This window comes from Cibotium barometz, chromosome 36 (genome assembly GCF_041138505.1).
Source record: "Cibotium barometz isolate CiBa-2024 chromosome 36, ASM4113850v1, whole genome shotgun sequence".
Classification (NCBI taxonomy): Eukaryota; Viridiplantae; Streptophyta; class Polypodiopsida; order Cyatheales; family Cibotiaceae; genus Cibotium; species Cibotium barometz.
In genome coordinates this window covers 26031810-26103898 of record NC_141081.1, presented here as the reverse complement: position 1 = coordinate 26103898, position 72089 = coordinate 26031810, and the positions used below count along the sequence as shown (strand labels likewise).

Genomic DNA, 72089 nt, shown 5'->3' with positions numbered 1-72089 from the left:
GCCTCTACCGTGAACAAAGAATCAAGCAAGTTGTAAGGTAATTAGTGAATATTGATCTTTCTATAATTTCTCAATGTTTCTCTCTTCTCAACCCCTCTCAAGCTTGAGAAGTTTAATTGGTATGGTTTTTTTTTAAATGCTATTGAAGTTTGAATAGTAGTGAAGAGTTACATAATGCTATTGAAGTTAATTTTCATTTATGTTTAAATTCTAATGATTTTTATGTAAATTCTCTCTCTCACTCAAGAAATGGTCATACTCATGACCCATTCTCAATCCAAATCAAGCTTTTCATAAAGCTTTTCCTTAACCCAAGATTAAGCTATGCTTGAGGCCAAATTAATGGCTTTTTTCTATGCTTTTAGTTTATGTATATTAATGATTCAATCCATTATGGATTAATAATCTAATTAGAGATTATTTTAATTATTTTCTTAATGATAAGCATTATCCCTTAGAAAAATTGAGATTTATCAGTCATAGCAGCGGAGCTATGGCAAAATTTTTATAAAAATTATGCATAAAATAATCTCATTCAAAGCATAAAAAGAGGACTTCCTACCATATTCTAGGAATTATCATCCTAGATTAATTGAAAGAATTTCATTACAATCATGGAGAAATGGAATTTTAATATCATGCATAAAGGATAAGTTTTTATATCAGAAGTGTTATTTTTACCATTTTTATTTCATGCATAAGAGTATGCATAATGATAAATTTTTATATCAAAAGTGTTACTTTTATCATTTTTATTTTCATGCATAGGAATATGCATAATGATAAATTTTTATATCAAAAGTGTTACTTTTATCATTTCTATTTTCATGCATAAGAGTATGCATAATGATAAATTTTTATATCAAAAGTATTACTTTTATCATTTTTATTTTCATGCATAGGAATATGCATAATGATAAATTTTTATATCAAAAGTGTTACTTTTATCATTTCTATTTTCATGCATAGGAATATGCATAATGATAAATTTTTATATCAAAAGTGTTACTTTTATCATTTTTATTTTCATGCATAGGAATATGCATAATGATAAATTTTTATATCAAAAGTGTTACTTTTATCATTTCTATTTTCATGCATAGGAATATGCATAATGATAAATTTTTATATCAAAAGTGTTACTTTTATCATTTCTATTTTCATGCATAGGAATATGCATAATGATAAATTTTTATATCAAAAGTGTTACTTTTATCATTTTTATTTTCATGCATAGGAATATGCATAATGATAAATTTTTATATTAAAAGTGTTACTTTTATCATTTCTATTTTCATGCATAAGAGTATGCATAATGATAAATTTTTCTATCAAAAGTGTTACTTTTATCATTTTTAATTTTCATGCATAGAAGTATGCATAAGAGTTGATTTTTTTATTATAAAAGTGTGACTTATATCATAATTGAATTTCATGCATAGAGGTATGCATAAAAGTTGATTATTTTATTGTAAGAGTGTTACTTTTATCATATTGGATTTCATGCATATAGGTATGCATAAAAGATATTCTTTTTATACTAAAAGTGTGATTTTTCTCATAAATGGATTTTATGCTTAACTTAGATGCATAAGAGAAATTCTTTTATTCTAAAAGTGTAATTTTCTACCAAACTGAATTTATGCATAAGAAGATGCATAAAAGATTGATTTTAATTTCGAAAGTGTTAGTCTCCTTAAATGGAATTTATGTATAGAGAAATCTTATATCAAATATAAGAATTCTCTTTTTTTTTTTTAAAAAGATATGAAATGTGATAAGATGTGATAAGAGGTGTATGAGATGTGATAAGAATTGATAAGATGCGTATGGAAAGTGATAGGATGTAATAAGATGTGTATGGGATGAGGTAAGAAGTGTATGTGATAGAATAGGATGTGTATGGGTTGTGATAGGGCGAGAATGGATGTGATGTAAAAGATTAGATGTGAAGACATATGGGGTTACATGAATGGGAATGTGAAAATGGATGTATGTATGTGGATGTGTGGATGTGGATGTATGAATGAGGACGTGATAATGGATGTATCCATGTAAATGTGGATGTATGAATGTGAAAGTGGATGTATGAATGTGAAAATGGATGTATGCATGAAGATGTATATGCATAGATGTGAATGTGGATGTAGATGTGGATGTATAGATGTGAATGGGAATGTGGATGTGGGTGTATGTATGTATGTGGATGTATAGATGTGAATGGGAATGTGGATGTGGATGTATGTATGTATGTGGATGTGGATGTATGTATGCATGTGGATGTGGATGTATGAATGAGGACGTGATAATGGATGTATGCATGTAGATGTGGATATATGGATGTGAATATGAATGTGGATGTGGATGTGGATATGGATGTGTATGTATGAATGTAGATAAGGGATGTGGATGTATAAATGAGGATGTGAAAATGGAGGTATGCATGTAGATGTGGATGTATGGATGTGAATATGGATGTGGATATGGATGTATAAATGAGGATGTGAATGTGAATGTGGATGTGAATGTGGATGTATGGATGTGGATATGGATGTGTATGTATGAATGTGGATATGGGATGTGGATGTATAAATGAGGATGTGAAAATGGATGTATCCATGTAAATGTGGATGTATGAATGTGAATGTGAATTAATGTGTCGTCGATATGAGGAAATGGATGAGAATGAGTACACATTGAATGGAATGTGGAATAAGTAATGTGGACTAAGGAGGGATAATGTGGAAAGACGAGAGTTTGATTTAGAAACTGTATTTTGTGACTGTTTGTAAATGACTGTTTTATGTCAAGAATGCTGGGGAAGCATTTTGACCATCTTGTGGATTAAGGTCATGAAGACCTAACTGTTAAAGTTGCAACTGCTGACGGAGAGTCAATGGAGGACGTCTCGCGTAGCAAGGTCGACCGAGGTCTTGACCAGCCTCGGTTCGATTTAAATGGTGAGCTTCCGGTACGGTGGATGAGGGACCAAGGAAGCGGCCTATGAGTGAAGCGCTAGGTCACCTGCGAAGGATCCTAGAGGGTGCTGACCATACGGTGCTCGGGCTCTGGGTCGCCCAGGATACCCACGCGTACGTCGAGGAAGATATTGGAACAAGGAGTAAGAGTTGTTTTGTGAAACCGGGCATGGATCTGGTTGATTGACCTTGCTGGTCTTCAATGGATGAGTCCATGGCTCTTTATATGGATCTGTTGGTTGATCTTGCTGATCTTCAACGAGAGTCCATCTTGATTTTTATAAGTGATTATATTGCCAAGTATTATGGGCTAGGAACTATTGAAAAGGCCCCTGTGTGGACAGGTGGTGAGCGTTCTAGTTGCCAATGATGCCATAGATACTCTGATGAAGGAATGATGGGAAATTATGAATCAACCGGATAAATTGGAAGATTATGATCAGTGGTACTATGGTTTCATTAAAGGATTGTTTTAAAGTTAGTTGATGCTAAGAAAAAGGCAATTTCATATTGGGTGTGTAAGTGGTGTGGCTAGTTCTATGTTTGCATGAACTTCCGGCTAGGGGGCCTTGGAACTCTTTTCCTTGGTACCCGGGACAAAACCTAACCAAATTCCAAATTGGATCCCATCACTACAGTGGTTGGGCGGTTGGCTAACCCATGGGATCGGATGGGGTTAGGCTGGACTGATGGATCCGTAAATCGAGATTTAATTTCTATTATTACGATAGATGAAGTAAATCCCGGATAGAAATTGTTCTATGGATAGGAATCAACGGCTGTGCCTCTTGATGGGGAAAAAAGCGTTGATCCCAATGATCCAAGTGCAAGTTCTTCCTTGATTTGACCAAGTACCGTTAAAGGTGCAGTCAGATCAGTTTGATCAGTAATGATCTTGACTACGTTAGAGTAAAGAGTTATCCTGGTGGAATCGCCCGTGCTTTCCGGGTAAAGGAAGTTTTTCCGGTTTTGGTTTTGGACAAACCGACGGATTAGTCTCTTGTCCGGATATCCGTGGGCGAGACCCCGAGTGTGGGACCCCTGTCCCACGCGAGAAGTGCTACTTCCGCTGCTAGTACCCCGAATCCGTTGCTCGGTGGGAACAGGGATCTCACAGGCACTTTTACCTAGACACTTGATAACTGTATAGGGACCACAATACCTTGGGATGAGCTTCTTATATTTCCCAAGTGACAGAGAACTACGTTTGGGTTGCACTCGTAGAAGAACTTTGTTTCCTTCCTTAAAGATCCTTTCAGACCTCTTGGTGTGAGCATAATGCTTTTGCCGATCTTGAGTAGATTTAATATCCTTTTGGATTGCCTTGGATTGTTCCTCCATCTCTTCAAGCATTTTCCTAGATGCCTCAACTCTTATGGTCGGATCAGAGAAATTTAGAGGAGATAAGAATTCATGCCCATATAGTGCTTTGAATGGTGACATCCCTATGCTCTAATGATAAGATGTATTGTAGGCAAATTCTACCAAAGGAAGGTATTGAATCCATCTTCTTGGTTCCCATCCACAATATGCTCTGAGAATGTCTTCAATTACCTGATTGACTCTCTCAGTCTGGCCATCGGTCTCTCGATGATAAGTTATGCTGAAGCAAAGTTGAGTGCCCAAGGCTTGAAATAAGGACTGCCAGAACTTTGAAGTGAAGTCAAAATCCCGGTCACTTACTATCCTCTTTGGGATACCATGAAGTTTGAAGACTTCCTTGATGAATAATCGACCAACATTAGAAGCCTGGAAGGTCTTCTTTGCTGGTATAAGATAAGCTACTTTGGTAAGCAAGTCCACTACTACCAAAATGGAGTCATATCTTCCTTGTACAGTGGGGAGACTTGTGACAAAATCTATACTAATGCATTCCTGCTTCATTTGGGGAATATCCAAGGGTTGAAGTTTCCCAGGCATCTTGATCCTTTTAGCTTTGATCCTTTGGCATGAGCAACATTGCTTCAAATACCGAAGCACATCATTTTTTAAGCCTGCCACCCAATGAAAGCTCCTCCTTACAGCATTTAATGTTTTCGCATAGCTTGGGTGCCCTACAGCGGGACTATCATGAGCTTTATGGAGGATTAGTTTCTTTAAAGCAAGATCCTTAGGGATACATAGCATGTGATTGAAGCAGAGGTTTCCTTCATGAGTGTAGTATCCCTTGATTAGATTCTTCTCCTTCTCTGAATTTCCCCCTTCTTCTACTAACTTCACCATCCTTTGAAAATTTGGATCATAAGATGATACTTCTTTCACCTTGATCAGTATGGGATCATTTGGCTATGAAATTTCACTTAAGAAAGATTTGCGGCAGCTAAGTGCATCTGCTACCACATTATCTTTCCCAGGGCAGAATTTGATGTCGAAGTCATATTCTTGCAGGATTTCAATCCATCTCCTTTTCCACATGTTGAGGTTAGGCTGTGGGTGAAGATCCACTTCAGACTTTTGTGGTCAGTTTACAAGCTAGAATTTTTTCCCCAAGAGATAATGTCTCCATAATTTGAGGCAATGAATAACTGTTAAGAGCTCCAAATCATGGGTGGCATAATTTGCTTCATATTGCTTCAGCTTGTAGGAAGTATAAGTGATTGGTCTTCCTTCTTGGCCTAAGACACCACCAAGTGCTAGACTACTAGCATCAGTAAACCACTTCAAATTCCTTGGTGAAATCAAGAAGTTTCAGGACCGGGGCAGAAGTAATAATGGCCTTGAGCCGATCAAAACTATTTTGATGGATTGGCAGCCACACTATTTTGCAATCCTTCTTAAGAAGATCCGTCAAGGGTGTAGCTACCAGGGCATAATCTTTGATGAAAATCCTATATCATCCTGTGATTCCCAAAAAACTCATGAACTTCACGAGCTGATTTAGGGGGTGGCCTCTCTAGTATATCTTTGACGTTGGTGGGATCTACTGAGATGCCATCTTTGGAGACAATGAATCCAAGATACTCAATTTGATGAGTAAAGAAGATACATTTTCTCTTCTTAGCATAGAGTTTATGTCTATGCAACAATTGCAGAACCCTACGCACATGCTCCTCATGCTCTTCCACTGACTTGGGGTAGATTAAGATGTCATCAAAAAAGACAAGCACAAATTCATCCAATTAAGGATGGAATATATCTTGCATTAGGTGGTTGAAGGTTGCAAGAGCATTGGTTAACCCGAATGACATTACAGTAAACTCATAGTGGCCACATAACGGGTATTGATGAAGGCTGTTTTGGGTATATCTGCTTCCTTGACTCTGTAAGATTCCTCCCTCCGGCTTTTGAGGTGTGCAGGTGTAAGAACCTCCCCTTCTGATCTTATAATTATTCCCCTCTGAAATAAAAGAAAGATCCTATTTTACCCTGTTTTGGCCTAGAGAGAGAGAATGTCTAGAGGGAGGTAATTCAAAATTGAGATATTTTTTGATATAAAAATCCTTCTAGTGTCTAAAATGGTTTCCCTTGAAACAAAAATTTAAAAAGAACTTTCCAATGTGCGATTGGAATTCATTAAAAATAGGTATAAAGGACCTTAGCCTATAAGGGTCCTGGACCAGATTTTTATAAATTTTTGAATTATGCTGCAATTAAGGTTCCTATGGACCAACAAGATTAATCCAAATGTAGGGAGGAGATAAATTGAAGAATAAAAGAAAATCCCCCAAAATTGAGTAAATGCTCACATAAGATAAAGAGTTGACTAAGGAGAAGGTTTATTAGTTAAAAAAGAAGAGATATTTAGAGGAAATGATGCATTTTTGACACAGTGTGGGGATCTCCCCTCATTAAGGAAGCACCTATTTCACATGTGTGGAGGAGTTTTAAACTCATAAATAATGAGATATTTTTATCTCTCCTCTCTCTTGTTTCAACTAGATCCAAAAAGTAAGCTAAACTGACCCAAAAATGGTCAAAAATTGACCAAACTGATCTAGAAAATTCTAGAATCAATTTGCTTGGTTAGAGGCTCATTTTTTCCTATAAATAGAAGCCTCCCCCTTTGTAAAAGGTTAATAGTGTTTATGCACTGTTACTCTACTCCTACCTAGAGCCAATTACATTGAATTCACTTGATAATTCAATTGTTTTTTTATTGAATTCTCTCCAATAAAATTGGTGGCCACTCTTGATCCAAACAAGCGTAGAACCCTCAATCCCTCAAGCCAAAGGAAAGCTTACAAAACTCCATGTAAGCTAAAATTTTTTCTTTTTAATTTCAAATCTATGGTTTTCTGATTTCCTTATTTTTTTTTATAGTTGATTAAAGTGAATCCTGATGTTATGCCTTGATGAAAAGACTACCCCGTTCTCTTCCTTAAAAATTCAGCCTTTCTTATCCTAAAATGAGTAACAAATAAATTGATTAAACTTTTCTTATTGTTTACACTCTAGAAAGTGACAATTGAGTAGATTAGAGTACTTTACTTCAAATTGGGATTAATTTTAAATTAAAAATAGAATGTTAAAAATTGAGAAATGGTCAGCCATACAAAGGAGGTTATGGTAAAATTTTTTTAAATTTTGTGAAAAATAAAGTTTATTTTTATGTTATTCTAAAAGAGTAATTCCCACCGTTTGTGCATTCTAAAAGAAATATTTTTATTTACTCCATGTACATATTCACCTATGAATATGCATGGATATCACTAATATTAATTATTAAAATTAATTTCTATGCATGGAAAGATGCATAATAAAAATTTTTATTATACAAGTGTTGTTTTCATTGAATTTAAATTCTATGCATAGAAAGATGCATATTGGAAATTTCTTTCATTATAAAAGTGTTATTTTCATTGAATTTAATTTATATGCATGAAAAGATGCATAATGAAAATTTTTATTATAAAAGTGTTGTTGTCATTGAATTTAATTTCTATGCATAGAAAGATGTATAATGGAAATTTTTATTATAAAAGTGTTGTTTTCATTGAATTTAATTTCTATGCATAGAAAGATGCATAATGGAAATTTTTATTATAAGAGTATTGTTTTCATTAAAATTGATTTTATGCATAGAAAGATGCATAAAAGATTTATTTTTCTTTCAAAAATGTTATTCTCATAAATATTGATTTTATGCATAGAAAGATGCATAAAGGATTTATTTTTCTTTCAAAAGTGTTATTCTTCAAAAGTGTTATTCTCATTAAAATTGATTTTATGCATAGAAAGATGCATAAAGGATCTATTTTTCTTTCAAAAGTGTTATTCTCATTAAAATTGATTTTATGCATAGAAAGATGCATAAAGGATTTATTTTTCTTTCAAAAGTGTTATTCTCATTAAAATTGATTTTATGCCTAGAAAGATGCATAAAGGATTTTTTTTATTTCAAGTGTTATTTTTCTTAAAATTGAATTTATGCATAAAAGGATTTTTATAAAAGTGTTATTCCCAGTGAAGTTGATTTTTATGCATAAAGAATCTTTATATCAAAAATTAGAATTCTCTTAAATTCTATGTTTAAATTCTATGAATAGATGTAACGAGATGTGATGAGAATCAAATAGATGTGAATGGATGGATGGATGTGATGTGAATAGAGGTGATGAGATGTGAGGTGAATAGATGTGATGTGAATCAGATAGATGTGAATGGATGGATAAATGTGATGTGAATAGAGGTGATGAGATGTGAGGTGAATAGATGTGATGAGATGTGATGTGAATGGATGGATGGATATGATGTGAGTAGCGGTGATGAGATGTGAGGTGAATAGATCTGATGAGATGTGATGTGAATCAGATAGATGTGAACCGATGGATGGATGTGATGTGAATAGAGGTGATGAGATGTGAGGTGAATAGTTTGATGAGATGTGATGTGAATCAGATAGATGTGAACGGATGGATGGATGTGATGTGAATAGAGGTGATGAGATGTGAGGTGAATAGATCTGATGAGATGTGATGTGAATCAGATAGATGTGAACGGATGGATGGATGTGATGTGAATAGAGGTGATGAGATGTGAGGTAAATAGATCTGATGAGATGTGATGTGAATCAGATAGATGTGAACGGATGGATGGATGTGATGTGAATAGAGGTGATGAGATGTGAGGTGAATAGATCTGATGAGATGTGATGTGAATCAGATAGATCTGATGAGAATAGATGAGATGTGATGTGAATAGATCTGATGAGATGTGATGTGAATCAGATAGATGTGAACCGATGGATGGATGTGATGTGAATAGAGGTGATGAGATGTGAGGTGAATAGATGTGATGAGATGTGATGTGAATCAGATAGATGTGAACGGATGGATGGATGTGATGTGAATAGAGGTGATGAGATGTGAGGTGAATAGATGTGATGAGATGTGATGTGAATCAGATAGATGTGAATGGATGGTTGGATGTGATGTGAATAGAGGTGATGAGATATAAAGTGAATAGATGTGATGAGATGTGATGTGAATCAGATAGATGTGAACAAATGGATGGATGTGATGTGAATCAATCCCCTCTTTAGAATAATAAAAGATCTTGTTTCTACCTATTTTGGCTTAGAGAGAGAAAATGTTCTAGAGAAAGGTTATTCAATTTTTAGATATTTTTGGATGGAAAAATATCTCTTCTTATTAAAATAAATTCCCCCAAAACAGAAGTTCAAAAAGAATTTCAGAAGGTGCATTAGAAATAAATTATAATCTGTTCAAAAGGCCTTAGCCTAAGGGTCTAAATTTTCTGAAAATTTTAGATTAATCCAAATGTAGGGAGGAGATAAACTGAAAAATAAAAGAAAAATCGTATTGTTTACTCTTTTAAAAAATGAGAATTGATTAGATTAGAGTGTTAAAGTCATCTTGGGGTAAATTCTAAGTAGATTTAGAATGTAAAATTTGAGAAATGGTCAGCCATACAAAGGAGGTTATGGCAAAAAATTTTTAAATTTTATGGAAATAAGTTTTATCTTTATGTTATTCAAAAAGAGTAATCACCTCCGTTTGTGTATTCTAAAAGTGTTATTTTCGTTCTATGCATAGAAAGATGCATATTGAAAATATTTTTATTATAAAAGCGTTATTTTTATTAGAATTAATTTCTATGCATAGAAAGATGCATATTGGAAATATTTTTATTATAAGTGTTATTTTCATCAATATTAATTTTTATACATAAAGTGATGCATAAAATAATTTTTTATTATAAAATTGTTACTTTCACCAATATTGATTTTTATGCATAAAGTGATGCATAAAAGAATTTTTTTTATCATAAAAGTGTTACTTTCATCAAAATTGATTTTATGCATAGAAAGATGCATAAAGAAATTTATTTTTATTTCAAAAGAGTTATTCTCCTCAAATTTGATTTTATGCATAGAAAGATGCATATTGGAAATATTTTTATTATAAAAGTGTTACTTTCATCCAAATTGATTTTATGCATAGAAAGATACATGAAGAATTTATTTTATTCCAAAAGTGTTATTCTCATTAATTTTGATTTTATGCATAGAAAGATGCATAAAAGAATTTATTTTTTATTTCAAAAGAGTTATTCTCATTATTTTAATATTATGCATAGAAAGATGCATAAAGGAATTTATTTTTAATTCAAAAGTGTTATTCTCATTAATTTTTATTTTATGCATAGAAAGATGCATAAAAGAATTTATTTTTATCTCAAAAGTGTTATTCTCATTAATTTTGATTTTATGCATAGAAAGATGCATAAAGCATTTTTTTATTAAAAGAAAGAAATTTCTATCGTTTTATATTCATCGCAATTGTAAAAATAAAATGCAAGAGATCTATCGAGATTGAAATATTCAGATAAATGATAAATTTATTCCTCATTGGAATTCGTAATTAATTTAGATATCAGTTAAGTGAATATTTAAAGAAAGAAATTTGGTAAAATAGTAACTGGATTTTCAAGCCTTTCCAAGGAAGTTAGTTCATGAAAAATTTTATGACTCGAACCTTGAATCAGACTATGACCAAGAACAAACTCTTTTAAGTAAAGAAGGTGTGACCAATTTAGAAAAATACTCTCAAACCCCCGCCAAATCTAAAACTAAGTTGAGACCCTTCAAAATGATATGATGTGATGTCATGTGAATCGAGATGTGAATGAAGGATATGGGATGTGAATGGATGTGATGTCATGTGAATCGAGATGTGAATGAAGGATATGGGATGTGAATGGATGTGATGTCATGTGAATCAGGATGTGAATGAATGATATGGGATGTGAATGGATGTGATGTCATGTGAATCGGGATGTGAATGAATGATATGGGATGTGAATGGATGTGATGTCATGTGAATCGAGATGTGAATGAATAATATGGGATGTGAATGGATGTGATGTCATGTGAATCAAGATGTGAATGAATGATATGGGATGTGAATTATATGATGTCATGTGAATCGGGATGTGAATGAATGATATGGGATGTGAAATAAATGATATGGGATGTGAATGGATGTGATGTCATGTGAATCGAGATGTGAATGAATGATATGGGATGAGAATGGATGTGATGTCATGTGAATCGGGATGTGAATGAATGATATGGGATGAGAATGGATGTGATGTCATGTGAATCGGGATGTGAATGAATGTGATGTGATGTGATGCGAATCGGGTAAATATGAATGGATGAGATGTGAATAACTGTGATGTGATGAGATGTGGATATGGGTAAATGCGAGTGGATCAGTGGATGAGGATGTTTGAGGAAAGAAGTTATGAGATGGAAAATGATGTGATTGGATGAGAATGGGAATTTATATGAAATGAATGTGGATTAAGTAATGTTGATTAATGTGGAAAGACGAGAGTTCGTTATAGAAACTGTATTTATGGCCTGTTTTTAAATGACTGTTTTATGTCAAGAATGGTGGGGAAGCGTTTTGACCACCTTGTGATTAAGGTCGTGGTGGAGACCACCTTGTGATTAAGGTCGTGGTGGAGACCTAGCTGATAAAGTTGCAACAACTGACGGAGAGTCAACGGAGGACGTCTCGCGTAGCAAGGTCGGCCGAGGTCTTGACTAGTCTCGGTTCGATTTGAACGGTGAGCTTCCGGTACGGTGGATGAGGGACCAAGGAAGCAGCCTATGAGTGAAGCACTAGTCTCGGTTCGATTTGAACGGTGAGCTTCCGGTACGGTGGATGAGGGACCAAGGAAGCAGCCTATGAGTGACCTTTGAAGGATCCTAGAGGGTGCTGAGATGACCATACGGTGCTCGGGCTCTAGGTCACCGAAGATACCTACACGTACGTCGTGGAAGATATTGGAACAAGGAGTAAGAGTTGTTTTCTGAATTCGGGTATGGATCTAGTTGATTGACCTTGCTAGTCCTCAACAACAGATGAGTCCATGGCCCTTTTATATGGATCCGTTGGTTGATCTTGAAAGTGGGTCGATGGATACCCCGATGGCGCCATCCTATGGATGAGTGGACCCGATGAGTCGAGTAACTTGCTGATCTTCAACGGAGAGTCCATTTTGATATGTGAATATATTGCCAGTTACTATGAGCTAGGAACTATCGAAAAGACCCCTAAGTGGTCAGGTGGTGAGCGTTCTGGTTTGCCAATGATGCCATAGATACACCGATGAAGGAATGATTGGAAATAAGGATTCAATCGGAGATTTTGAGGATTATGATTAGTGAGACAATGGTTTTATTAAATGATTGTTTTTAAAGATAGTTGATTCTGTGAAGAAGGCAATTTCATATTGGATGTGTAAGTGGTGTGACTAGTTTTAAGTTTACATGAATATCCGGCTAGGGGGCCTGGGAACTCTTTTCCTTGATACCCGGGACAAAACCTAGCCAAATTTCTAATTGGATCCCTTCACTACAGTGGTTGGGCAGTTGGCTGGGTGGTTGGCTAACCCATGGGACTGGATGGGGTTAGGCTGGACTAATGGATCCCTAAATTGAGACTCAATTCTGTTATAGTACGATAGATAAAGTAAATCCCGGACAAAAATTGTTCTATGGAAAAGAATCAATGGATCAATGAGAAAAAAACATTGGTCTCTATGATCCAAGTGCAATCTTTTCCCTGATCTGACTATGGGACTTACGGGTTTGTTCAGATCAGTTCAGTTAGTTAAGGCTTTTGATGTTAGAGAAAAGTTATCCTGGAGGAATCGCCCGTGCTTTCCGAGCAAGGGAAATTTTTTCCGGGTTCAATTTTGGAGGAACCGATGGATTAGTCTCTTTTCCGGATATCCGTGGTGGGCGAGGCCCCGAGTGTGGGACCCTGCCCCATGCAAGAAGTACTACTTCCGCCTGCTGCTAGCACCCCTGAATTCATTGCGCAGTGGGGACATGGATTTCACACCGATAGGTATCATGACAAAGCATTCCTCGTGATTCCGTGTGCAAAATTTTCACCATTCATCGTCTTGTTTATTGTTTAAGATTTGTAGCACCTCTGCTAGAGTAAATTGGCATTTCATTTTGATAAACAAGCTAGTTGGGTACACTCTGACATAAGTCGTAAAAGTTCTGAGGGTGGATAAGGGTCAACAAGAGATATCCCAGTCATAGTGCTTCAAACAAAAGATTTCTAGAAATTAGAAACTTTTTGATTTTTAGGGTCAATAATGAGTTTTATCTCAATGGCAGCTTGATAAGAAGGTATGTTAATTTTTCTCTCTTAAAAGAAAATACAATGTAGCTGAGAAGTAAATACAAACTTCTAATAATACTATTACCAAAACAAAATAATTTTAGATCATATAACGTAGCTAGAATTAATTTCTAATTAATTTTAGATCATATAACCTAGCTAGAATTAATTTTAGATCATATAACCTAGCTAGAATTAATTTCTAATTAAGTTTTTCAATTAATACCAATGACTAGTTAAACTAGTCTTTGCCACTATGGGATACAACTTTATTGCTAATTGGTCAATTTATCTAGTTCTATATATGGTGAAGGTTTCACAATATTTGGTCGAAATTCCATACCTTAGAGTCTATTTCAACTCACAACCTCAATAGTAAAATCTAGATCATCATAATAATAAAAATATATCGACGTCAAATCTCAGGGGGTGAATACTGAGAAACCCTATGTATCATGTGCATTCAAGGGTTATCAAAAAAACCCTTACCTGTGAATTTTTCATGAATAAAATGACCCCTTTTTCTTTATGGACTTATGGGGTTTTTTCAAAATCAATTAAAAAAACCCTTTTCTAAATGTAATTTTGTAAATTTATCTTAAAATTTATAAATTAAAAACCCCTTCATTTTAGATCATGTGGTATACTTACATATTTTTAGGTAAACCTCTCGAGTGTCAAATGTCCAACGGGGTCAAGTAAAATGTTTTGTAAAATACCATTTTACAATAGGACCTGGAAGGTCATCAAGGTGTAATAATAGATTTCTTGTAGGTCTCTTTTGTTATAAAGACAACAAAGAGTAAAGAGAAGTTACTCGTAAGCCTCTTCTCTTTAACACTAGTTTGGTAGCTGAGGAGGACATAAATATGTCTTTTCAAGGGTTTGCTAAAAAAATCCTTTCTTCTAAATGGGAGCTGTATTTTAGCATTTATCTTCTAAGGCATGTATTCATTAATGTGGCAACCTTACAAAATTTTTAAAATGATCTAAATAACCGTAAATATAACTGACAGATCACCTTAATTAGAGGTATATCTAGCATTATAATCCAAATAGGTTACGAATTTACAAAGTAGGTTCCCACGTGCAGGGAAAAATGATCTTGACTTATTATAAATTTCTCATAAACCTTACATAGTATTTAAGATATTAGGGATTCATGATAGAAAAATTTGCATTAATAATCAATATTTCGAATAGATGTCCTTCTGAGAATCTCTTTTTAATTGTTCAGTCTTTGACACCCAAAATATGACAATAGTGTGAGTTTATATGGTGATTTACTTTAGTTATACTAAATTAATCTCCACTAAAGTAATCAGTCAATAATTCATATTTAAACATTTAATTTATAAAAGAAGGTGATGGTCTCAATTTTCAAAACTGTATTGGTAATAAAACAACATATATGAACCCTTGCTTATATTTCGATCATCTAATGAAAAACTTTTAAAAGTAGTGTTTATTATTATATAAAATGACTAGATATTCCACTTAAATGCTGGTGTGGAAAAAAAAAAGCACAAATAACCTAGCCGCATAGAGGACTCCACTTGCCTACACAAGGATGACTAGCACCCATCACTTCATCATCCAGTGAAGGAATGCAATTGGAGATGTCCTCATAGATCATCTACATGAACCAGTTAATATTTGAACCAGCACAATAGGAGATGAGGTTGTAGAAGTTCAATGGTAGACACAAGAACCTACTCTTGTAAAAATCGAGGTAGAAACAAGAACATGTTGCTCACATACAATAAAACAAATGCTAGGGATCCATAAGAACCACTACCTACAAAGATAGAATGCCACAAGAACCTCCTACAAAAAAATATGGTGAATCATCATCAGAAGGAGTGCAAAGGTTAAATACATCATCAATATCCAATTGGATGCTTTGCACAGAAGAAGGATCAGCATAAACAGACAAATTGGACTCATGGGTGTCGAACTCCAGCAATGAAATACTTCAAGAGTCAAATGACAAAGGATAGACAAGGAGTTTTCACCGTCATGATTCTTCAAACATTATGCCTGTGATTTTAAAAATCACGTCAACAAAAACTCATTGTATAGACAAGTAAAGTCGTGATTACTGATGGGTCCACCTTAGAATTGACAAAGAAGCTGCATAAGATCAATTCTAAAAAGTTTTGTTCACCATGATTATCTCTAGAATCACACCCATGATTCCATAATCATGCTTTTGAAAGGTAAAAAGCCAAGGAATCGTATGAACAATGATCTGTGTGTTTGAACCTCTACATCAACAATCCTATAAGGTTTCATTTTCCTGTGATTTTGCAGTCACACACCATACAGGAATCACGCCATGATTTGTAGCCACGATTGTGATCAATAATCACACCAACACATCCGTACGCTTATGTAAATATGTCGGCACGCTTAGGTAGTTACCTCCATGCACTTATGTAGGTACTTTTTTGAGGTACAGCTATACTCTTACGTAAGTATGGCCGTATGCTTAGGTAGGTATGTCCATATGCTTACGTGGGTGCTTTTTTGGGAGGTACATCCATATGCTTATGTAGGTACATCCGTACGCTCAGGTAGGTACGTCCGTACACTGCACAATTTTGAATTTGGTGTGGGTGGGGATTTGAATTTTTGCGTGGGAAACAACTAAGATTCCCTCTTAATGATAAGTAGATTGGAAGAGAATAAAGTTAGAGGTTAACTCCAAATTAGTGGTTTTCAACTCATCTAGAGATTCTCTAACTTGACTAAAACTTAATCCACACTAATTTCATTGGTGAATCACCATTTAACCCTTTTTCTTTACTCTCTAATTACTCCTTAATGGTAAGGAGTTTTGAGATGGAGATTTCATATGTGGATTAGCAATGTCAAGGCTAATCTAATGAGGTGATTATACCCAATTAACCCTTCTAATTAAGCCTCTAACTAACCCACTCAAAAGAGGAAAAATTAGGCAAATAAGACTCAATTAGTGCTAATTTTCACTAATTGTTGTGACCTAATGGGAGTGGTCTTAGCATGGATTTAGCTCACAGCAAGTGTTTAGAACACTAATGCCACTCTAATTAGTCTAATTAGGCTCAATTTTTTTAGTTTTTGCTCTCTTTAAGCTCACTAATCACACTTACCAGTAGAGTAGTGATAATTAGTAAAAATTAAGAGATTGTTTGTGTTTTTGGTTGATTAAGATTCTATCTTAAATTCCTAACCTACCTATGTACACAAATCTAACAAACAACATGATTGAAAGCTTAAAAAATAGCATAAAACACTATAGGTTTAAGCAAAACCTCTCTCTTTTGAGCACTCAAATCTCTAATTTTTTGAGCTTAAACACTTGCTAATCCTACTCCCAACCATAATCTATGCACAAAATCAAAATAAAAACATCAAAACAACCAAAATAATCAATAAAACAAATCAAACGACCCACAATCGAATGCCGGTGATCCTCCTACACTTGTTGTCACACCGAGGCAGTTCCTAATCCTAAGGGCGGTGCAACCGCTCCTATGAAGATCATGTGGGATCTCCGCAACCAATTGCGGTTGACTACATAGCATTATACGAGTCGTATAATGGATTTAGTACGAATAATATGGGCTATTCATTGTCTTCTTGTTTAATTAGATGAATAACATTTTTTTCCTTTTTGATTGATAAACTTATCGATCGATAATCTTATCTATCGATTGATCGATAAACTTTTCAATCGATAAGGATATTGATTGATATATTATCGATCGATAAACTTATTGATCCAATAATATATCAATCAAAAAATTGGTGTTATAAGCAATCAAAATCTTTTTCAATCGATTGTCTTTTCGAAAGCTTTCTGAGAGAGAGAGAGAGAGAGAGAGAGAGAGAGAGAGAGAGTGAGTGATTAGAGAGTGACTTGCAAATTTAGGGTGATTAGCAGGTAATATTTGTGAAGCTTTTCCTTTTTTATTTTTTATTTTTCTTTTTATGCTTTTTTTAATTATAAAAACTAGTTGTGTTCACTCTAGCACCCGTATGGGGTAGTTGTGACCGCTCTAGTTAAACACTAATATTTGTTTAAGCTTGCGGTGTCCACTCTGGTCTTTACCAACTAATTGTGTCCCCTTGAAGTTTGATTTGCAGGAAGCCACTTACTGTGTCCACTCTGGTCTTTACCGACTAGTTGTGTCCACTTTAAGTTAATATCCTCACACGAAAGCCACTTACTGTGTCTAGTCTGGTCTTACCGACCAATTGTGTCCACTTTAAGTTATCCTCACATGAAATCCGCTTATTGTGTCCATTATGGTCTTACCGACCAGTTGTGTCCACTTTAAGTTATCCTTACACAAAATCCACTTATTATTGTGTCCACTCTAGTCTTACCGACAGTTGTGTCCACTTTAAGTTATCCTCACACGAAAGCCACTTACTATGTCCACTCTGGTCTTACGACCAGTTGTGTCCACTTTAAGTTATCCTCACACGAAATCCACTTACTGTGTCCACTCTCGTCTTACCAACCAGTTATGTCCACTTTAAGTTTTCCTCACACGAAGCGACTTATTATGTCCACTCTGGTCTTTACCTACCAATTGTGTCCACTTTAAGTTCATTGTATAGGATCCCTTGTTGTGTCCATTGTAAGGTTAGGTATGCCCACTTTAAGATTAGGTGTGTTTATCTATAGTTTAGGTTCATGGGTCATATGTGGTGTCATGCGATCAATCATATGACATGGTGTCATGCGATCAATCATATGTCATCTATAATTTTTAAGTTATGCGATAAAATTACATACAACGTTGCTTGGAAAAAAATCGGGTGATGAAATTAATGTTTGAAATTTATCATGTAATTAATTTAAATATTTGACATTTTGTAGATCTTGGTGGCTGAGTCAATTAACGGGCCTTAACAAAAACTCCTTTTAGACTTTTTGCATGTATTTAATGAACATGCCTAAAGATGAGCTCAGATCATGCTTTGATCCTAAGAGGAAGGAGATTTTTGAGAGCATGGTAGGTGAAGTTAGTAGGAGGGTGTTCAGAGCTCTTCGCGAGACTTGGGCAATTTTTGGCAACCAAGTTTTCTTGCTAAAATCAGGCAAGATTTGCATAGAGTGTATGCATGCTTTGGACCAACTCCAGGTCGCAAAGCATATGCCTGCCAACGGAGAAGACAAGTGCTAAGGGTTTTGTTATCCAATTAGCATTAATCAAAAAATTATACAATAGCTACAAAGGCAAAGGAAAAGCTAAATCCATAGTTAAAGAAGAGCAAGAGGTTGGTCGTCCTACAAAAATTACCAAAACAGAGGAGAGTATATCACTCATCGTGATATCATTTCTACAAAGGGATTAGTGCGTTTAGAGGACAGACCAACAATCATCGATCAGTTTTGGAATGGTGGAGATCTAGAAATATGGATGAGCCAACTTCGAACTGATGGATAAAGACATATGCCAGGGGATTTCTAGAACTTGCTAGAGAATGTAGGCACAACAAGGACATTTAGAGGTCACATCCTACAAATCATTAATGGCCTCTTGGAAACCCTTGAGTACATGCATGATAAGGATCTCATGCGCAATAATCTGCATGGCAAGAATATTCTTTTTCATTAGCACAGGTAATGTTTATATGGGGTTGGTAGACTGGGGGAAACACAAACACGAAGCACATCACATTTTTCGAAGCTTCCAGATGAAAGACCAAAGACAAAGACAGAGTGGCAATAAAAATACAAACATGTTGTACTTGAATGCTTTTCTACAAGTCCTCCCCCTTATAATAAGGTCCAAGATATATATTCTATGAGTTTCCAAATCAAGCGCTTGCTTGATTGTATTCTAAAGCCATTTCCAAATGATGAAGTTGTTTCATCATTAATCGCTTGGATAAGCAAAACCATACGATTAGGGATGTCAATATATCCTTTGTCAAGGTCATCAAAAGCAAATAGATTTAGCTTTGTGTATGCATGGAGCCCAAAAAACTGGGCTAGACATTAATAGGTTCTCAGGCTTGCATCCATATGATGGCTATTTTCCTTGTATTTACAAGTAGCTGTTAGTATACACTCAATGCCTGCCTCTCAGCATGTATCTCACTTTGATGTATAATGCACATTTGTTAGGCCCCCATTAGGAGGAGTAGCCATGCTGCATATGTCTTTAGTTGGAACCCCGGCTTAGACGCCAATGGGGTCATTATTTTGTGACTATTAATGATGGTTAGGAGATGGTCAAGGGGGTACAAGCGTTATTCCCTCAGATACTAGGTCCATCATTAGTGGGCGGTGGTCGATGGTTGGTGGGCCGCATTCTTGTAACACAAGCGGTGACCGTGTCTATATGCGGTGTAATCGCCCTCGTTGTATATGTGTCTATCACACTACCTATAGTACTATACAACGAGGGCAGTGTAACCGCCCTCGTTGTATACGTGTCTATCACACTACCTACAGTACTATTGGACATGGTTGCCATGAGCTAAGGTATCCAATGCTTGTGAGTATCCAAACTCTATAATCAGTCGGAGAAATAGTCCACCATGAGCCCAACCCACCAGTTAGATTTCATCTCAAGGAGGAGGAGTTTTCAGAGAATAAAGACTCTCACACATTACAACAGTCTATTGCTGCACCACAAGGAAAGCCACTTCCAAAGTGGGGACAACAGCTCTTTGATGAGCATAATCCAATACCTGAGAAGCCAGAATCTTCAGCACAGCAGCAACAAATGGACCACACAGATCAAGGAGAATAGAGGAGTGGAGAAGAACCTCTAGTATCATTGTTAATATGGCCTTGATTGGCTGAGATAATGGGAGCAGTGAAGATGCCAACCACCTTGGATGAAGCCTTAGCAAATCGAAAGTGGAAAGCCGCGATGTAGTCTGAGTATGACAGCATCATAAAGAACAACACCTGGGAGCTAGTTGATCGACCACCACAAACAGAAAGGTAATTGTTGGTACCAAATGGGTTTGGAAAGCTAAGTATAAGGCTAATGGCTCACTTGAAAAATACAAAGCTAGGTTGGTTGCACATGGATTTACACAGGTAGAGGGTTTTGACTTTGATGAAACCTTTGCTCCCACAGCTTGTATGACAACTATCAGGGCGGTACTTGCTCACGAAAGAACCGAGGGATTAGTCTCTTGTTCGGATATCCGTGGGCGAGGCCCCGAGTGAGAGGCTTTGCCTTGCGCAAGAAGCGCTACTTCCGCTACTAGCACCCCTGAATTCGTTGCGCAGAGGGTGCAAGGATCTTTCACATAGGAGGGGTCCCCGGCTGAAACTCTTTGATCTTCAGCATGTGGGATTGGCTAAGGTCTTACTTCTAAGATTTATAGAGAAAGAGAGAGCAATGCCAACAAACAACAATCAAATGGCATTATATTTTATTCAACAGGTGTTCGTTCAAGATATCCTAAAGAGACAAGTAGATTGGACCTCTCGTCCAAAGAATATAAGAATTGGTCTAGGTAGACCTTAGGAACGAGCATCTGCAACAAGAAGAGAAAATATTCCCTTGCCACCAACATGAAAGAGTCTCCTCATCTTGTTACACAAGGAGAATGAGAAGATCATTGAGATGGCCAACCAAGGAATTACCCTTGCAAGACAAGGACAAATAGCAAAGAGTGTGACTAAGAGGATTACAAGACTTGAAGGCAGAGCTTGTAATTTCCATTATGCATATAAATTAAATTCAATGAAAATAACACTTTTATAATTAAAAAAAATCCATTATGCATCTTTCCATGCATAGAAATTGAATTCAATGAAAATAACACTTTTATAAACATTTTTCATTATGCATCTTTCCATGTATAGAAATTGAATTCAATGAAAATAACGCTTTTATAATTAAAAAATTTCCATTATGCATCTTTCCATGCATAGAAATTGAATTCGATGAAAATAGCACTTTTATAATAAAAAAATTTCTATTATGCATCTTTTCATGCATAGAAATTGAATTCAATGAAAATAACACTTTTATAATAAAGAAATTTCCATTATGCATCTTTCCATGCATAGAAATTGAATTCAATGAAAATAACACTTTTATAATAAAAAAATCCATTATGCATCTTTCCATGCATAGAAATTGAATTCAATGAAAATAACACTTTTATAATTAAAAAATTTTCATTATGCATCTTTCCATGCATAGAAATTGAATTTAATGAAAATAACACATTTATAAATTTAAAAAATTCCATTATGCATCTTTCCATGCATAGAAATTGAATTTAATGAAAATAACACTTTTTATAATTTTAAAAAAATCCATTATGCATCTTTCCATGCATAGAAATTGAATTCAATGAAAATAACACTTTTATAATAAAAAAATTTCTATTATGCATCTTTCCATGCATAGAAACTAAATTCAATAATTAATATCAATGATATCCATGCATATTCATAGGTGAATATGTACATGGAGTAAATAAAAATATTTCTTTTAGAATGCACAAACGGTGGGGATTACTCTCTTAGAATAACATAAAAATAAACTTTATTTTCCATAAAATTCAAGAAAATTTTTCATAACCTTCTTTCCATGGCTGACCGTTTTTCAATTTTTAACATTCTAATATCAATTTAAAATTAATCCCAATTTGAAGTAAAGTACTCTAATCTACTCAATTTTCACTTTCTAGTAAGTAAACAATAAGAAAAGTTTAATCAATTTATTTATTACTCGTTCTAGGATAAAGAAAGGCTGAATTCTTAAGGAAGAGAAGGGGGTGGCCTTTTCATCAAGGCATAACATCAAGATTCACTTTAATCAACTTTTTAAAAAAAAAGCAAAGAATCAGAAAATCATAGATTTGAAATTAATAAGTAGAATTTTTAGCTTACATGGAGTTTTGTGAGCTTTCCTTTGGCTTGAGGGATTGAGGGTTCTACTCTTGTTTGGATCAAGAGTGGCCACCAATTCTTTTGGAGAGGATTTAGTCAAAAATAATTGAAATATCAAGTGAATTCAATGTAATTAGCTCTGGGAAGGAATAGAGTAACATTGCATAAACACTATTAAGCTTTTACAAAGGGGGAGGCTTCTATTTATAGGAAAAAGTGAGCCTCAAACCAAGCAAACTGATTCTAGAATTTTTCAGATCAGTTTGGTCAATTTTTTATCATTTTTGGGTCAATTCAGCTTACTTTTTGGAACTAGACTTGAAATAGGAGAGAGGAGAGACAAAATATCTCACTTAATTGATTTAAAATTGGGAAGCAATGATGAGAAAAAAGGTGCCTCCTTCATGAGGGGGGATCCCCACTTTAAGGTGTCAAAAATTCATTTTTTTAATGTTTCCTTTGGTCCTTATTAGTCCACTCTTCATCTTATGTGAGTATTTACTCATTTTTGGAGAGTTTTTCTTTATTTCTTCAATTTATCTCCTCCCTACATTTGGATTAATCTTATTGGTCCCTCGGAACCTTAATCCAAAATTTTTAGAAAATCTGAACCCTTAGGCTAAGGTCTTTTGAGCAGATTATAATTTATCTTTAATGCACCTTAGAAAATTCTTTTTAAACTTCTGTTTCGGGAGAATTTACTTTAATAAGAAAGGATATTTTTCCATCCAAAGATATCTAAAAACTGAGTTACCTCTCTCTAGAATATTTTCTCTCTCTAGGCCAAAACAGGTAGAAACAAGATTTTTTATTATTCTGAAAAGGGGATTGATTACAGGGGAAGAAACTAGACATCTTGAGGGGCTGGGGAGGAATCTTACATCTATTGCGACCAAAAGATTGTCAAAGCCAAAAAGAAACTATTCCACCAAAGAAATGAAATCATTGGGGATGATCTACTCAATCAAAAAATTAAGCCATTATCTGTTAGGTCATGTTTTTGAATTTCATGTGGACCACAAAGCACTCTTGTACTTGATAAAAAAACCAGGCCTGGTAGGAAAATTAGCTAGATGGATGTTGTTAACAAGAGTTTGAGTTCACCCCATCCCGAAGAAACAAACATACAGTGCCAAATTTTATGTCCAGACTGGAAACAAAAGAAAATCCAGATGGGCTAGAGAGAGGATGACTTCCTAGATGCTCACCTCCCATCATAGATGGAGAGAGACCCATGTTGGTATGATGAGATGCTGCAGTTCCTCTATGACTTGTCTTTTTTGGAGTATATATCTAGAGATCAAAGGAAAAAGCTAACTCTCTACCAGAGCAAGTCGTTCATGGTGGTGCAGGGCATTGACAAAATTCTAAGAAGGTATTTCCCTGATCATGAACAGTAAACTGTGCTGGGCAGAGCACATCAAGGGATAAGTGGAGGCCACTTTCTCGAAGAGGTCATGGGACAAAAAGTGTTTCAACCAGGACTGTGAGCCGACAGTATTAAAAGATGCCCACAAGTTTGTAAAGGAGTATGACATCATGTACCAAAGTCTAGGGTAGCCAAATGATGTAGACATAATGCCTCACACCCTAATACTACCTCTTGAGCCGTTCCAAAAATGGGATATAGACTTTGTAGGCCCATTCAAGCTAGAAGCTCAAAGAGCAGGTAACAGATACATACTAGTGTGGCTATAGATTATTGCACAAAGCGGGTAGAAGCTAAGGCTTTGAAATACTGTAAGACATCGTCAGTGGCAAAGTTTCTGTATGAAACTATCATGGACAAGATTCAAATGCCCAATAGAGATAGTCAGTGATGATCAAGGGAGCCACTTCCTCAATGAAGTGATTAAGAAGCTCACAGAGCAACACATAAGAAATCAACAGTCTACCACCCACAGGTGAATGTTCAGGTAGAATCCACCAAGAGAATATTGAAAGGAATTCTAGTCAAGATGCTGAATGAAAATAGGATACACGGACACAAAGCTGCATTCCGCATTATGTGCATTCAGAATAGCTTACAAGAATGCAACGAGACTTACACCATTCAACATGGTGTATGGACTAGAAGCAGTAGTTTCCATGGAGTTCCTCACACAAAGCCTCAGGATAGCCATGGTAGAAAGACTCTCTCCGGAAGAGTCAGAAGTGTACAGAATCGAGCAACTCCTTCAGCTAGATGAAAAGAGACTGCATCGTGTGTGGACATCTGAGATCGTGTAGAAAAGAAGAAAGCTCCGTGTGGACAAAAACACAAAGTTGAAAATTTTCAAGGAAGGAGACATAATCATAATATTCTCATCAAGAATGGGACCTCACCCAGGAAAGCTGAAGATGAGATGAATAGGCCCATTCAGAATCATTAGGAAAATGGGAATAGGAACCTTCAAACTAGCAATCCTAGACGGTGAAAGGTTAAAGAACTGTTGAATGGATAAAGGCTAGATAAGGATGCCATAACAAGAAGGGACCCAGGAAGAGAAGCACGTCTAAATCTGGAGAATCTCCAAAGAAGCAGAATCCGAGTCCAGTCAAGATCAGGAAGTTGAAGTGGGACAAGATTTTAGAGGGAGTGAAAATGAAAATAACAAAATCTAAAAATAAAAGCTGTTGGTGTATGATATCAGTGTGTGTACAGACAGCGAGGAGATAGCTAGCAACTACATGGAGGTGGTAGGAAAAATCGATGTTGCCGACCCAAAAAAGGATGCATGGATGGAAAGCAAAAGGCATCAGATGACCTTTGCCCCACCATAACCCGGCTAAATGACCTCGCGGCTCATGCGCACTAGACACTCATGGACAAAATTTGAAAAGGATTGGGGAGAATCATGAAAATACCATGTAGTTATTATGGCCGTACCAAGGGGAGGTGTGTGCCATGACAACGGTTGCAAATCGTTACACTTTCTCAATCAAACGCCTAATTTACATGTTTCTATTGTGCAAAAGCTCCCTACTTCATTGTGCTACCTACTCTCTCTTTTGCTATTGTGCAAAAGCTCCCTACTTCATTGTGCTACCTACTCTCTCTTTTGCTAAGCTTTGCCTATGATCCTTGCCTTCTTTCACTCAGCCCTAGCTATCTCTTGCTAAGCTTTGCCTATGATCCTTGCCTTCTTTTGCTATTGTGCCTTCTTTCACTCAGCCCTAGCTATCTCTTGCCTAACACAATGGTGTAATTCGAGTATCTATCATCCACCCTGTACAAGGAAGCAAATAAACATGCAGAGTGGCTGGAGAAGATGGGCCTAAAGCAGTTCACAGAGCTTCCCTAAGAGGAGCTCCACATAGCTTCAGAGCCAGAGAACAGTCGGGACAACTCCAAAAATCCAAGATCATTACTCTGCCCTCATGAGGGAAGAGGGAATTCAATCCCTTATATGTAGCCGAGGTATTCCAATTGACGGCGGCAAAGGGAGAAGTGGAGATGATAACTTGATTAAAGAATTCGGCCCGCTAGAGGGGATATCCAAAGAATACAAAATAACAGGAACATTGGACGAAGGCAGGCAAAAGCAGATGAGGTTTGTGGTGGAGATGATAAACATCACCCACAAGCCTTACTACATGTCTGGAAAGGCATTCAGAATGGTGACGGTTGTTAAAGGTGGCACAAGAGTGGGCTAGGCGGCAGAGGTACTCTATCACAACCTCCAGGAACGTTTTGAAAAGCTCACCAGGCCCAATAGAAAGATAAATAACAGGCCATTTCTTGATGCACTATTCAAATGAAAGGCTCAACTAGGAGCTAAGAAGGAAAAGGAGGAGTGCCCAAAAGAGAGTGCACCAAGGAAGTCAGAAAGCTCAAAGCTCTCTAAAAAGTCTCAGGGAACAGGACACCTTGGGAAAGGGAAAGAAGAGAGTGTTTAAGTTTGGGGATAAAAAGATCAACATCAACAAGAAGGGAAGGACTTCTAAGCAAGATGCCACTAAAGGAATGGAAGTGCCAAGTGGCCGGCAAGAAGGAGGACCTAGCTGATCTGGGCAAGTTTGTGTTATCGTAGAGGCTAGAGTAGCATCAAAAGGCCACCTCTAGCACAGCTCTATAGTTGGAGATGCAGCCTCCACGTGGCCAGAACTCTCCATACCCACGTCGGCATGGATGATTCCAACTCAGGCAAGCTTTTTAGACACAATTGAGATAGAATGGGTAGTAGGGAGCCCTAAATTATCTACAACGATGCATGAAAGATGGGCTGAAAGAAATGACAAAATTGTAATCCATCATCAAAGAAAAAGATGCCTCTTTGTAGAACATATGATGAGCCAATAGGAACCTCTACAAGAGGAGCTACATAGAAGAAGGGAAAAAGTGGACTGCGTGGATGACATGCAAAGGCAAATTGAGGAGCTCCACCAGGCCAACAAAGGAAGGAAGAAGGAGGTGGAGAAGATGAAGCAAAATATGGCCATGGAGAAAGAGGAAACACTATAGATACAAGATGAGTTAAATCAAGCCATAGAAAAGCATGCAAGAATGGAAGGACAAGTTGCCCTGATCCATGAGGGATGTCCAAAACAGGGCCAAAAAAGATAAAATAGAGCTTGTAAAGGCAAGGCAAGACTTGCAGTGCTGGATGCAGAGGAGTATCCGGAAGTCTACAAGCTGGACGCAGAAAGGATGGAGTAGTGGGAGGGTCACGCATTAAATGACCTTAAGAAGGTGGGGAGCTTATTGGAAAAGCTGATAGTAATAATGCAAGAACCCACACCTTCATGTAAACAAATAGCTCCCCACCACCAGTCAGGAGACAGAAATCTAGCCGGAGGATTGGGTCATCCAGATCTAGCTCCGACCTCATATCCAAAACCAGCAAAGGCACTCGAGGCACCAGCCACTAGCGGGGTGGAAAAAGAAGTGCGCAACAACAACATAGGAGGCGCCAACAGAGATAAGAAGCTACACACTGAAGAAATTGAGTAGATGCATTAGGAAGTGGAGACTTGGAAAAAGAGGTTTGCCAACCTGAAAGGAGAGGGGAAGAAGACAGCTCTGCTGAACCAGACAGAAAAGGAAAGGAGATACCGGCTCTGCAATGAACCTCATCCCTGCAAACATTGCCATCTAAGGGAAAACAAAAAATTTTACCCCACACCTTGCACATGAAAGGCAACTTAGTTTGAAAAAAATAGTTTTATAGGTCTAAATATCCATACATCAGGACATTGAATGTGTTATTTAAGGTACAATTTTAAAGCTAAATACATTGATATTGGATATTTGATTTCTTTCCTAGTCAAAAAAAACGCATTCATCATTATATTGTTATGACATTTAAGCACTGAAGGGCAAAGGATAAAAGAGACCTAATGAGAAAGAGCCCTTCTCATGAAAGAAAGGCCTAATGTGAAAGAGCCATTCTCATGAAAGAGCAAAAATGAACGCTGCCTCTTTCTCTCTCTTTCTGCAAAACCCTAGCATAACGTCCTCGCCTCATCTCTCTTTCTACCTTGCCGAGATCACCTTCGCCACCATGACGGGCCAAGCTGCTCGAGTATCCAAACCCCCCGCCAGGTAGGGATCACTCTCTCTCTCTCTCTCTCTCTCACACACACACACACACACATCAAAGACATTGTTTCTCTCTCTCACACATACACACACACACAGCGCGGCATGCTGCAGGCAATTTTGTTTGAAGAGGTGTGTGTGTGTGTGTGTGTGTGAGAGAGAGAGAGAGAGAGAGGGAGGGAGAGAGCTTTATGTTGAAGTTGCTCATGAAATATGCTTGAAAAAAATGAGATGGAGTTTCATGATTACTTGAGATTAAGTACAGAGAGTGTCTTCATTGTATGTGTAGATGATGCCCTCAGTTAACCTGCAAAACCATCCAGTTGGCCATCAAACAAGCTGCCAGACATGGGTTGCTAAAGGAGAATGCCCTATTCTTCTGAAGTGGCCAAGTATCGGCACCGCTTTCCTAGCTCATTGATGCTGCAAGATTATCAAGCTGCTATGCACTGCAGGCTAAATAGGGGACTAGGCAACATACCATGCCTCTCATAGTGTTGGCAGGCACAATGTGAATCCCTCATTTGTCGGATGGCCCTCGCCTTTTCAGACTGCGTTTGGAGATCTAATCAAGCCGCAGTAGAGCAGGATTAAGGCATGCAATGTTGTTGGCTGTTTACACCTACTAAAAAACTGGCAAACTGTGGCAAACTACAGTTTTAGATATCCTTTGGATCTTTGCTGCCCCATACAGGCAATAAAACTCAAGCTCATTTGGTCTCAAACAAACATAACATTGCCCATTATTGACTGGCTTCTTGTCAGCCGAGGGCTGGCTTGGCCTATTAAGTGATGGATATTCATACAGGTGAAATATACATATGAAATATACATGTTCAGAATGAATAATACAGGTCTCAAAATAAGGCCCAGATGGCTTTCTTGATAATACACTTGAATCTACAACATGGCAGGTTCAATGTAGTTAACAAGGGTTATTGAGCATAGGTCATGTCGACACACGGCTGCCTAATACCATAGCTTTACATAGTCTACACTGCTTCCTTCACCAGGGTCAAAATCCATCTCTTCAACTTCAAATGCCATATCTTCAAACGTGTCAGCAACCTTGGATCCAGGAACCTTTGCTTCATTCACTATTCTCATGATATCTTCCATCCTTTGGGGTGCATCATTTGGATTATTACCATGATTATAGCCTGTGTCAAACCCTTCTAAGAGATCCCTTGGCAAATTTCTCAAAAACCAAGGATGGTTTTTTATCTCAGCAATGGTTATCCGCTGCACGACAACACCAGCACAGGGTTATGAAGTAAATGGCATTTTCATTCAATTTGGTTCACATGGATATATGGTGACAAAGTATCCAAGTATACACATAAATGGCATACATGAGAGACATGAGAAGCAGCTTGCCTTTTCAATAGAAGTCTCACCTTTGCTGGATTGGCCACGAAAATTCTTGAAAGGAGGTGACGGCACTCAAATGATATTTGCACGTAGTCTGGAATTGTATATTGAACACTCAAAATTCGCTGTTTGAACCAACAAAGTTTTCAGTGACAAGTACTGCAAAACCATGCAAAACTTCTTACATTTTCTGTAGCTCAAGCACATGGAAACTAACTTACACCAATTGTTTTTCGAAAATTCCTACGGTCTTGGGGATCTTCAAATGGATAAGAACCCACCAGCATGACATAAAGGGTGACACCACATGACCACACATCTGCAATCTGCACCCACCATTGCATCAGACTATGTTGCCTCAAGGCTTGTACATTTCTCAAGATGCTAAGCATTTCATACAAAGAAAAGTCATTTCCCTTGCCCCGAGTGGTTGTCACACCTTATTGACCAAAAGAGGGCGCAAGTTCAAACCCACACACCTTTCATAAAACCCGAGAGTGACACCATCTAAACCCACCTACTTCTTCTAGATCTGACCCATACCTTCATATCCTCCGCAAACAAAACAAGTGAAGGGTTCACAACATGCATGCCTTTTACAACATGCATGCCTTTTACAAAGACAGGCCTTAGTGGGGTTTGTTTTTTTCTTATGATCTTAAGTCCTTCCCACAACTCGTCATTACATTATCTGTTTTTCACTTCTATACTTAAAAATGGATCTGTTTGGTCAGTGGCCTCTTGCCTGAGTTGTAAGCTCACTTCCCACTGAACCCAAGGAGTGAGGTGGTACATTGACACCACCAAGAAAAATAAATAAAGATGGGTCTGTTAAATGTGATCAAAAAGGTGGATTTGACAATGAAAATGAAGATATAGAACAAGGTGGGGTTCTTCATGGACAGCAAGCGCTAGACAGGCCAATTTTGCAAGCTAGAATGGCAGCCTTGTGAATGCTCATAAAACCATTTATACATCTAAACAAATTGTTGGGCTTAGTGTTACGCCCTTTGCATGGATTGGTTAGGGGGTATAGTTACTTCTATCAAGTTGATTCTTACCTACTCAATAGATTGTAAGTTGAACTCCTTTGAAGAAATCCATCTTATTAATCCACTAATAAGCCCACCTAAACAGTGACCCTTTTCTTTAGGGGGGCTCTTCAATTGCAACAAGTTCACCTGGTTGGACTGGGTAAAAAAGATTCTCGAGGGCCCTTCCAGACTTTTGGTTGATCTAGCTGTTTAGTGTAGTGCAGCTACCTCTCAGCCACAACTCAATCCTAAGTCACTTTTCAGGTTACTAGAGATTATGCTAGAAAAGGTGAAGATGCAGAATAGCAAGCTCTCTCTCTCTCTCTCTCTCTCTCTCTCTCAGGTCGCTCTCTGGCCATTCCATAAAAGACATCCCAGAAATGCAAAACACTTTGGAACCATGTAAGTAGTTGCGGGTGAAAAGGAAATGCATTCATGGGCTCCAAGTGGGTTAAGGGACTTTGATTGACTGACTGACTCCCTAAGGCTGAGGAATGACCTACGTAGCTCGTGCCTGACATATCCTCGACTGAGGATTACAATGGGATCACAGCGTATGACAAATATCAAATTCTAAAGGGTTCTACTGCTGTACAGTGTTGCCCTAATGATGAGCCATCGTGTCACCATGCACTACAATGCAGAGTGCATGTGACATTCCCTCCTACTTAACTTGGCGGCAGGTTCATGGCTTCCAAGTAGTCCGCCAACAACTGGGGGTACTCTTGAAAGAACTCTTCGTCTAGCCAAACTTCTTCGTTGGTACCTCAATCTCGGAACTTTGTATAGAACTGACGAAGTCTTCGACCGGAACCATAATTCCAACAATGAAGAAGGATCTGCACAAGCTCAATGACTTCTGGTTCGTCTACCACGTCTGGCTGCTGTTCATTTGAAACATCAAACACTTCTGGTCCAACATATGGTTTTAGCCAAGAAACGTGGAAAATCATGCATCGTCCAACTGTTAGACAACTTCAACTTCATAAAGACATCACTTATCTTTTTAACTATAGGAAAAGGTCAAAAACTACGGAAAGAAAGCTTAGGACAGTGTTTGTCCACTTGTTTCAATCTCTGTTTCATGATCTGTAAATAGACCCAATCTCCTTCCTGAAGTGGACATCTCGTCTAGACTTATTTGCATGTCTACTATAAGCTTCCTAGGCTTTGGTCAAGCAGTCTTTTACTGATCAATGATTTTGGAAAATGCTTCCATCATTTTGTTAGCCTCAAGAGATGGAGACACCATTCTCATCAAAAGAGAAGAGAAACGTCAACCAAAGACTGCCTCATACGGAGTCCGTCTGACACTGGATGAATGAGTATCATTCAAGATGGCTTGGACCAATGGAAGATAATGTTCCCATTTGGATTGTTGGTCATGACAATATGACTTGAGAACATCAAAGGCCAGCTGGTTATAGATTTATATCTGGCCGTGTCTATCTATGGATAGAATGCACTAGACAACTGTAATTTGGTTCCAAAGTTCTCGAATAATGCCCTCCAAAAATGCGAGGTGAACTTGGAATCCCTGTTTGATGTAATGGTGCTAGGCAAACCACAAATGGGGTACCAATGCTTGAGAAAAAGGTGGGCTACGTCCTCAGTTGTGGCCGTATGCTTGCATGGGATGAGCATGCAGAACTTACTGAAGCGATCCACAATCGTAAAACACAGAGTGTCATGAGATCCAGTGGATGCTAGTAGAGGCCCTACAAAGTCCATAGAAATGTCGATGAAAGGTATGTCGGGGATAGGTAAAAGTTGAAGTAACCCAACCTTTTTCGTATGTGCAACCTTAACTTTTTGACAAATCTTACAGGCTTGAACATGTGAACATCACGGCTCATTTTTTGCCAATAAAAGGACCGTTCCAATTTCTCAAGGGTACTATTGATACCTCTATGTCCTCCAACTAAGGAGTCATAGACATCATGGAGAAGAGCTGCTCGTTTTTCCCGAATGACACGAAGGCGGTTCTTATGGAACAACCAACCGTTCTGCACTGAGTAATGGCTAGGCTCAGAGGTGAGAACCAAACTATATTGAGTACCAAACTCAAGGGAGTCGACATACTAATCTTTCATGCTATCTAAGTCCTTCCCAATGATTTCGAGAATGGTAGACTCTTGCATGGCCTGGATGCTGGCCTTTCGACTAAGAGCATCTGCGAGACTGGGTTATGCTTACCAGGGATGTACTCAATCATTCCTCCAAATTGTTGGAAGATCTGACTCTATCTAGCTTGCTGATCACTCCACTGGGCACTTGGCATGGTTTGAAGCCACTTAAGTGCTTGGTGCTCTGTTTTGACTGTGAAAACCTGTCCATAAAGGAAAGGCTTCCAATGTTTGAGCGTTGTGATCACACCCAATCTTTATCATAAACCGAATAATTCTTTTCAGCAACATCCAACTTTCTACTGTAGTAGGCTACGGGTCTATTGTCCTACTGGAGAACTGCACCTATGGCTACATTGTTGGCATCGGTAATGACCTTGAAAGATTCATCCTGAGATGTTAACTTCAAAACAGGCGCTTCTAAGACTGCTTTCTGGAGTGCATGGAATGCATCAAGCGCCTTGCCTGTGACCAACTTTTTGTCTACAAGTTTTCACCCCCTTTGAACAAGTCGGTGAGAGGTGTTGCAAGGTTGGAAAACTGGTGAACATGAGTGTTGTAGGCTTGGCAAAGACCTATGAAAGAACGAATCTCTTGGGCGGTCTGAGGGATATCCCAATCCAAGATCTCTTAAACCTTTGAGGGGTCCAATCGAATCCCAGCCAAACTGCTGATATAGCCCAAGTATTGAACCTCTATAACGCCGAAGATAGACTTTTTGGCATTTATGTAGAGCCCATTATCTCGCAAAAGTTACAAGACTTTCTCCACATCTTTCTCATGCTACTCCACAGTGGCTGAGAATATAAGTATGTCATCAAAAAATATCAAAACACACTTATCAATGAGGACTGTGAAAATCCTAGACATCATTTTATTGAAGGTTACGGGTGCATTGGTAAGCCCAAAGGGCATGACTATGAACTTGTAGTGACCACGCTCTGTCCGAAAAGCTGTTTTTGGAACGTCAGCTTCAAAAATGCGGACCTGATGGTAACCACTCTCGAGGTCAATCTTAGTGAAAAAAATTTGCACCATCTAAACGCTCCAAAATGTACTCAATCTTTGGCATAGGAAACTTATTCTTGATGGTGAGTTTGTTTAATGCCCTGTAGTCTACACAAAGGCGTGTAGACTTGTCGTCCTTTTGGACAAATAGGATGGATGCAGCAAATGGTGAGGAAGATGGCCGAACGAATCCGGCTCGGAGGAGCTCAAATAACTACTTTTCTAGCTCGCCTTCTAAAGTCTTGAAAAGACGATAGGGGAACCTGCTAGGAGGTTCTAATCATGGGACCAAATCGATATGATGGTCCTCAGGACGGGATGGGGGAAGACTGGGCAGGAGATCGTCCATAAGCATAATGTCCTGATGTCTAGGCAGGAGGTCTGCTAACTGTGGGACTGGGGATGAAGATGAGATAGCCGCTACCGATGAGGTAGAGGCTGTCTGAGCACGAACATAAATCAGTCGGACCTGGAGATGAGAAATCAACGGGATGCCAAGAATGCTTCTATCCTCACGAATCATGACGGGCTCAGGCAAACCTTTACAGATAGTAAAAGTGTCTTACTCGCAATCGGGAATAGATTCGTACTAACAAATCCACTGGATTCCTAAGATCATGTCACACCCCAAAAGAGGCGAGAGAATGAAATCTCGTTGGAATGAGGCCTTTTGAACTACAAAGGCAAACTGTTGTGCCTTTTGAGATATGTGGGTGTGGAGACCAGGTATAAACCCGTCCACATCCAAATGATATGGCACTAGTGTACAGTTCATTTTGTTAGCCAATTGGGGAGAGATGGCGTCCTCAAAACTGCCCATGTCAAATAGGACTACAAACTGGCAGCCCTTGGCAGAGCCATAAGCTCAGATGAGGCTTTTTTGTGCAGCATCGCTCTCACCCTCCTGCTTAGCATCAAATACCACGGATGGCATAGGATGCATAGAAGGTAAAATCTAAACTGCGTTTGTGGTAGTAGGCCGGACTGGAGGAGCAGGAGATGCTATGGCAGAAGGTGCTTTGGAGGCTTGCTCCGTTTGCCATTTCTGGCACTCCTTCTTACCATGCCCAATGGTATGACAGAAAAAACATATGTTCTCTAACTAGTACTTCTTTTGCTCCTCTGGAGGAAGATAGTCTCCAACAACACCTGTTTTAGCCTTTTCCTCATGGGTTTTCTTAGGCTTGGATTCTTTATCCTTCTTACCCCCCCCTGAACTAGAGCTAGAATTGCCGTCCTTCTTAGCATCTTTAGAAGATGCATCACCTTTTCCCGGCTACGAAGCAGATTGTTGCTGTTGGGATTTGGTACAGGGCTGCGATTACTTAGACTTGCCCCGTTCATCTTCATTTCTTCATTTTGAGCCAAAGTTAAAGGCCGGTCATATGTGTTGGGTTCAAAGTTACGAACTGTAAACCGGATGTTAGAATCTAATCCACGAATGAATTGATCCATCTTGGCCTACTCAAATAACCCTAATTGTTGTGCTAAAGTTATAACCTTTCCGGAAAACTGAAGCACGGGTGACCCGTTCTGTCTGAGTCCATAGAACTCATCTGCCCGGTTGGTCAAATACTAGGGAGGGAGAAATCTGGTCTTTAGGTCATGGACAAATGTATCCCAGCTAAAAGTTGTGACACCTGTGGTGGTCGGGTCTATATGAAAACTAGACCAATGCTGCCACCAAGTGAATGCCTCACCCATAAGGTGGGAAGCCGCGACGTGGACTCTATGCTAAGGGCCTGTGATCCTAGCTTAAGGAAAATGAGCATTAAATTGATGAATAAATTGATTAACTGCTAAATGATCACACTTACTATCATACTTACTAAAGTTCGGTTGAGTTCAGATGACGGTAGTCGATGTCGCGGGATGCTGGCTGGTGGCACCTATGGGTGGGGAAACGAAAGAGAGGTGCTGATACTTCAGATGTATGGCCTCCTTTTCCCTTTGGTGTTCGAGTAACATGCACTCTCGATCGAGCTCTCGTTGGTGCTCCCGAGCGGCGAGCGGCGAGCGGCGAGCGGCGAGTTCAGCCTGACACCAGTCTTTGTCAAGCCTGCGTTGGGCTTCCTCATAGTCCCGTCTATCTACTTTTTCTTCCCGCCGTCTAGCTTCATCCTCTTGTCTTTGTTGTTCCATCTGAAAGAAGAGGGTGACGAAGTCGGGGGTAACTGGAGGAGTGGATTTGGCTGTTGTTGCCTCCGAGAGTTGGAGACGCTCCATAAGAAGCTAGTTCTGAGCTCAGAGTAGAGCTATGGTATCTGTAGTAGGCGGAAGAGCAAGGTCTCCTTCGAGGGACACGTCTTCGTACTGATGTGTACTCTCCTCAATAGACATGTTACTGAAGTCGGTGGTTGTGCCAGAGCGAAGTCTGACCATCCAAGAATGCTCTCACGCTAGGATGCGGGGTGTGTGGACAAGCTGAATCTGATACCAATGTAACATGCAGCGGAATTATGCGTAATGAAAAATCTTGTCACACAAGTCTCACACCACCTTCTTTATCTCGAGTTTCGCGAGTCTTGAGCAATCCACCTTTAGTGCTTCAAACTTTAAAAGATTAGAGAGAAAGAAAGAAAGAAAGAAAGATTTTATTAACGTCTTCCAAAAGACCGAACTCGGCCTATGAGACAAATTGGAGTACCTGTATGGGGTATCCTCTGTCATCCCAACAAAATGAAAAAGTACTGAATAAAAAAGCTGAATCTGGGTATGCAGGGGATGGAGCTCTACTACTAGGAGAATGCAAAGCTATATGCATGGAGTATACAATCATGATATGCAACCTAGCTAGCTCCATCCTGTACCATACTGGGGGTATAAAATGGTATACATCAGTGAAGGGGGTGTCCACAGCTCCCTGAAGAACATGCCTGGGTGTGCTCTGAAGCGAGCCAGTCGCTCCGCACCCTCTCTGTGAAACTGAGCTCTGATCTCTGTCATCTCTCTCTGGTATAGGCGTGGTGTCCGAAAGCCAGGTGTCCTCTGTCTCCTGCGGGCTCTAAGTGTCTCTGGTCTCTGGAGAGTAATTCCCTGCCGTGTAGGGACTGGGAGGGGTATGGATCTCTGAAAAAATGTAGTAATCTGTGTCTGTCGCCCCCCCTCTGGAGCTGTCTGAGCCTGTAATAATGTCTCTCTGTGGCGCTGTATGTCTAGAATGTATCTCCCCAGTATGCGCTGGTCTGCTGCCTCAAAGATCTGGCGTAGGGAATGTGGCTCTCTGAATAAAATGGGATATCTCTCTCTGATGGCTGTATATGCTCTGCATCTGCATACATAATGCTCCTCACTCTCCACCTCCTCTCTGCATAATCTGCATACCCTCTCCTCTCGGGGGATCTGTGCTGCTCTGCCAGTCTCAATCTCCAATCGGTGTGATGAAACTCTGAGCTGACCAATAGCCACTCGGGAGCCGTGTGGTAAAAAGCCCTCCATGTATCTAGGCCTCTCTATAAATCCATCATCAGTGATACTCATGAGAGAGAGAGAGAGAGAGAGAGAGAGAGTGATAGAACTGTACACCGTATTGGGTCCCAAATTACCCACTGAATGTAACATGTAAGAGGTCTTCGACCGTAGTAATCACAACCTTAGTCTAACTAAACTGCACTTAATGATGTTTAAGAGATAGACAAATATGTGTCAATGCAATGCAGCTATATTAGATGATGAATGCGGTTACAATGAGATCCAAATGTATCTATACTGCTGAATATGCTGCCTATATGCTGAATATTCTGATATGCTGAATATACTGCTGTCCACTATCTTTCCCTTGTCTCCTGGGAAGGAAACGCTGAAGGGATGCTTTGGAACAGATGCTATGCTGACCTGATGATGAAACGCAGATGTGCTCCTGTTACCTGGGAAGGAAACGCTGAGGAGAATAGATGCGTTTGCTGAAGATGAAGTACTGAATGCTGATGATGATGCGTTGCTGAATATGCTGATGCGTTGGCTGAAGATGCTGCTCCCAAAGCTTCCTGGAGGAGAAACGCTGGAGAACACTGGGCTGAATGCTTGGTTCTGAGATATGATGAGGCTCTTCTATTTATATGAGGGAACATGTGCTGGTCGGCCAGCTTGGCTGCAATCGGCCAGTATTGAAATACTCATAACTCCCATAAAATACCATAAATGGTATATAATGCTAGTCGGCTGAAGTAAACATGCTGTCGGCTGCCTTCCCCATGTCCCAATGCTTGCCTAGATGACTAATGTGATGCTACAATGCTGAATCCAACTCATACCATGTGGTACATGCTGAAAACATTCATTTAAATGCGTGAATAATGCCTGATAAATTCTAATGATACTTATGATGCTAAAATGATGCCATGTCACTGTACACCTGAATGGTGTGCACGTGACATTCCCCGCTGCTAAACTGTTGCTGGGTGGTATACCTGGCAACCTTCGACTCCTCTGTGATCCTTCTCCTCCGAACCACTGCCCCCTTCTGTCTTCTGCTCCCGGGACTGAGGTCGTCTGCAGGAGTGAAATCCTTCGAGCCAAGACTCTCTGTACTGCGGGAACTGAATGGCAAATGTTGCTAAACTGCTTGGAAATACCTGAGTCACCCCTGACCTGCCTGTGGAAACCTTTCACCTACCATCTCCGTCGTTCCTGAAGCTCTGAACCTCCTGAGGCGATGTTGGAGCAAACTTCCGTCTTCTGTGGAATAGAAACCCCCTGCTGCTGCCAGTTGAAGTCCAAACTTATGTCCTCCTTTGATGATGGATGTCATTCTTTCCCAGAGAGTTCATGGGTAAACATGTATGCCTTGCAGATGCAAGATTGACTGACTGCTATGATGATGACCATGCAAGCCATGTGCAAGACTGACTGCTATGATGATGACCATGCAAGCCATGTGCAACCCTATATGCTGTGCAAGAATGCAGATGGATGGGTTACTAATGCATACCTAAGGGAAAATCCCTAAGGGTGGCCTGCAAGATTTTGAGAACTGGGTTTAACTGTGCGGAAGCGATTAACATGATGTCTGACTGAATGACTGATGAACTGAACATGCTCTAAGGCTGGTTACCCTGTAACGCTCTGATACCAATGTAACAGGTAAGAGGTCTTCGACCGTAGTAATCACAACCTTAGTCTAACTAAACTGCACTTAATGATGTTTAAGAGATAGACAAATATGTGTCAATGCAATGCAGCTATATTAGATGATGAATGCGGTTACAATGAGATCCAAATGGATCTATACTGCTGAATATGCTGCCTATATGCTGAATATTCTGATATGCTGAATATACTGCTGTCCACTATCTTTCCCTTGTCTCCTGGGAAGGAAACGCTGAAGGGATGCTTTGGAACAGATGCTATGCTGACCTTATGATGAAACGCAGATGTACTCCTGTTACCTGGGAAGGAAACGCTAAGGAGAATAGATGCGTTTGCTGAAGATGAAGTACTGAATGCTGATGATGATGCGTTGCTGAATATGCTGATGCGTTGGCTGAAGATGCTGCTCCCAAAGCTTCCTGGAGGAGAAACGCTGGAGAACACTGGGCTGAATGCTTGGTTCTGAGATATGATGAGGCTCTTCTATTTATATGAGGGAACATGTGCTGGTCGGCCAGCTTGGCTGCAGTCGGCCAGTATTGAAATACTCATAACTCCCATAAAATACCATAAATGGTATATAATGCTAGTCGGCTGAAGTAAACATGCTGTCGGCTGCCTTCCCCATGTCCCAATGCTTGCCTAGATGACTAATGTGATGCTACAATGCTGAATCCAACTCATACCATGTGGTACATGCTGAAAACATTCATTTAAATGCCTGAATAATGCCTGATAAATTCTAATGATACTTATGATGCTAAAATGATGCCATGTCACTGTACACCTGAATGGTGTGCACGTGACACTGAAGGGCCCTCTCCTATTGCTAAGAATATTTGCTTCATTATCTTTGAAGAGAATGACTTTGGACCAACTTTGGACTGCAGATAAGCCAAACGCAAGATCTCTGAAACACCAAAAGTCGGGCTGAACTGTACACGGTTGTAGAAGCACCAATGATCACCGATCTCAAGCCTATGCACTCTTCCAATGGAATGTAGGAAGGCTGCAAATCTGAGGCTGAGATATGGGCTGATTGGGACTGTTTCTAGGCTGTGAATGAATGCTGAAAAATGAGTGAATGCGTGTGTTTTACCTACACCGGAAGGGCTGTAGCAAAACGATGATGATATGAATGCTGAAAACTGTGTAGATGCTGAAAACGCAAGGTATTGTATGGGCTGAATGCTGAATTCTGCTGCGTTTTGTTGATGATGTGCTGAATGCTCAAGCGTTAATTTTCCTTGTGCTGAAGGATGAAGCGCTTGAAGGCTTGATGGCTGAATGATATGAGATGATTGATGGGATGAGCAAGTGATGCTATTTATATGCACTACATGAGCAAGTCGGCTGGCTGAAACTGGCTGATTGCTTCATATCTTGCAAATAAATAAATAATGGTGATAATAATGTGGAAAAATGCCAAATAAATACTATAAAATATGGGAAAAATACCAAATAATATTGTGAGGCTTTTGCAATGGTCTAGGTGGTCTAAATGCACATGGGATGAATGCTATACAAAAATGCAAACATGTCTTGATGCAAACTCTAAGGCTTCTATGACTTCTATTTGCATGAATGATTCTCTCCAAGTGGGTTAAGGGACTTTGACTGACTGACTGACTCCCTAAGGTTGAGGAATGACCTACGTAGCTTGTGCCTGACATATCCTGGACTGAGGATTACAATGGGGTCATGGCGTACGACAAATATCAAAGAGTTCTACTGTTGTTCAGTGTTGCATTGATGATGAGCCATCTTGTCACCATGCACTACAGTGTAGAGTGCATGTGACAACCTTTGTGTCCGATTTGAAGACCAGGTTTCTACCTCCACAGTACATGACAAATCTAGAAGATGATTTCTACACACTCACCCAGAACGGTTCCCCTATGCTCACTTACTCCAACAAGGTGATCACATCAGCTCAACTGTTAGGAAAGTCCGAGGAGAAGAAGCTCAAGCAGTTCATTCGGGGGAGATGATGCTCAATGGAGGCAAGCCCAAGACCGCTCTAGTCACCCCCAAACCTCAGTAGCAGACGCAGACCAACCAACAGAACCAGGTGTCTAACCAACAGTCAGGTAAGGGGACTCCCAACAACAATAACAAGGATCAAAAAAAGAAGGACCATAATAGCTCCGGGAAGGAGCTACAAGATGGACCTAAGAAGACCCCTGAAGAAATGATCAAGGAGGACCTTACTGGAGGATTCCTACAATCAAATGAGAAGGAATGGTACTTCAAAGAGAAGCGTTGTTTTTTCTAATACCACACGAGACACGCCAAGAAGTATTGTACCAAATGGTAGGTGGAAAAGAGCAAACAACCAGCCTGTACAGTGGCTACCGCCACAATAGTACCACCCCCGCCCTCAACCACCAATGTTGTTCAACTTTTGCCCGCTTTGAATGCGGTACCTGCAGTGGTATTCGATGATATGCAGGAGGGCGAAGTTGAAGAGCGTCAGAAAGGTCTTATCAGAGCTTATGGCACCGTGAAGGGGCAACAATTTGTTGTTCTCTTCGACATGGGCAGTTCCGAAGATGCCCTCTCTCCGCCGCAGTTGGCGACCAAGATGAAATGTGCCCTTGTGCCGTACCATTTGGACGTAGACAAGTTCACTCCCGGCCTACGTACTCATATTTCTCAGAAAGCTCAACAATTTGCCTTCACAGTTCAGTTCACAGGGACTTCATTGTCTCGCCTCTTCTCAGGTGCAACATGATCCTTGGGATTCAATGGTTCTTCCAGTATGCGCCCATTCTTGATTGGAGGCAGGACACCTTCACAATCGTAGAAGGTTTGCCTAAGCCTACTATCATTCGCGAGGACATTCTTGATTGGAGGCGGGACACCTTCACAATCATCGAAGGTTTGCCTGAGCCTACTATCATTCACGGGGATCGGAGTATTCAAGGTATCCCACTTATTTTCCACCTTCAAGCCAGTAGAGCTATCAGAAAGGGAGCTGAGTGTGCGATGATCTATGTTCACCCACGGCAGATAGCAACATCCACCGCGACTCCATTAGAACCCCAGATGATCGTCCTCCTCCAGCAGTTTCAGGACATCATGTTGAAGAATGATCTTCCACCAAGACCCCTCCCTCTCATCCTGAGAACCATCGTATCGACTTGGTACCTAGAGCTGAGCTTCCCAGTAAGTTTCCGTATCGTCTTTCCAAGGCATTGGAAGCTGAGTTGGAGACGCAACTAGCACAATTGCTGAGGTCTAGTTTCATCAGGCCTTCTTCCTCTCCATTTGTTGCACCAATTCTGTTTGTGCAGAAGAAAGATAAGACCGCACGTCTTTGTGTGGATTACCAAGCCTTGAACAAGTTGACAATCAAGAATAAGTTCCCAATGCCAAGGATACAATACATCCTTGAAAGGCTCAACGGTGCTCAGTACTTCACAAAACTCACACAATATAAAAACATCTAGAATGCCGTCATTGTCTTCCTCACTGAGGGAGACTTGGCGGTTGGTGTGTTGATTTCTTCGATTGGGTTCTGTTCTTCAACTACCAGATTTGCATGGTGCTTCTCCTGCCCTTTCTCAAGCTTTTTAAAACATTGTGCCTCCTTGTGTCCAAAACGATGACAATATCTGTAGTTTCTTTTTGTTGGCCCTTCAGTTCTGTGCTCTAGCAAAGGCCTTATCGTCCCCGAGGTTGCTACTAGATGCTTGACCATCTTTGATTCTCCGGTATTTTTCAACAAGCAGTGCTATCATGTCCTCGAATGTCGTTGAAGCTAGGTGAAATACTTCGAGGGATGGTTGGAATCGAGTAACATCTTGCATACTTTTTGTAAGAACAACCATTTCATCTTCATCATCAGGCTCACACTTCAAGATAGTGAGCTGCTAAACTAATGAGTATTACTTTGAAAGATGGTCACTTAATTCTTCATTGTTTTCCATCTTAAGACCATAAAATTTAAGCTTCAAATACTTTGGAATTAGTGATTTTGTTCCCAAAGATACCTTCTAGCTTGTTCCACATTTGGTTGGCCGTTGATTTGAAGTCTACCACATGTATGAGTGAATCTGCAAGTCCAAGGCCGAGGATGGCAATTGCCCATTGATTGCATTGCCTCCACGTTCTCAACTCCGGTCCCTCAATCGAAAGAGCATTCTCATAGTCGGTGACAATCTCCCATAGTCCTTTCCTCATCAAGAGTAACTGCATCTTGGTCTGCCATGTCGAAAACCTAGTACCTGAGAACTTGTCCATAAGGTAGATGCTTGATGAAGTGGCCCAAAGCTTTTTGCAAAGCGTACAAGAGCTAGAAGCAGAAGCCGGTGGGAAAAGACTTTGCAGGTCAGATCATAGGGAGATGAAGCAAAGGAGGAGTATTAGAGGGTGTCGATGGAAGAGATGCAAAGGGCTGTCCTTTGTGCTGGAGAAGCCCTTCTCTACAACAAGGGCAAACCAGGCGGAAAAGAGGTGGCGAAGCAAGCCACATAAGACAAGCGGAAGCGGCTGAGCCGACGAACGGGCTGGTGGAACAGTGGCAGCAAGGCGGGCTGAGCAAGCGGCAGCAGCTGGCGGAACAGTCTCGGCGAGGCGGGCTGGGCAGCTGACGTTGATGGAGCACTCGGCACTAGTGCCACCAGTAAAAACAATCGGCGCCACCAACCGGGCTGGGAAGTGGTGGTGCAACCAGCACTAGTGCCGCCAGATTTCGGCAGCAACCAGATGTTAAAGGAGGTGAGCGTGGCTCTGATACCACTTGAGGACTGTTAGGGTTAGCACAGCAGTTGCTATGGAGGTTTAAAAGGGTACATGGTGATGAGTGTAGTAAAGAGGGAGTGAGAGATGTGACAAACTGAAATGAGAGGGGCTCAGTGATTGCACGTCAATGGTACTTTGATTAATGATTCTAAAGCTTCAGAGAGTACAATCCTTTTATAGGCTTTTAGAGACTTATGTTTTGACACATACCACACTGGGGCAATGACACATGGCAAGTGCCCATGACATCATTGCTTATCACATACACACTTAAGTGGCCACAATAGGTTTTTCGCACACTTACATAAGATAGTGTTCACACAGACATACAAGGGCTTTTTCACACGTGAGACTCCGAATACCCAACACACGGGACACCACATTGGGGCCGGAATGGGCCACTGACACCTGCCCCCCACCCCCCTTCTTTCTTTGGAATTTGTATATTACAAAGGAGTATTTAAACAATACAAGCATGATATATTACTAACTTCATGTGCATTCCTGGGCACCCTATGGCCAGCATGACCAGTAGCCAGGAAGCCCTAATGAGCGGTACAGCTCCCACAGTAGCAACTTTAAGGGCATATACAACAGGTACAGCAGGTACATATAGACAGGTTCAGGCAGGTTGGAACTGCAGCTAGGGCATCTGGTACAGCCGGTAAATCCCATACACAGGCACGTACTGTAGTAGGTAAACAGGCAATCAGTACAGGGCAGATTCAGCATAAGCAAGTACAACAGAAGTACGGCAAGGGTACAGCAGCAGTACGGCTGTTTACTTGGGCGGGGTGCCTATGGGGATTTGAACTCCAACTTCAATGCCATAAAGTCCTTGCCTCACACAAGTTGCTGCTTGTTTCCCTTGCTTTCTTCCTCCTTTGAAGATGGTAAGATTTGCAAGGTGTAAATCCAAACAGGCAGGCAAGCGGCAAGTGGGCTGGCATTCAAGCAGGCTGGCAAGGAGGGTGATGTGGCAACCGCCCATGTAGTGTGCAGGCCCGGTACCCTAGCCTAACCCGATGGCATACACAGACAACCATTAGGATCTTAAGGAGAGAAGCTTGACGAGTGGTGACTTGCTTCTGCTGCAAGCAACCAGGTGTGTTACCTGGGTGCTGCCATCCAATCTAAAGATCTCCGTTGTCATAACTGTAGTAGTTGTTTTTGTTTCGTCCTGTTAGCTAACCAAAAAACAAAAAAACACAAAAAGTTAAACCTTCATAAGCTAAGGTTCCTCCGAGAGGTCGTTCACAAAGCGCTAACTCAAATATTTTGATGGTTGATTACATGTTAAGCAGTAGGCAACTTTCAACCATATTTGAAGGTTCTTGTTCGAATCTTGGTGATCAATCTACCACTTCGAGAGATAAACTATCTGTTTTTGATGGTGGCCAACTTACAAATTCAAGCAATTACCTACCATATTTGAAGGTGTATCTATTCTTGGTATCCGAGGCTTTGTCATCCTACAACATAAGCAAAATTTTAAGTTAGGAGACGTTGCTCTTCTCTCTCCAAGGTTACAATTCTAATTTCTCATTTTCATTGTATATGTAGATTCTAGAATATTATTATTACCAAATGAAAACTCGGCAGCAAATATACAAAAAGCAAGGAGAAACGATCTGGAAGTAAGTGCCTGACATGTAAGTACAATGTTACATACTATATGGCTCTACAACAATTTTCTATCCTCCACTTTCATCAATGAAAGTGCTCATCTAAACGGGACACCTTGCCATACCTTGTGTATGGTCTTTTTGTTCCTCACTCACACACACATGCACAATAGAAGCATTATTGTAGTCAAAACAATTAACTTCATCAATAACTAATGTTAGTTTACATGTTGTGCAAATATTATGTGAGAGGTTGCTTCTATATTCAACAATTCGATCATTGTTGGGTATTTGGAGCTTCATAGGTGTGAAACAACAGCCCTTATATATATACCTAGATGAATCCAGGAACACGCCCAAATTCACCTTTTAGGAACGTGGATGTTATACACTCATGGTAGTCAACCCACAAGACTATATAACTATCAACTCCATTATGCATAGTATGGACTAGATACTACGACATCCCCACTAACGTCATCAGTGCCCAATAGTGGGTGTAGAACTTTGTATCAAGATACGCTCTCACACACGCACTCCACACACACACACACACACACACATATAAGAGCATATATTCACACAAAGCCCTTCGTACTGAGTTTCTGTCAAACCTCTGGAGATGCAGAGCAGACTCAGCCATAATGAAGCCTAGCACTAAGGGAAGTAGCAAATAGAAAGAATTAGTACAGCAAGGAAAAACAGCAAAATAATATCATGAGTTCAGAGGCAATGGACGATGACTTTCTCACGACTTTGCAGAGTCGTCGAAGACAGGAAGATGAACGATACAAAAGGGAACAAGAACGCTATGCTCAGTATGAACAAATCATCGTTGGGGCCAGGTTTAGGCAACAACTCATAGAAGAGCTTCAAGAAGAGATGCGTCAAGACCCACTTCTATACGAGCAAAGATGGACACAACTCAAGGAGACATGGGCACAATTCATGGCAGCATCAACAAAGGCCAAGACGGAATCACCTAGGGTTGTAAAGCAGCCCATGACCGAGAGCGTTTACCCAACGAAAAGAGAGCTTCTAAGACAAGAGTTCTCGGGAGATGTGATCACAGAAAGAGGTGTTTCCGAGGAGGTGCCATTACCCGGGATACACATGCCAGAACTAGAACCAAAGCCAAAGCTAGAGCCAGAAGCCAAACCAAAACCAGAACCACAGCTCGCGCAAGTGGATCTTTCCAAATCCTATTTGGAGGAGGATGAGGTCAACCCGATAGTTCCCAAGGAGGTGGATCTCTCCAAATCCTATTTGGAGAAGGATGAGGTCATCTCGACAATTTCAGAGGAGTTTTCAGAAGATCTAAAGACCAAGCCAGAGAACTTGAAGACCAAGTTAGAGAGCTTGGGGATTGAGCCGATGGATATGAAGTGCAATCTTCAATTGGACCAGAAGGAAAACGGAGCAAAGGTGTATGGATTACCCCAGTGTTCCAAGCTTAGCAAAAGGGGATGTCATGTGCATCCGTTCATCCCAATGCTCATAGACATGTATATTCTCATTAGCAAATATATGGGTAGATTTAGGGGCAGATTTAGAGCAGATTTTGCAGCCCTACAAGCTCCCGGAAGTGCCCAAAACATAGCCCAATGGTTGGGACACCTTTTGGGCATAGTTTGGACACAAAATATGACTGTTTGGACAATGTTTTGTGGGAAAAATAGGCAAAACCGACTTGATTACGAATTCATTCCTTTTTCCTATAAATAGGATCATTAGGCATTCATTAGAATCATCATTCAAAGATCAAGAGGATCCATTTGTCAGAGTCTACAAGGCAGCAAGGACACAGTGGTGGATCAACAGGAGCTTCTCTTGTTCGATTGCAAGTAGAGGGTTGCAAGGATCTTTGGTATGCATCATGAAGCTGTGAATCAGCAAGATCATTGTATATATAGCATGTTTTGGCAATATATAGTAGATTAGGTCTCTCTCTCCTTCTCTTTTGTGTCTTTGCTAAACATAGGATTAGCGTTATCTTCTTTGCTTAGCGTTAATCATGAACACGCTTCCGCAACGCATGTTACATTGGTATCAGAGCTTAGGTCATCCTAGGACAGTTCTTAGCTTATATATGGTGCATACTGAATTAGGGTTTCTGAAATTAGGGTTTGCATTTTAGGGTTTACGAGCAAGATTAGGGTTTGCGTTTTTGCATTAAATCTACATTTTTGCATCAACTTTTTGCTCATTTTCAGCATAGTATAGTGCTAGAAAGTCTAGTTTTCAGCCTAGCATGATCCTAGGGAGTTTAGAAAGCATGTAGAACTCTAAAGTTAGGGTTTTTGGACTGATTACAACAGGAAAAACAGCAAAATAATATCATGAGTTCAGAGGCAATGGACGATGACTTTCTCACGACTTTGCAGAGTCGTCGAAGACAGGAAGATGAACGATACAAAAGGGAACAAGAACGCTATGCTCAGTATGAACAAATCATCGTTGGGGCCAGGTTTAGGCAACAACTCATAGAAGAGCTTCAAGAAGAGATGCGTCAAGACCCACTTCTATACGAGCAAAGATGGACACAACTCAAGGAGACATGGGCACAATTCATGGCAGCATCAACAAAGGCCAAGACGGAATCACCTAGGGTTGTAAAGCAGCCCATGACCGAGAGCGTTTACCCAACGAAAAGAGAGCTTCTAAGACAAGAGTTCTCGGGAGATGTGATCACAGAAAGAGGTGTTTCCGAGGAGGTGCCATTACCCGGGATACACATGCCAGAACTAGAACCAAAGCCAAAGCTAGAGCCAGAAGCCAAACCAAAACCAGAACCACAGCTCGCGCAAGTGGATCTTTCCAAATCCTATTTGGAGGAGGATGAGGTCAACCCGATAGTTCCCAAGGAGGTGGATCTCTCCAAATCCTATTTGGAGAAGGATGAGGTCATCTCGACAATTTCAGAGGAGTTTTCAGAAGATCTAAAGACCAAGCCAGAGAACTTGAAGACCAAGTTAGAGAGCTTGGGGATTGAGCCGATGGATATGAAGTGCAATCTTCAATTGGACCAGAAGGAAAACGGAGCAAAGGTGTATGGATTACCCCAGTGTTCCAAGCTTAGCAAAAGGGGATGTCATGTGCATCCGTTCATCCCAATGCTCATAGACATGTATATTCTCATTAGCAAATATATGGGTAGATTTAGGGGCAGATTTAGAGCAGATTTTGCAGCCCTACAAGCTCCCGGAAGTGCCCAAAACATAGCCCAATGGTTGGGACACCTTTTGGGCATAGTTTGGACACAAAATATGACTGTTTGGACAATGTTTTGTGGGAAAAATAGGCAAAACCGACTTGATTACGAATTCATTCCTTTTTCCTATAAATAGGATCATTAGGCATTCATTAGAATCATCATTCAAAGATCAAGAGGATCCATTTGTCAGAGTCTGCAAGGCAGCAAGGACACAGTGGTGGATCAACAGGAGCTTCTCTTGTTCGATTGCAAGTAGAGGGTTGCAAGGATCTTTGGTATGCATCATGAAGCTGTGAATCAGCAAGATCATTGTATATATAGCATGTTTTGGCAATATATAGTAGATTAGGTCTCTCTCTCCTTCTCTTTTGTGTCTTTGCTAAACATAGGATTAGCGTTATCTTCTTTGCTTAGCGTTAATCATGAACACGCTTCCGCAACGCATGTTACATTTGACCACGAGCTTGGTATGAAAAGATACATGTATATTTGACTGCACATGGTTTTCAAAATAGTCCAACAGAAAGCACTTTGTATGTTAAACGTGTGGATGATGTACATCTAATCATTGCTCTCAATGTCGATGACATGCTGCTCACAGGACCAAATGAGAGTCATATTGCTGATTTTAAGGCTGATTTGAATGCCTCTTTTGAGATGTCAGATTTGGTTCATTTGCATCATTATTTGGGGATACAATTTAAGCAGTATGATGGAGGTATTGCTTTGTGTCAGACAAAGTATATTGAGACATTGCTGCGGAGATTTGGCCTTGAAGACTGCAAGCCTATTGCTACTCCAATGGAGACAGGTTTGAAGTTGAGTCTTCATGATGCTGGAGATCACTTTGATGTCACACTCTATCAAACAGCTGTTGGTTGCCTCATTTATGTATGCATTACGAGGCCGGACATTCAGTTTGCAGTCTCACAGGTGAGCAGGTTTATTCATAGCCCAGGGTCTCAGCATTGGAAGGCAGTTAAACGCATCTTTCGCTACTTGAGTGGCACCATACATCTTGGGTTGATTTATCCCAAGGGGGGATTGTTGCCGCCAGATTTACATGCTTTTTCGGACTCAGATTGGGCTGGTTGCTATGACACAAGAGTGTCCACAAGTGGTTTTTGTTTCATGCTCGGTAGCTCATGCATATCTTGGTTGAGCAAGAAGCAACCTACTGTGGCCACTTCTAGTTGTGAAGCTGAGTACAGGGCAGCTTTCACAGCTACGGTTGAGTGTGTGTGGCTCAGACGGCTTATTGGCTGACTTGGGTGTTGGACAGGAGTCTGCCACCTCTATCTACACCGACAGTCAGAGCGCATTGGCAGTTGCGAGAAACTCAGTTTTTCATGCTCGCACAAAGCACATTGAGGTGCATTATCACTATGTCAGGGAGAGACTCTCAGCAGGAGATATCAGCTTGGCATATGTGCCAACACAAGACAACCTCACCGATCTTTTCACAAAGGCGCTTTCTCGTGAGAAGTTTGAAGCTTTCCGCAAAGCTTTGAGCTTGCTCCCCTTTGTGGACTGATCTACTTCGGGCATGGCACTTCCCTATACATGAGTGCCACCTCTCGTTCACACCATCACTCCCAGGGGGGATTTGTTGCCATATATATAGGCAGTGATGTGTGTAAACACACTTAGGACCGCCGGGGCCACTTTTTCCCTCTTTAGGAGGTTTTTTCCCCCGGCTTGTATATACGCCCATCATTCTAGGGCTAACTTATCTTTGTGCATTGACACAATCTGATACACTGTGTGTTGTGTGCATTCTTGCTTCTTCTTCTCCAAGCTTTGTGTGCTTTTCTACAACCCTGATTCCAACAGACAGCATGTGCAAATAGCACAAGTCAAAATATAAAAAAACAAATTTGGTGTTTCTTTTTTTGTTTATGTGTATCAAGGGTTCCCTGCCCAGTTTGTCCCCCAAATAATCTTGTGTGTGTCAGATTTTTCGGTGTTTTTTCTGTGTGTGTAAAAGGACCTTGATGTTATAAAAGGCTCCTTTCTCATGTCATTCCCTATTTGGGTCAAGGAGAGGTTGTTTTGTGTGGACAGCCGATGTACGCTCTCATGTTTAAGGGTGAAGATCCTTTATCATGCCTTGCTGACCTTAGGTCCAAGTGTTGGCACCAGTAGTGTGCAGTTTGGAGGCCAGCTGTGAAGGTTTCTCCGTTTCATCTTCCCATTTTCTGAGGTCCAGGTGTTGGCACCAGTAGTGTACAGTTTGGAGGCCAGCTCGAAATGGCTATTGAAGGTTTCTTCGTTTCATCTTCCCATTTGCTCTGAGGGGAGGTTTGTTGAGTATTCAGAGCTTCATATGTGTAAAACGCCCCTTATGTATGTTTGTGTGTGTGAAGAATCTCTAGTGTATAGGTGTGCTTATGTGTGTGAACAACCTCTAAAGGATAGATTCTATGTGTGTGTATATAAGCAATGATGCCATAGCCCATGACATGTGTCATCGCCCCTTTGTATGTGACTTAGTCAAAAGATAAGACTCTAAGCCGAAAAAAGCATTGTACTTGGTGAACATCATTAATCAATCAAGTGAATCTCATTGAGTCGCGCAACATATTATGTCTCTAGAGCGTTAATCTCTCTCTATCTATCTCTCTTTCTCTCTGCACACAACACATGTAACATGGAGATCTTCCATCCCCCATAGCTTCTCCTAGCTTTTGTGCAAACCCTAGAGTCAATATTCATCAGCCTCATTCTTGACAATCTCTCTCAAAATTGAAACACGTGCATGTCTATTAGTACACTTGTTCCTGTGTTGATGAGCTTCTTGTCGTAGTCTTATGTCGTCGCAAAAAGTCACCTATGTTTCTTCATAAGCAACACTAAGAATGAACCATTAACGTGTTGGTATTGTGCATGCTTTAGTTTGTATGTGTCGTCGCAAAAAGTAATCTATGTTTCTTCACAAGCAACACTAAGAATGAACCATTAACGTGTTAGTATTGTGCATGCTTTAGTTTGTATAGATCCCATGTCATTTCAAAAAGTTGGCTTTCCTTCTTTGTGCATTTTAAATGTACACGAGAAACTAAAGGCATAGCTGCCTAAGCATTCTAGTTCAGCCACACATAGCAGGCCGTACAAAGCAATACATACTAATATACCAAGGTATGGACAACAAACAACAATTGTATTGAGGGTACGAAGCCTTTGCTCAAAGAAGGTCGGCGAAGATCACAAACATCAGCCTTTTTTATACTTATTAACCATAGGATAAAGATTTTGGCACGAATAACAAGTTTGGCCATGTTTTTTAGAAATTCGGCCATCTATGATCTCACCCATTATAGAAGTCCATGATTCTTTTTGCCATTTCCTCATACTTTGGGTGCCCAATGTCTCATATCCTACCTCATGGACATGAAATTCATTGAGAACGTGATGCCCAATTAATACTTTGTCCACCCTCCATAAGTGAGCGTGAATCCCTTTAAGAACCAAGATGCCCAACCTTTTATAGATGTGTCCATCCACATGTAAATGTTGAGAAACATGGATATCCTGGACATGTGCATGGCTATGGTGATTACTACTAATCCTACATTAATCAAGTAATTAAGCTAATCTAAGGTGGGTAATACCTAAGCATAAACATGATGATTAACTGCTAAACTAATTAATCTTAGACTGAGCACAATTAGGTTACAAGATTGAGACTTGTACTCATAAAGAGGCTTAAGAGCTTACGTCATATTTGATTGTTTGAAATGGCCCCTTTTTATATAGGTGGATACAACATTAGCTTTGCTAGCTTATGTGGGATAATTTAGCTTTGCTCATATGGCTTCTTGCTTGGACCGTGTCTTCTTTGGCTTACTTAACTCACTTCCTACCAACTCCTGTGCTCAATGGCACCACATTTCTCAACACCCCCCCCCCCTTGGTGCCATTTCCTTAGGCTACTCCAAGGTGGTCAGATCCAAGGTTTACAAATACTTTCCCCCCCTTGATGTAGGTGGTAGATGGATTGACATTTGGACTTGGACATAGAACATCTCCCCCCCTAGGTGCTTGATTAGCTACTCTCAGGTGGTCAGGATTGTTTACATTTGCTAGGTGCTCTTTGGCTACTCTTAGGTGGTAAAGCGTGCTTACAAACACATAGATTTGCCTACTCATTTGGTAGCTTACAACATATGAATTGATTAGGTTAGGATATTGGTTGGTAACTCCTTTGTTACTTAGTGCTGCTTGCTTGAGATCTTCTTGCTCTTGCTTGATGAAGATCTCTTGTTGCTTCCTTCATGCTTCATGTCGATGTCGTGTCTTTCTTTTTCTTCTTTGCATTCTTGGATGCTTCTTGGCTCTTGGTCTTTGCTCTTTGGCTTGACTTTTGGCCTTTGACTGCTTATGTTCGAGTCCACCTTTTGGCGTTGTCTTCTTCATTGTGCCTTTGGTGTAGACTTTGTCTTTGTTGCCTCTTGTGCTTGTTGTTTTTTCTTTTGCTTGTGCTTGATGCTTTAATTCTTCTTCCTTAAGTGCCATTTATGCTTCATTGCATATGCTTTCATGCGTGAGTGCCATGCATGTGGTCACCTCATGCGTGTGTGCTTTTGGCATGCTTAGGAGAATGTTTTGTGCAATCACATTATGCTTTGTGAGGTGCTTTGCCCAGGTGTGATTCATACACCAAGTACAATGCCTTTTATAACCTTCGAAGCTCCTTCTGCATGAAATAAGCAATGTTGTCAAGCAAGTAAAAATATCTAGATATTATGTGAACCACTATAAGAGTGGGTTCCCACCAAAACACACACATAACGCATAAGTGAGTGTTCACACCCTTTTGGGGGATGTACACACACACACACACTGGTGGACACACAAACATGGTTATACACACATACAACTCCGAATCCCAACAATTTGGTACATCTGAAGGCCGCTCATGGCTCTTCTATCCTTTTTGCTCCTCGTGTGTCCCCTCAACTCTTGTCACATTCTGATTCTTTTCCTCCTAGTTCATTTCTTGGCTATGTTGGTTTGGAACAACACTTCTAACCACTGTAAGGCCTCGAATGTTCATGTTGTCTCTGTGTGGTGCACAGATGCTCATTTTTGCAAATGCTTTGCTCTTCTTATCTTTGTGTGGTGCACAGATGCTCATTTTTGCAAATGCTTTGCTCTTCTTATCTTTTTGTTTCTTGCAGTGCAAAATCAACTTCATCATTAATTCTTTCTTCTTCTTCATAGTAGTGTTCTTCCTCATCTGACTCCATGTTTACACAATTTTTTGCTATCTTTTTTGCGATTGCCAAGGACCTTTCCACGTTGTTTTGGAATTCTTCTAAATGCTTGAATATCCCTGTTATTCTGCAGATGCTAGTGCCTTGCTTCCTTCCGGAATTTTGAGAAATTCATCAGTTCCTTCTTTGCTTTATCAAGTATCTGAATCTCATGCTTTGTGGTGGCTTTGCAAATGGTCTTGGTGGGTTGCATACACATCTGATATTTCCAACAGACAATATCTTTGCTTGTAGTATGTACCCTTGCTCATGGCATCCCTTATATCTATGGTATTGACAATCTTTCTTGTAGTGGCTTTTTTCATCAATACTAACACCTCCTATTTCCCATTATTGATAAAACTGTCAGTTGTGCAAGCTAAGTTATCATTCTACACAACTCCTCTCCTATTTGGTGCCAAAATGCTGCCTACCGCTCCTCCCTCCTAGTTGAAGTATACCAACTTGTTCATGAGGAGTTCGCACAAGATGTCATTCATCTTTTCCATTATCTTGATTAATTCCTTAGCATGGTAGTCAGGTTTCCACATTAGCTTTGCATCCGTAGGTGCCGGCAGGTGTTGGGCTGCCTCCCTCAGCCCCGACTTGTTGAACTCTCACCATCCGCAGAGACAGTGGTAGATTCTAGTGAGTCGAAGCAGGTCAATGTACTCTGGGGTGATCTCATTGTATCATTTTGTTGTGAAGCAGGGTGACAGCATTATCGAGCTAAAGTGTAGTCAACACAGTTGCAACATCACAGTAGAGCTCGGGGGAAAAGTTGTATGTTTTGTTTCCATGTTTTGACACCATTGTTGAGGCGAAGGTCTGCTGCCATCAGCATCTTCAATGTCCCACCAGGATCATAAAGCTCCCTAATCAGTACTATGTGTGGCTTGGTCGTCCCACCAAGCATGCCAAAAGTGTTGGCACAGCCGATGGCCATCAAAATGCAGAGGTGGGTTATCACAAACATAGAGGCGGGTTCAGATTAGGCATATAGATAAAGTGCCAAAAGAACTAAATGGAACACATCACAAGGGACATACATGAGAGAGATGAGAAGTTTGGAGCTGGTCTTAGACTGAATGTCTAGACCAATTGACAGTTGGACCGTTTGATACTCCAGGGTGGACGGAATTCCTCAAGGTTATTTTGACTCCAGGATTTTGGTGTCATATGGATTTTCCACCTATTTGATGGGGTGTAACCCATGGACATGTTAGAGGTGGAATATGTTATAACCTTTGTCCTTCGGGATCTCTATTAATGGGATTGTGTGGACCTTTGATAACCTTAAGTCCAATCCAATTTGGTGAAATGACAAGTAGTTGAAACTTCTGGTTGTTCGAGGACATGGGACATACACAGAAATTGAAGGGAGTTCTATGCTTGCCCTAAAGCAGACATATCTACAGGTTGTGTGAAAACACAATCTTTGTTCAACCTTAGATGAGGATTAGACAGGAAAAATCTCGTGGTGGAAGTACAAGACATCAGGACTTGTTTGTGCATTAAGTGGACTAGTGTTTGCCGACAACTAATGCAGGATGCCATTTGGTATGACAGTTGAGTTGTGTTGTGCATCTGTGCTAGGGTTGTGGTAGAGCTTGCTACACTTAAGACTGGATGTCCTATTGGGATTCAGCTCTTGGATGAGAGTTGGATTGACAATAAGAAATTGGATCTTTGTAGCAAGGCCTACAAGAGTCATCTTACATTGGCCTAGGTAAGAGGCAGTAGGCTTGAGTAGGTGCTGTGGACAGGTGACTGGATCCAAGGATTGGCTTACATAGGCTTGTCTCCTCATGCATTCGTGAGAACATGAATAGGAGGAGGGAAGTATGTTACGTCCCGACTGGCCTAGGCTTAGCTGGGGTGTGGAGACGTGTTTGCACGTCTAAGGGCGCTAGCAGGAACACTTGATGAGCAATGGGATTGACCTCTTATAGTGGGGCAGCTATAGGTGGGGCTGAGTATTGAGGTGGGGCAGCTATAGTTGTGGAAACACTTGATGAACAATGGGATTGACCTCTTAAGAAACAGGTTATAGACATTTTGTAGGTGGTGTTCCTTTTACACTGACAATTGACAAGCTTTCCCTATGGAATCTCTGTGGCTAGTAATGACATGGCATTAGGATGGCTTGGACCCTATCCTCCACCCCTGTTGTTTTGCAGGAGGACGATCGGGAAAGCATGGTATAAAACCCCACGGGGTTGGACACTTTTAAGCCCAAAGTTGAGGAACCAGAGTCATGATGAACACACTTTCATATTGCTCACTCACATATCATGGCTTAGTATGGTTTGTCCATAGGCATGATTTTCACCAAGAGCCGTGATGCAGGGGCATACTAGAGATCAGAAGCCTCCAAAGGGGCAGAGAGATAATACCAAGACCACTGTATCCGCTGTATGACCCAGCCAACTTATGGGTGGACCCAGAAGGTTGAGGGTTGTGGACTGCTTACGGGTGGCTAGCTGGATATCGAGCTAGTTACAAAAGCAAAGGTCGTCAGGGACCTTATACCTAGACAGTATACCAGTGGTGGCTAGACTAAAGCCTAGACGGGAAAATGAGGTAGTGGACACGGTGGTATCTTTCGTCTCTAATTAAATACAAGTTGCATGTGGTGCTAGGTTGATCCACAGGTTTGACCATGGCATCTAGAGAGGTTTGGTTGCATCAAGGTCCAGTCTTAGGGGGATTTGGCCGTTCCACCTTAGACTTGTAGACCTGAACATCTCATCAAGACAGGTTTGGCCAAGTTTGGACAGGTTTGCACAGATCTGGACAGTAAATTTCCCGATTAAAAGGTTCTTTCCTCTACCTACTACTTCATCTTCAACCATCAGATCTGCAATCAAGCACAAGTGAGCATTTGACATCAAGCCTCCCATTCAGCCCGCACCCGATTCAGCAGAGAAGGTCAGTTCCACACTGTCGAAAAACCAGGTCCTATTCATTGTGCTCATTTCAATTCCAGAAATAAAGTAATAACCAAAAGGTGTGGGCCTTCATCGGGTTATTCTGCGGTACATGTAAGACTAGATGGTTTGCATGGGCAGGTATTTAAGACCAGCTCCCTCCAAGGCACCAAGAAATGTAGCTTTCACCACGTTTTCCAGTAAAGTCACTCCACTTCAAGGTGATCGCATGGATCAATCAGTTTAACAAAGACTAATGATTATTTACAGCTAATGAATGCAGCTTACCTTGCCATTATACTCCTTCCGAGATAAAACTTCCGGGGCAATGTAAGCAGGTGTTCCCACAGTGGAATTGGGTTGAGAATGTAACAAAGATGACTGCAAAGAAATCAACCATAAGTCATGTAATCAGGAAAGCTACTTGCAAACTAAAAAACTCAAAATCATCATGGTTATGGTCCGTGTCTACAATTCACTTGGGAAGTAATCACCTTGGAGTAACCAAAGTCGCAAATTTTGAGCCGAGGTGCCAGGCTTCCATCAAGTAAGGTGTTCTCCAACTTCAGGTCACGGTGACAAATTCGCTAGCAAACAACCATTGGCTTTTGGGAGTCAGATATCAATGACCTTGATGTACCACATTTATGAAAAACAACTCAATTACCATAAAACTATGACACTGTAATACCATGTCGTGGCAATAGCTTACTCCTGAAATGAGCTGTTGAAAGAAGTACCTTGCCTGACCACAGAAATAACATATACATCCGAGCAATCTCAATTATATGACATGGGTAAAAAAAGCTTTTAAAACCTTGATAATGCTAGCAATGCCTTGACAAACCTCGTCCTCGCTGAAACGGCCGGCATTGCAAATGCGCTCATAACAACTCCCCGCCTGCTGCATACTCCATGACAATTGCTAAATGTGTGGGTGTGAGACAAACCTGCACTTCACATCACAATGTCAACCCAGTGCAGCTTAAATAAAGCACCAAAAACACATTTTAGAAACTTGCCTCCTTAAAACGGATGATGTTTGGATGGTGCAAGGATCGATGATTGGTTATCTCCCTTTGAACATTCTCATCGATCTAAACAAACAGAAGTCATTGTTAGAAAAAAAGATTTGTTTTTTTTTGTTGTTTTAGGAAGCCCCTCCCCTGCACAGCATATTCAGACAGCTGCAACCAGTTTCAAAGTTTATAAAGCCAGACATGCACTTGATGCCAAGTGATCATGAGATCACTCACCTTTGGGCCTCGTTCAATATACTTCACGGCAACAAGTTCCTGGGTCTCCTTGTTGCGCAGCAAACGAGCAACACCAAAATTGCCTGACCCTATCTCTTTAAGCTCCTCAAAGTTCTCCATGGAGAAATCCCAAAAGAAAGAATCTGCAAATGCCCAAAAGAGGCCATTGACGAAAATGAAAGCAGAAGTCATGACAAGAACATGATAATCCAGGCAAAGGATGGTAAACTCTCGGGCATCCTGGCTCCCCCCCCCCCCCCCCCCCCCCCTCCTCTCCACTCTCTCTTCTCAGCCTGCTGCTTGTTGAAAAGAAGACACTCCGACTGTACTTTTCCACCATGTGCCTCTTTCTCGACCCTCCACTGACTCCTACTCCTATTCCAACTGACAAAAGAATGGCAGACCTTCCTTCCTGCCCATAATCAATTGCCTCCTTCCACACCTGATGACCATCAATTCCAACTTGAATAGAGGGACAAAAACAAAGACCCCCTTACCAAGACACTGCATTGAGTCTCCCCTTTTGCCTTGTCCAAAATTAGGAAAGACAGAAGGCCAGAACCCATACACCTTCCCTCTCACACTTCATATCTAACCCATTGTCATTGACAAAAGGAATTTTATTCAGGAGGCCAAGGGCATGTAATGGATGGACCATACATATCTTGACTCACTGGGGGGTTAACATGTTTAAGTGAAAAACCTGAAGAGTTAATGACAGATGGCGTTTCATTAACAACACAAGGGTGATCAAACACCAACGAACATCTCTGAGAGTGACACTTAGGCATTGGCAGCTTTTGGTCCATTCACAACACACGCATGGGTGCGCGAGCACTCACACGCATGCGAGTGGACTTGCAACCCGTGGACATCGTGTACAAGGAAGCACTCCTTGACTGAAACCATGACTTTATCTAGCCAAGCCATTTGCCGATGTAGATAGACCAAATCATGTCTATATCCGAACCTAATTATCTGTCTGGAGCCTATCCCATGGAGTACAAGACCTTCACAAAGCTGTCACTAGCCATTTGGTCTCAATAGACAGACACACCTGGTGTCCAAAACCGAGAAGCTGAAGGGGAGGAGGGGTTGCAAGGTTCCTTTCCCTCCCCTCCTCTCCTTGATGCTTTCTCTCTAAAGGGGGGGGGGGGCGGGGGGGGGGGGGGGGGGGGGAAGTGGGGGGAATGCAAATGCAAAAGTAAAAGCAGCAGAACAGGGCATCTTATGGTAGTGGAAAAAAAATCGACAACTTTGAACTGTATTAAAAAGAAGAAAACTCTGCAGAAGATTATAGGATCTCTGTATGGAGCTAGGGTGGGAAAGGGGGATAAAAACACTTACCAGTAGGTTAAAAGTTCAGGCACCTTCAACCAAAAAGCTAGCTTTTCAGAAGGCAGCTTTCTTCAATCTGAACCACCCAACTTCACAGAAGCATCTTGTGCTGATTAGATTAACAGAATATCAACTGCAAGTTGGAAAATGGATCCTCTCAGATTAATCGCTCCTTCAACTTGTATTCACAGTGATCGCCCATGTCACTGCAGCATCTGTTGCTAAAAATTTATTAGGTAAGAGCTGATGAGATGCAATTAATCTCTTACAAACACTCAAAATTGGGCTCCTAAAGATTAATCACTCCAAATCCCTCTTTCATGCTGCAAAGTTGAACATGGGTCCTTTATTATTAGACTTAATTGACTTCCCAAAATCATTAATTAAGCTCACCGACCACAAATTAATCTCTCAAAACCTGTTTCTTTTTCTGCAAATCTGCAACTTTATTCTTCCGTGTGACCGCAATAAAGTTTTTCTGTTTTCTATTTTATATAGGCTAATGTTTGTTTGTTTGTTTGTGTTTACATTCACGTGTCCAAAAGTCTTTGTCATCTACTCTACCAACTTCGGTGGTTTTTATTTCATTTTTTAGGGGGGGGAGAGAACCTTATGAATTGTATGTTGACAATAAAGTAGAACCTTTAAGTACATTAAAAAATTAGAGACAAGTTTGCAGCATTAGCATTGAGATCTACTCTTTTCATAATACATGTTTGAAAAAAAAACTTAATGGAAATAGTACTTACAATTTTAAAAAATTAATACTTTTGTATTTGTCTGATCACCCGCCTCCTGCTTCCCGCCCTTAAGCTGCATCGCCGTCTTTCTTTCTCTGCGGGCGGATGCCCTCCCAAGTGCATGGGCACTAAGAGGAGGAGCCCGTCTTTAGTTCGTCCACAGCTCCCATCACCTGCAAATCCCCATTCAAATGCTCAGCAGTCACTTAACCGGTGCTTCTCCCTCTTCATCTCTTCAAGGTCCTAGAGCTAATCAGTGGAACCAACTCCCAGACAAACCCTGGGGAGACGACTCCTTAATAGAAGCAGTAATGGAAGAAAACTCTCGACTCATGCAAGAACTCAAGGAAGCTAAAGAGCAGCTACTATCCACAAAAAACAGTGATCAACCCAAAGAAGCCCCCATTCCCTCAAAGGAAGACAGTCCAAACTCTAATGGCGCCAAACAGAAAGAAAGTATCTCCCCAACTGAAAAAGGTAACCCCCAGCCCCTGTCGGTTCATGTAAGCCTTCCTGTTGAGCAGGTTAGAAACAAAGTTGAAGAATACTCTGAAAGATGTCTGGTCGGCCTGCTCTTTGGCCCTCGACCGTCTAAGGAAGCAATGAAAGCCTGGATCAGAGACAGCTGGTCCCCTTTAGGGATTGAAGTCACGCTCACTCAAGCCTTGGCCAAAGGTTACTACATATTCATGTTCAAAGAGGCCAACATGGCTATGAAAGTCATCAGCTCTGGTCAATGGATGTTCAGGCACCTCCCCTTCTGCTTCATGAGGTGGTCCAAAGACTTCAACCCCGATGGACCTAAATCTTCAGTGTACCCTGTTTGGGTAGAGCTTCCTAACTTACCCATTCACCTTACTCCTTGGATCAAAGCCATCCTAGCTCCCCTAGGTCAAGTTTTAGGCACCAAAGCCTTCACTGACTACAATCCCGCATGGCACCCCCAAGTCCTTGTTGAGCTAGACTTGTCTCTCCCCCTCCCGGAAGAGATCTCCATTGGATGTGGGGAGTTCTCTCTCACCCAACCTATCCTCTACAAGCACTTACCAAACTCTTGCTTCCACTGTGGGAAACAGGGGCATCTCATCAGAAACTGCCCTATCAAGAACCCTCAAATCATTCTTCCTCACTCAGTTAACAAAGCTCCCCCCCCTCAGCCGGTTGGCCAGTCCCCCCCCCCCTCCAATCCACCTTCTAATTCCAAAGATCCCGAAAATTCAGTTGGCCAACAGGCGCAAGCCAGCAGTCAAACCTAAAACCCTTGTGCCTGTAATTAAGCCGAACAGGTACTCTATCCTGGCTACCATACCAGAACCTGGGGCTACTGAAGATGAACAGGACTGCGTGGAAAGTACTCCAATCAACAAGCTGAGGCTCGAGAAGGAGGTGGATAACCTTGATGACGCAGAAATGGGCACTGTTTCCAGCCCAACAAAGGAGAACAGATCTTCACTACAGCCTTCTGCATCCAATGACATGGAAATCAGTAAGGAGCTCAAGAGAGGGAGAGCGCAACTTGGTGCCACCCCCCAGTCAGCCACCAAGGGAGGTACAAGCAAACCCCCCAATAAAAGATGAAAATAATCAGCTTCAATGTAAAAGGCCTAACTGATTTGAAGAAAGTTCAACTTGTCAGACAGTGGATTAAAACCAAAGGCCTCTTGGACATCATTGTTTTAGTGGAGATTAAGACTACAGGAGAAGAGCTGAACAGAAGGCTCAACACTATCTCTCCTGATCACTTCTGGATTCACACCCTGCATTCACAAGGAAGTGGAGGATTGGCTGTTGGCATTCACCTCGACCTCAGCCCTGAGCTTAAGGGATTCCACATAGGGCACAATAACCAATGGATAGCAGTGTACCTTAACAATTTCACTCTTGCTGGGATCTACGCCCACGGGCCCCAAAAGCAAAGGACTGATACCTGGAACTCTCTCCTCAACCTGCAGTCCCCCTCCCTCATCTTGGGTGACTTCAATATGGTAGAATCCCTCCAAGACAGGTTTCAAGCGAAGGGGCAGGCCCTATTTGGAAGAGAAAAGCTTGCATGGGAGAAAGTCAAACGCAAACTCAATCTTCAAGACCTAGGCCAGGAAGGAATATTCTCATGGCAGAACTATTCAATAGGGGAGCTCACTAGGAAAGCCAGGCTGGACAGAGCCTATGCTAGCAATGAAATTGTTGCAAATCACAATAGATGTGAATGTCTGGTCGACATGTCAACCTGCATCTCCGACCACTATCCCATTATCACCACCTTGGATAATCAAGACACCAGACACAAGGCTGGATGGTTCCACACTGATCCGGCCCTCTTCAAATTACCACTGGTCAAGGAAGAGATAGTCCATATCTGGAAATCCTTCTTCTCCTACAACCTCCCCCCGGCTAAAGCCTGGAACCTAGCCATCAAGTCTACTCAAAACCTCCTAAAGCAAGTAAGGAAGGAGGTTACTGCCCACAGGACCAGCAGGCTCATAAAACTTCAATCCCAGCTTCGGGCGCAGGACTCTTCTACCAACCCCGGAAACCTCAACCAGCTCAGAGCTCAAATCAAAAGGGAGGAGGAAATAGCCCTCCAGCAAGCAAAACTCTTCACCAGGGACTGGTGGGCAGGTAAAGCTGATAGACCGACCAAAGAAATGTTCAAAATGCTGAAAGTGAAACAAAGACAAGAACACCTCCCCCTCCTTTCCTTCAAGAATGGAATTAAGGCTAGCAACCACGAGGAGAACAAACAGCTTCTAACTGAATATTACAGGGATATCTTCCTTGATACAGGACCCCCCTCTCACAGCAAGCTAAAGGCCATGCAGACCATCAAAGATGCTAGGGAAGCCACTGTTCCTCCTAATCTAGCAAAAGTTCTAGAGAGAGACATCACTCAAGAGGAAATAAAAAAGGTAATTTTATCTCTCAAACCTAATAAAAGCCCAGGGGAAGATGGATTGGCTGCTGAATTCTACCAAACCTTCAGTGAGGTATTAGTAGACCCTATCCTCCAAGTGTGGCAAGAAGCTATCAAATTCGGTGCATTGCCCACCCAATCTAATCAAGGCCTTATCAAGCTTATTCACAAAAGAGGCCCTAAGGAGGAAGTAGGGAACTGGAGACCTCTAACCATGCTTAACAGCGTGTACAAGATCATAGCCAAAGCCCTTGCCCACCGTCTGTCCGAGCACATGAATAGCTGGATAAACAAGGAATAGAAAGGATTCATTAAGGGCAGATACATCCTAGACGCCATCATATCTCTTTGGGAAGGTTTTGAATATGCAGAGAAAACTAATCAGGATTTCCTCTTCATGAAGATTGACTTTGAAAAAGCATATGACAGAATCCACTGGGATTTCATCCTCCAGTCTTTAAGGGATATGGGTTTGGGACCCCATTTCACCCACATGGTCAAAACCCTCTTCGGCAACGCCAAAGCCAAGATAATATACAACGGAGAGCTCTCTGACCCCTTCCCGCTTCAGAAGAGCATCAGACAAGGCTGCCCGTTAGCCCCTCTCTTATATGCCATAGCCTCAGACGGCCTCAACTGGCTCATCAAGGACAAGATGAAAAAAGGTGAGATAGAGGGTATAAAGCTCCCTAATGGAGACCAGATGTGTACACAGATGTTCGCTAACGACACCAATTGCCTGATAGCCAACGAGGAAGGAAGTATAAAGGCTCTCTGGGAATGCTTACAAATCTACTGCATGGCCTCAGGTTCTTCAATCAACCATTATAAAACAGGCATCAAAACTCTCATAGATCCTCCACCTGATTGGATTAAGGAAGCAGGTTGCAATCTCCTTCAGGACGGTGTGATATTCAGGCTTCTAGGAATACCTATGGGCTTTAAGGTCACTCTTAAACAAAGGTGGCAGTGGGTCATGGAAAAAATAGACAACAAGCTCCTGAGATGGAAAAGAAGACAGCTCACTTTGGCAGGGAGGATAATGGTCCTCAACCACTTCATTCTGCCCTATACCATTTATTTTATCAGCTGTTGGAGGCCTCCTGATTCTGATCTGAATAACCTTACCAAGCTGTGCAGGAACTTTCTTTGGGGCGGCGACCCTTGGAACAAGAGCATACCCAAAGTCAAGTGGGATATCTGCACCACCCCTAAAGCAAAGGGAGGACTAGGCATTCAAGATATCAGGATCACTGCTAATAGGATGGCAGCCAAGTGGATCATAAGAGCATGTACCAACCCCTCGGAAGACTGGGCCCAACTTCTTCTCAAGGACACCCCAAGGTTTGTCATCACTGGTTTCAACAAATGGAACAACCTACCCCTCTCAACCATAGTTGTTTCCAAGTTCCCCTTCTTGCCCAAAGGCAGTCAACTAGTTTCCTCATTATGGAAAGCTTGGAATAACATCAAATCTTACCTAAATCCAGCCCCAAACCCCCGTATCTCAAAAGGTGCTCTGGCCTGGGACTCCTGTTGGTGGTCCAGTCTCCCTTTCCCCCCTCTCCAGCCAGAGGAAGCCCAAGTAGCGCTAAACCTGCACAAGAGAGGCATTGTAACCTGGGCAGATCTCTGGAATCATCATCTAGGAACCTGGCTATCAAGAGCTGAACTTGTGGCCAGATTCGACTGCAGGACTCCTGAGTTGGACCTTGTGCAAAGCAGAACTTCGGAATGGGATCAGCAGGAGACCTGGAAGCTAAGCAACCCCTCTGCCTTCAACATCTGTGCTTTCAAATGGACAGGCAATAAACCTCTTCTTCCCATGCCTAAGATTTCTAAAGCTCTTCCCATCCACCTAACCCTCAACCGTAGATGGAACACTCAGTGGGACCGGAAAAAATGGTACAATATCCTCAGAAACCTCTGGAACCCCCACACTGATCCTAAGAAGTCATGCCTAGCATGGCTTATTTCTTATAGAGCCCTATGGACTCAAGCCAAGGCAGCCAAATTCAATGTGGCATCGAATCAATGTGCAAGGTGTGGACTCCCAGAAGATGATTTTCACATCTTCCTTCAGTGCCGGCACATCTCTCATTCCCTCAATCTACTTCAAAGCATAGCAACTAATTGGGGCAAAGCTCTACATTGGAAACAGATTTTACTGGGAGAGGCCTTAGGGTGTTCAGACACTTTGTGGAATGTCATTAGAAGCGAATATTTATGGCACGCATGGCTGCTGAGATTAGCAGCATCTTTCAACAATCCAGAAATTATAGGACCCCCGCTGTCAGTTAGTCTCATCTCATCATGCAGAAGGTACTGGTCTAAAAGATTGCCTTCTTTAATCAACTCTGAGAAAAAGCTAGAAATTAAATTCAACAAGAAAGCCTCAGACTATACCAAGGCCAAACTGGATTCAATCAGAGAAAAAATCAACCTAGTCATTACCAAAGACAGAGCACTAATTGAATTAATCGGTAGCCTGTAAAGTCGATCTACATGCAGCTATCATGTTTCTAATCAAAAATTCAATGCGGAGTCACACAGCAAAAATCATTAGACAGTTGAGACAGGATGCTATCAAAGTTCAATACATTTGTCAACCAGATCCCTGCAAGAAGACAGAGACAACGAGGGATAAGCCTCAGCAAGTGACCTGCAGGTCATTTGCTTCTCCTCCAGTCGATCTCCTCCTCCGTAAGGCAATCTCGAGGTTCAAGGAAGAAGAAGGAAATACTCAGACAGAAAATCTACCAGCGTCCCCTTGGGAGAGCCCGCTAAAGCAAGGAACCCGTATACCAGGTAGAGCCCCTCAATCCTTTGCTTCACCTGCAAGAGGAAAAAAGAAAGAATCAGAACAGAGGAACACTGAACCTACTTATCGGATACCTGAGGAAAGATGCCCGACCGACTCTCGCGGTAAAGCGAGCCAAGCGGGAGAATACAGCCATTCCGAGGGCGATCCCCCCTCTACCCCGTTAAGGATTCCTGCACACGTATTGAAATGGGATCAGATTAAAGGGATAGGAAGCCAGAACCAAAGAAGAAGATGCTCAACCACAAGCCTCAACCGGCGCCCTGAATGGCGAGCCAGAAGGACCCTGCAGCTCCCTTGCAAGTGGAAAAGAAAGAGAAGGTCGTTCGGCACTAGGAAGGAGGAGGAAAAGCATTCAAGATCAGCGGGCATCTCAGCACCCCACCAGCTCCCCGCTGAAGAAGAACCAGAGTCTATAGACTGCCCGAGGCCAGCTGCATGTGATGACAAGTGGTGGCACTCACACGGCCACTGCATGGTGGACACGTGGGCATATGTACATTGGATTCCTTCTCTTTCTAATATAACAGCCTTAAAAAAAAGAAATACAGATATGGGCTGTCAACCAGGATCTCTGGAGAGGTCCATGCATCTCGGAAATTCAGGATAGTCCACTACCGCATGGCCTCCGATCTTACAGTCATCGAAAGCAGAGCCCCAACTCAAGAAGAGTCCTGTTCCAGCCTCTGCTTCCTCTTCTGTGCACCTGTAAAGAAAGAAAAGTTTCAGAGCAGAGGAACCTTAACCGTCCCCGAGAGAGAAAGATCAAGGGCCTCATAAGGGCTCCTACCAAAGGATCGTAATCAAAAGGGTGAGTAATATACTTCCCCCTTCTTCTGCCAAGGGGCTCAGGCACCAGGATCAAGCAAGAAAAGAAGAAGCGCAGAAGTTCTGCCGCACAGAGGACTAGCGAGGGAGCCTGCAAATCAGAATAAAGAACCAGCACCTTCATCCCCCCCCAGAGTGGAGAAGAGTCGAACCAGAACCGCCCGTGATGGAAGAGTCAAAGGTGGAAGTGCCAATCAGCAAGACGAAGCCCCCTTCCAAGCCAGAAAGAGAGAAGGTGCCGGCGGCTACGCCCCCCAGAGAAAGAAGGGAGCTCAATCCTCAAGGGAGGGGAGAAGATCTCAACACCAGCAAGGCGTAGATCGAGCAATCTCCATGCAATGATACCCCGCGTGGGTCGTCAAATCCTCTTCTCCCCTCTCACGAGTCACACATGCAATCACATGCACTAAGTGTGCCAAATGGCCATTTTGAACCAGCAGCCACCACGTGGCCCTTGTAACTTCGGATTCCTCCTTTTCTATAATTCAACTGCCCTTTTTTTGAAAAAAAAAATTAATACTTTTAAATTTCCAATGGAAGTTTAATAAAGAAGGTGGTGTAATTACACCCGGAAAGAAGATGTCAACATGAAAGTTTATAAAAGAAGGCGGTGTAATTACATCTGGAAAGAAGGCGGTGTAATTACAACATGGAAGTTTAATAAAAGAAGGCGGTGTAATTACATCTGGAAAGAAGGCGGTGTAATTACAACATGGAAGTTTAATAAAAGAAGGCGGTGTAATTACATCTGGAAAGAAGCAAATGTTGATCCTAAACAAAACACGCTTCCTCTTCAATAAGACCAACAAACCTACAGATTTCAGGAGAGAGTGGGACAAAATCATCACCATCTACAATGGCTTTTTTGAACTTATATGCTCTCTCCCATGCCGATAGATAAGATGTATTGTAATCATGTGGTGATTGGGGCTGCTGATCATCGTCAATGACGATAGGATTTGATCTACTTCCTGGTGCATTGTGGTTGTTATCTTGGAGTCCATCAGCATCTTCATTATCTTCCTCTTCATAATCTTCGCTTCTTCTTCCATTGAAGGGGTCAAAGTATCTCGTGGGAGCAGTATCTTGAAAGAAAATCTCTTCTATATCTATACATTGAGCTAGATACGGGAGTTTCATCACTTTCCACATTACTGTTGACCTTTTTTACTCATATCGGAGCCAGCTTTTAGAATAATCCAAGAGGCTGCAGAGTAGTACTTTCCAATGTGAATCATTTTCAAGAGAGTGGTTTGTAAAGATGCTCCTAGTTTATTGGCTATATAATTATCTAAATAGACCTATGCTTTGACAGGTGATAAGCAAACTTTATTCTTTAAGTCTCCCTAGCCATATAAGGCGCATATTTCACGTCCTCTAGTAATTTCTTCAGCAGATATGTTGTGTGAGAAAAATTTAAAGTGTGGTTTATGCAAATCTTTCATGCAATAACCCACCATGCCTTCTAGGGTATGCATCTTAACCTGTTTAAGACCTCTACACATAACTAATGGACCCTCAGGTTTAAATCCTAAATCCCATCCTAAATATCTCTTTATGGTTTTTCCTATGCTTATCGGGGATGGTGCCAGTAAACTAGCTACCATTTGAAAATGCAAATGATTTAAGGTTCCTCCTTTCTCAAGTGCGAAGAGACCTTTTAAACATTCCATCCTTACAAATTCCTCCAAAGGCTCCCAGCAAGATAAGTGAATATCTCTATTGCCTATTGCAATTGTAACGGATACTTCAAATATCCTAGTTTTTTTCTCTGGTGGAAAAGAAGGGATTTTGTGTATGGAAGGTTCATATTCCACATTCTTCTCACTTTGCATTGGTTTTTTCCCTTTAGTGTCTACTTTGCTTGAGCCTTCAAGAAAACATTGAAAGTGAAAGAATGTTAAGAATTATTATATTTAAAGCCAAATGCACATTTACAACCAAAAATTAAATTAAACTTTTGTTGCAAAATCTCACTATTTATTTTATGATTAAAATAGAAATTTGTAATATTAGTAGCATAACGAATTTTAATCATAAAATTAAAATTTGCATACTTTTGTATTATCAGATAACAAATTTTAAACACCCAAATGTGGGACGATCTCAAATCATACCTCAGGAAGAGAAGTGGATCGAAGCCATGGAAGAATACTTCGATGTCAGTGGATACAATGAAAAAAGTAAAGTGGCTCTTGCCAAGTTGAAGATTGTAGAAGCAGCCAAAGTAGCATTTAAATATTTGTTTCTCATATACAAATTTATTAATTAGTCAAATCAAATTTGTATTGCAATTACAAAACTAGCAAAAAATTAATTAATTTAAGTGTCCTATCAAACAAAGAACAATTAAATACTTTTATTGACCTTAAAATTTTAAATTTATATTTAAATATTTGTTTGTAATATATAAATTTTTTAATTAGACAAGTACAAAACTAGGGAAAAATAAATAAATTTAAGTATACTATCAAACAATGAAAGAGTAAATAATTTTATTTATTTTTTATATTTAAATTTATAATACCATAAAAAACTTTACAAAATTAAATACACTCCAAATGTTTTATAGCAACAATAAAGATTATTCAAATAATGAACAAGAAAATAATTTTAGAAAAAATCATAATCCGAAGGAGAAAAGGTTTAAAATTTAATATGTATATATATATTTTATAGACGTTAGTAATTTGTCGATGTAAATCAACAAAATTAAAGTAATTAATTAAATCAAAATTAACATATATATATATATATATATTATAGGTGTGAAGTATTTTAAATTATCTCAACACAAAAATAGAACTGTAGATAAGAGTGATACATTACTTCATTTTAATTGTTTTGCATATATAGTTTAAATTCACTAGACCGAAATTAAAAGCACATTATTTACTTTTAATAACTACAGTACAGAAGCTGCAATAAATTTACTTATAGTTTAAGACACACAACAAACATGCTAAGTTCAAAAAAAATACATCAACCCAAAAAAGATTTGGGGTGCATATCCGTCCACATCCCACAGTAGCATGGTGACAAAATGAAAAGCATGCTGAAATGAAAAGCCGAGAAGCATGTAAGAACAATGCACCGCTTCCAGAAGACCTTCACAGTAGACCACGCTTGAACAAACCACGAACCTCCCCACATGAAATGAAAGCATAGCTAATAGAGCATGTGCAGCACCACGCGTAAGAACTCACGAAAAACGCAAAGGCGAACCATGCAAACAAAAATCACAAACCTCCCCAAAATAAACGAAACCTTATACCAAAATAGCATGTGCTAACACCATGTTCTTGAGCAAAAGCAAAATTAATTAATTAATTCATGCAAAAAAAACGTTGTTGGTGCTTATTATGTATATATTATTACTTAAGTCCTAACGTAGTAAGTCATTAAACTTATTAGCTTGGATCCCTTAGTAAGTCCTTAAACTTACTAAGAGATTCAAAAATTCCATCCCTAAGTCCTAAAACTTAGCTTGAACCCTCGTCACACCAATCTAGTTCTTCACTTATGCTCTTGATAAGTGTCTAAAAATAAAAAAAATTCGGGTTTTCCAAATTGTAGTGAAGTAATTGTGTTGATCCACATCACGAGTTTCCACACGATCCAATCTCTAGGTGTGTTAGGGAGTGGAGCTTGCTCCTAATGAAGAATTTCCTAAGTTTCAACGTCTCGCAACCACCAATTATTCGCTCTCCAAATCGGCCTTACTATCCATTATCGTGGAATACGTAGTCATGAATGATCAAGATGTCCTTTGTTCATGGGATGTGCTTTCCATGTTCGTAGATTGACTTTTAGGGTTCAGTATATAGATGTGGTTGGTATCCCAATTATGGGCCAATCTACAGGCTGCTAAGAATGCTAGATTGACTTTTAGGGTTCAGTATATAGATGTGGTTGGTATCCCAATTATGGGCCAATCTAAAGACTGCTCTAAGAATGCAGTCATAGGAGATTGGCTATTGGGTGAAGTTCATCTCACTACAAAAAAATAACAGAAGCTCATGGTGGCAAAGGTTTTGGTCTTTAGATCCTACAGAAGTCCATTAGCTTTGAAGTGGAGCCACCAACAAGGATTTCAATTAAACTCATGTTATCCACGTGGTGCCCAACTTCTCCCAATGCTACTTAGTGCTAACACCAACACCTCCATGTAAGATTGTTGTACTTCACATGTTACAATTATGACTCATGTTATCCTCCATGGTGTCCCCATTTCTCCTAGCACTACTTAGTGCTGACACCAGCACCTCCATCTAAGATTGTTGTACTGCACGTGCTACATTCATAGTGGGGTGACACCAAACTAGTGCCCCAATTTCTCCCATGACAACATGAATGAAGCACGTGTAGTACAACAATCTTTGATGGAGGTGCTGGTGTCAACACTAAGTAGTGCTGACACTAGCACCTCCATCTAAGATTGTTGTATTGCACGTGCTACATTCATAGTGGTGACACCAACACCTCCATCTAAGATTGTTGTACTACACGTGCTACATCATGTTGTCACTCTCAAACTAGTGCCCTAATTTCTATCGTCCGAACAATTTAGGAATAGTTTTTGGTTGTTTAACAATCCTAGCAGACTCTTCAACTTCTTTGGATGCATATGAGGAATTCAACGGTGGTAGTTATTCTTCCATGCCTGCTCTCTCAATCTCTCCTCCATCATATCCTTCAAGTCCTTCCATAAGCTCAAGCTTCCTTAGAGTAAGGAGTCCATTAGTATTTGGATTGGCAAGTGGATTAGAGTTAGGAGTCCATTAGTATTTGTGCATGAGAGGATTGCCAAGTGGATTGAATAAGGAGTCCATCAGTATTTATGCTTGAAAGGATTGGAGAGAGACCTGCTATGATGTCTCTTAGAAGTTCTCTCACTCAATTAGATGCCTAGGCTTGCACAACGGTATACATGGTGTGCAATGGCTCCTCTGAGGGTGGAACTCTCAAGTCTTCAACTAGGACCTTTGAATAAATCCTATCTAGGCCCATACATATTAGACCCAATCCTAGTTTTGATTTCTTTGCTTTGGGTAGTTCTTCCATGCCCGTGGAGATAGTTGGTTCTTTTTTGGGTCTTCATTTCAATAACATGGGTTTGGTATCTTGGTTGGGAGAGGTTCCCACAGTTGGAACTATTGGAGAGGCTCCGTCACCTAATAGGCTCTAAATGCAAAAGTGGTCATATGGCCATTCATGGATGTGCCAAGGCCACTATAACATGGCTTTTAGGCCATTCTTCGAAGCCCCAATAGCAACATGGCTTTGAGGCTATTAGAACATGCAAGAGTGGCCTTATGGCCATTCTTGAATGCCCCATGGCAATTCGAACATGGCTTGTAACATGCAAGAATGGCCTTGGGGCATGGAAAAATGGACCTAAGACTATTCTTGGATGCCCCAAGGCCACTATAACATGGTTTTTCACGAAAAACATAGCTTTGGGGGCATTAGAACATGGAGAAATGGCCCTAGGGCCATTCTTAGATGCCTAGGGCAATTTTAACATGGCTTTGAGGCTATCGGAGCATGCAAGAATGGCCCTAGGATCATTCTTGGATGCTGAGTGCAACTCCAACATGGCTTTGCACAAGAGCAACATGGCTTTGAGGCCATTACATCATGCACACTCCAGAATGTCTTAGAGGCCATAATGGCATGTAGGAATGGCCCTAGGGTCATTCTTGGATGCCGCAAGCCAATTCAAACATGGCTTTGGGGCATGTAAGAATGGCCCTAGGGCCATTATTGGGTGCCCAAAGATCTCTGCAACATGGCTTTGAGGCCATTAGAACATGGCTT

The 72089-nt window shown here is 40.7% G+C and overlaps 1 pseudogene across 1 annotated transcript; it reads right to left on the bottom strand.

Annotated features, from left to right (window-relative positions):
• Positions 1 to 28691: 28691 nt before the first annotated feature.
• LOC147617698 (serine/threonine-protein kinase SRK2A-like) lies at positions 28692 to 59438 on the bottom strand (annotated as a pseudogene). The gene is made up of 11 exons (XR_015262247.1): positions 59388 to 59438; positions 58979 to 59184; positions 57632 to 57774; positions 57398 to 57472; positions 57223 to 57325; positions 57067 to 57120; positions 56870 to 56962; positions 56664 to 56756; positions 29571 to 29675; positions 29376 to 29474; positions 28692 to 29220 (listed from the first exon to the last, which is right to left on the bottom strand). The product of XR_015262247.1 is annotated as a serine/threonine-protein kinase SRK2A-like (transcript).
• Positions 59439 to 72089: the final 12651 nt, after the last annotated feature.